The 71,171-nt window shown below is 47.3% G+C and overlaps 4 protein-coding genes across 7 annotated transcripts; 2 read left to right on the plus strand and 2 right to left on the minus strand.

Moving 5' to 3' along the window:
• The first annotated feature begins 8,819 nt into the window (after nt 1–8,819).
• LOC127327726 (F-box/FBD/LRR-repeat protein At5g22660) lies at nt 8,820–10,932 on the plus strand. Its single transcript, XM_051354520.1, has 3 exons — nt 8,820–9,967; nt 10,048–10,191; nt 10,311–10,932. Exons 1-3 carry the CDS (start codon nt 8,879–8,881, stop codon nt 10,635–10,637), a joined length of 1,560 nt encoding a protein of 519 aa, XP_051210480.1. The 5' UTR covers nt 8,820–8,878; the 3' UTR covers nt 10,638–10,932.
• Nucleotides 10,933–13,812: 2,880 nt separating this feature from the next.
• On the minus strand, nt 13,813–19,877 carry LOC127327727 (pentatricopeptide repeat-containing protein At5g39680-like). Of its 4 annotated transcripts, none has more exons than XM_051354522.2 (3): nt 17,729–19,877; nt 16,614–16,766; nt 16,263–16,533 (listed from the first exon to the last, which is right to left on the minus strand). In XM_051354522.2, the coding sequence occupies exon 1, from the start codon at nt 19,859–19,861 to the stop codon at nt 17,813–17,815; it is 2,049 nt and encodes a 682-aa protein (XP_051210482.1). In that variant the 5' UTR covers nt 19,862–19,877; the 3' UTR covers nt 16,263–16,533; nt 16,614–16,766; nt 17,729–17,812. The 4 variants fall into 4 exon arrangements, with proteins under 4 accessions (XP_051210484.1, XP_051210482.1, XP_051210483.1 ...); XM_051354523.2 differs by having other exon boundaries at nt 16,614–17,292; XM_051354524.2 differs by lacking the exon at nt 16,263–16,533 and adding an exon at nt 13,813–15,068 and having other exon boundaries at nt 16,614–19,877.
• A 311-nt stretch (nt 19,878–20,188) lies between these two features.
• LOC127327729 (uncharacterized) lies at nt 20,189–22,971 on the minus strand. The gene is made up of 4 exons (XM_051354526.2): nt 22,706–22,971; nt 21,872–22,226; nt 21,334–21,461; nt 20,189–20,856 (listed from the first exon to the last, which is right to left on the minus strand). Exons 1-4 carry the CDS (start codon nt 22,778–22,780, stop codon nt 20,422–20,424), a joined length of 993 nt encoding a protein of 330 aa, XP_051210486.1. The 5' UTR covers nt 22,781–22,971; the 3' UTR covers nt 20,189–20,421.
• A 33,671-nt stretch (nt 22,972–56,642) lies between these two features.
• Nucleotides 56,643–58,088, plus strand: LOC127339985 (two-component response regulator ORR22). The gene is made up of 5 exons (XM_071824915.1): nt 56,643–56,814; nt 56,908–57,084; nt 57,437–57,772; nt 57,924–58,000; nt 58,077–58,088. Exons 1-5 carry the CDS (start codon nt 56,682–56,684, stop codon nt 58,086–58,088), a joined length of 735 nt encoding a protein of 244 aa, XP_071681016.1. The 5' UTR covers nt 56,643–56,681.
• Nucleotides 58,089–71,171: the final 13,083 nt, after the last annotated feature.

Genomic DNA, 71,171 nt, shown 5'->3' on the forward strand with positions numbered 1-71,171 from the left:
CTGGTGATAATTAGGAGTTGGATGCGGTTGGGAGATGAGTCCAAATAGAATTGGAGAACGGAGAACGCATACGCATCGGTCCAAATATACGGGTGCAGGGCGTACCGCATATATGTCAAAAGCCACCAACTAAACCAGATTATCGGAAGATGGAAGCGGCGGCGGTGACACTCCCGGAGGACCTTATCCGCGAGATCCTGGTACGCCTGGATGACGCCGCAGCACTCTTCCGTTGCGCCACGACGTGCAAAACGTGGTGTATACTCGTGATCGATCGTTCCTTTCTCCGTCGCCGCTGGCCGCCGGAGGATGAGCCGGCCGACCCACCATCCACTTTCAACATAGATTGGCCGTCGTTTTTCATGTCTCGGCTGAATAAAATGACGGCAAGGCCAGAGGATGCGTATGCAAACGGTCGATCGAGCGCAGTTTGACCGCTGAGAATTACTGTATCTGCGAGTCCTTTCTTTGTGAGGGAAATTTATGTACACTACGAGGGTTTGGTATCAGCTCGCAAATGACGTATCTACTAGGTTAGCATCCTGTTGTTTTGTGAACTAGCAAGGTGGCCCTCGCAATGAAAAGGGCACCACCACCTTTAGTTTTTCTTTAAAAAAATATAAGAGCATCATCTTTAGTGTGTTAAAACTTACCACTATTATTATATATATATAGGTTGGCCAAAAAGTAAGAATTTTAAATAATTTTACTTTTTCTGATATTTTTACCTCCCAATCCTTCATTTGTTGTAAAAATATACAAATTTTTCATGTTGCTGTAAAATGATAGACACATGGACAATATACAATCTGCAACTTTGAACATTGGTTCAGTTATTATGAAGGAAATAATGATATACCTTCTATCTCAAATTAATCTATGTTACATTTTATTTCATGTTTTAATAATATATTTTACACATCAATAACAACAACATATCTTTATTTTCCAATGGATGCAATATTATGTTTAAATAACACACTCTTCAATCCAATCTGCACTCATGCTCACTTGATTTGTCAGATCTTGTAACATAATTCTCACGTCTTAATTGGTCGCCGTGTTTTCTACATGATTGCAAATTCTAATGGCATGTCGTGTTAAGTTTTATTAAGGAAAAGAGACCAACAAAAATTCCTCGCAAAAAATATAGAAATTTTAAAAGTAGTGTATCTAATCATATCATAGGAAAACCACAAGAACTCCTTTCACATGAATATTTTTTGAATGTTTATACTCAAAGAACTTAACAATCTAGATCCATGGGAAATTTCTATGGCTTGCAATGATATAAAGCTCACCAGAGACAAAGAAAATAGATGACACTCGGAAAGCAAATATCATGTTTTTTAAAGGCGTTGCATATTACTCATCAAAGAACAAGGTTCATACAAACAGTTGTACACGGTTCGGACACATCCGTCTCCCATGCACCAGACCCTTACAAAGCCTTTTTCTACCAACTTTTGCCAGTTCATGCGCCAACGAGTTTGCTTCCCTGTTGACATGAGCAATAGTGATTGACCTACCATCAGGCTTTAGCATGTTGAACTACCAACCCAGAATGCTGGCCTCCGACCTGTACACTCCCCCTGGCTCTCTTAAGTAAGGAGAGACAGTCAATTTTAACTTTTATGTTTCCCTGAGTATGCTGAACCACAAGCTTTAGACCCTCCAGGCAGACCAACGCATCGCAGCATTCAGCAGAAGTGGCACGGCGAATAAAATCCCAGGCGGAGAAAATTATTTCACCCCTATCATTTCTGGCGACCGCACCCCACAAACCATCCAGAGAGTTTGCAGAGAAGCAAGCGTGGACGTTTACCTTAACCTCCCCTATCTCCGGTGGTATTCAAAGATGTTGCTTCTCATTTTGTTCTTCCATGTTTTTTCTAGTTCTTTGAGTGTACATTGGTCCTTTTTCCAGTTTGCCCTCCATCAATCCTAAACATGGTGTTTAGGTAATTATCAACGTATATAGCAGAGTGTTTTATGCTACCATCACCCTTTCAGAAGCAAATATCACGTTGTTAGACTGGCATCCATATTTGTTGAACATATCCCAAGGTATTGCATCCAAATGGTTGCATCCGGTCCAGAGATACACACTCCACATGATTACAACTTACAACTTGAATCATTGGTTGTGATCTGTAGACCTAGGACCAAAAGACCACATACTTATCTAGTAGTAGGTATTCGAATAGCCTGCAAAATATTAAATAAAATATTGTCTTGCTAAAAACAACACCATAAATCCTGACATAAAACACATACTACCTCCCAGATCTTATCCTTAAAAGTTGCTTACTAACATTACATGAATCCCAATATCAAAGGTCTGAGTGCAAATAAACCTAAATAACCACCACTCAACTAGCGAGGGGCGCCACTTATACGGACCCATACATCAAGCCAAATCCCCACTGAACTCCACCTTTGTTCGACCACTCTTAAGGTTTGATAACTTTGACCTTACCAAATCTCATATCATCGTCGATCGGTCATCGTTTCTCTACACCACGCCCACCGCAAAAACAACATGATGTTTCTTAAAATTGAAGGAAATTTGAGTAATCATAAGTGGAAAGACCTTGGTGTTACCAAATGGACAATTACAGAACAACTAGAGAAGACAATACAGAAATATAATGCATATATACATATAGAGCACATAATGTTTTATAACAATAATAAACATATAAGAAATATAATGATTTATGTGGAGTACTTATTTTTATTTTCATTATGCAGTTCATCGTATGGTCTATTTATGCTCAAATTCGTGGAATATTTGTACGGACATGCACTATACTATCCAATTACATTAAATATCTATTTTGTTTGATAAACATATATAGTTGGTGCCATTTTTTGTTATATTTGCTAATATTTGTTGGTGAAGCCCTGGTGAAAGAGCATGTCCTCTGTAAGAATTTTGTGTGTTTATTGACAACACTAGAATATAACATCGCCGTGTGTGTAGTCTCTCATATGCTTGTAGGTACACGGTATACTCATGACCCACTCGAGTTTTGGAAGAGCAAGATCATAGCTAGTTTAGTGTGATAGACTTTTCTGTTACTTGTGTGCGTGTCTTGTTGTAACAACTGGAGGAGTTTCATGGTGCTGAGGAGATCATATGAATCCCACTTGACCGGTAGTACCGCTACCGTCTCTAGCACCAAGTACACTTCAGCTGGAACTGCAGCTGCGGCGGCTCTCCCGTATAGCCGGTACTACCACTTGCAGTACCGCTGCCGATATCGCACGTTAGAGAAAATCCCCCTAGATCCCTAGCGGTACTTGTGCAGTACCTGCACCGAAAGTACCGCTCAAAGTCACTTGTCAAGTGACTCGCGGTACTGCTGACTGAAGTACCGGTGTACCGCTTGTATTCTTAAGTTGCGGAAGTTCCGCCCCTAGTACCGCTTGGGTACCGTGAGGTCAACTAGTAAGCATTTTCATGATGCCGGCACCTCAAGCGGTACTGGGACCGGAAGTACCGGTTGTGCGGGACTTGCCTAGTTTGGAGGGGTAACAGTAACACGTAAGCGGTAGTACTGCCAACCAGGGCGGTAGTACCGGTCCGGCGGGATGAGCTGATATGTTGGTCCTGAATGACCCTATATAAGAGGTGTCTTCTTCCCCAGCTCGCCTAAGCACCTTGACACTCTCTCTCCTCCATTGTTGCAGAGCTCAAATCTTGAGGATCTCCCTCCCCATCCAACCAATAAAGCTCATACTTTGAGAAGTGGTGGAGGAGTACCCGATCTATCATCTCACCAAGAAAGATCCACCCAATCCCACTGAATCCTTTGTGGATCTTGTAGTTAGGGTTCCTCTTGTGGAACCCCTTGGAGATGAGCTCCTACGGAGGCTAGCTTGGGTTTTCCTAGTCCCATAGGGTGTTGGGAGCCTCCGATGTTGTGAAGCTCGCCCCAATCTTGTGTGAAGGAATAGCCGCCTCGACCGGCCTTGTTAGTGGAGAAAAGGGAACTCATTTGTGGGGTTTCCTTGAGGAAGACGGTGAGGCATGTGTGGCCGTTGGACCTTTGTGGTCCACACCTTCTCAACGCAAACGTACTCCCTCTTGTGGGAGGAACTGCGGTGAAACAAATCCTCGTCTCTGCGTTTCCGCCCGGTTGTCCCATTCTCTCATACTTGTTCATCTTCTTGTATTGCTATTTGTGTTACATGTTGTGTTGCATTGCATCATTCTAGGTCCACCTTTACTATCAAGTTACCACCTTTACTTCCGCCTTGCTAAAAACCGAAAAAGAACTAAATACTGTGTAGCGCCATTCACCCCCCCCCCCCTCTTGTCGCTACGGTACATTCACCAGGGAATTATTACATCTTTTAGATAGAAGTTTGCTGCCATACTATTATGTTGGAAAAGAAACACAGCGCCACCGACCATAGTGTTTGAAGCAAATGATGGCAGTGAGATAGATCCAAATGATGTTATAATGTCAGGCGGCCCATTTGATCAAATTCAATAAAAATAATTGAACTGAAAAGAAATATTAATCTCCGATGTTTGTCCTTTCTAAGTTGAGCCTACATGAGTTAGCAGGTGGACTTTGTAACTAAATCAAATCAATCAATTCTACAGAAACTTTAGAGTAAGTATTTCTTATAATTTCATATTTTAGTAAATTAATATAGTTGACAAGATAATTTTTTACTTTATTTATGATAGTGATTTACAACAAAGTCGGTACAAAGCTCTGAGCTATATCATATTAGCTTGATTCTCAAAACACTACAAGAAATTCTAAAACATCCAAACTGTGAAATAAAACAGGGGCTTAATATAAAAGCATTATCTTGACAAGTAACTCTGAGTATGCTCTTACACTCACTATATATTTTTATGTCTACATATACTAATTTGTTTTATCAACTTTCTAAACATTTATTTTATGATATTCTACATGCACGATTACTGATTTTGGACAACATCCAAACTACCGAAAGAAGTTAGCAAGAGGCATATTCCATTCATAGCTAACCTAGTATCAAATATATTGTTTCATCATGGAAATCGGCAAGGCCACATCCCTATATGTTTCAGTACAATTACTATTTTTATAAAACTAATATCAAGCCTATTTTAGATTCATATTCCAATTATTTTATTCATACTAGACAAATATACCAAAATTGCCTATATTTTGGACCTTACTCTTATTGAGCTCATCTGCCAATGCAACCCCACACACAAAATATATGTTCACAAACTTCTATGGATTGGTGAATAACAAAAGCCATGTCAAAGGAAGGCCTTGGGTTTTCATGGAACAAGAATATTTTCCTATACTTATTTTTGTCAAACCATGATCTTAGAAAAATATTTTCTTTTCAACAAATCCATTGCTGAGATCTTTAAACTTTAATTCTAAGGAGAAAATTTGTATGTCTTAACAAATTCAGAAATCTGTATGAGTTATAGTGTTTAGATCCCTCTGTGTGTTTTTACTCTTCATATATTTTTAATATCCGTAAATATCTTGATGGAGATCTCTAAAGCCAACACAACAAGAAATATATTAATAGAAATTTCTAGAGTATAATCAGGTATATGGGAATACATCAAGCAAATCCCGACTGAACTCCACCTTTGTTCGACCACTCTTAAGGTTTGATAACTCCTACCTTACCAATTCTCATATCCTTGTAAGTTCAAGTTTGGAATCAAAATATATCACCTAAGATTTGAACATCCCACGAAGTCACTTAGAATCAACCACTCAAACTTGTTCACCAGAAAAGCCACACATGTTACCATCAATAATAAAGACAATTCTTGTTTTTCGCACTGTTATGCCTCGGTCTGTGCGTGCCCGATTTAGGCACGCCGTTATGCTTTGGTCCAACCACCTACAAATAAGTGTCGGTCTAGCTTTTGTCATAAATCAAATATTGTGAAGTTTGATCAACTTCATGGAAAAGGTAAAAATATTTGTGGCACCAATTTTAGTATCACTAGATCCACCTTGACACGTAGTTTCATATTATACGTATTTCATGTCATATATGTTGCTACTCTTTTCAATTAAATTGGTCAAAAAATCTAACTAAGGAGAAAGCTAGAAATACACTTATTTGAGAACATAGGGAGTAAGGTCAACAAACTCCCAAGGTCTTAACTCTATTGAAGGTTAGCTGCAAGCTACGTGTTCGGTCGAGATCATGGCGCGCCAGGTTCGTCAGACGCACCAGAGCAATATGAAGGTGCATGCAGGAAGACGCCGTATTGCTATAACACAAAAGGCCCATAAGCACCTAGAAGAAAAGATGATTTCCTCCTGCTGCACGGTTGTGCAGTGAAGTGTATGCTCTCGACGTAAACTGCCATTCATGGTGGGGGCAGTGACCATACCGCCAGTGATGGCAAGGAGATACTCAACCAATCCAATCATAGGTGTGTATGGGATAAGTTGGTTGGATATCAGTTTTTCCTCTCGGGAAGTAGAAAGACACTGGCATGAGTAGGGCGCGGGTGCCATCATCACAGGGCGATCTTTGATTGGCCCATAATTAACCCGTGGTAAAGTCAGTAGCACGATCTCTAGGTCGACGCGATAGTGGAGGTCCCAAGAGCCCGCCTGGTGCTCTCGCAGCACCCACATGTCGAAGAACTCCTGGTCTTCGAATAGGATAATGACGATGATTTCATGGAAGATGCAGAGCAGCTTGCCAAGCTCCATGATGCAGCATTTACCCATGGCGAGTTTGTTGACATGGTGCCCGGGTTGTACACTCTCAAACATTCGTTGGCTATCGAGAAGGATAGGTTGAGCCTTTCTCGGGTTATATGCTCATGTCTTCATGTGGCTCAGAGACCTAGTACACATACCCATGTACAAAGACGTGCTCGAGGGTGTCTACCCAACAATGTGGCACAAGGCCGCCCGATGGCGGCTGCTAGTAACCAGTGGTGTCTGATATGTATACCTCGCACCCGGGAGGGAGCTTCTAACCACGGTAATAGAGATGCACCACCTTGTGTCGCATGACACATGTTGAAATATACAAACTAGTACAGTACATGAACATATCACATCTAATCCGGTTGATAAAACAAGAAACTCTTGCAATATCTTGTAGAGAAAGGGCATGATCGCACATGCGCAGCCGGTGCAGCCACGTTGCTCGAGGTTTTCGCCCATGTCGCGAATAAATTGTGGATGCATAAGCTATAGAATGTTATTTATTTAGGTATACTTGCAAATTAAGATCTATGATTGTGCAACACTGGTAATGCCAAACTTTTTGGGAATCAGAGGCAATATTTGAATCATGTAAACTATGAAAATGCCAAGATCCCCCCACCCACTAAAATAATTCTTGACTTCAAACACATGTTTCTTTCTTATAAACCCAATAGGATAAATATTTTGAATAAGTTGAGTCTGATAATATAATAATATATCTGACAAAAGTTATATTAAAAAATACAAATGTCAAGGATCTTATCCTAACCTGTATGGTTTCCGCTTTTGTTTTTGCTAGGAGCACTCAGCACTTGTTGGGCCGCACACTATTTTGAAAGGACTACGTTGTTGAGATATCAGTGCAGTGCAGCATTTGCGCATGGCGAATTTGTTGACATCGAGTGGGGGTTGTACAGTCTCAAACACCTCGTCGGATATCGAGAAGGACAGGTTTAGCCTTTCTCGGGTTATATGCTCATGTCTTCATCCGGCTCAGAGACCTAGTACACATACCCATGTACAAAGACGTGCTCGAGGGTGTCTACCCAAAAATGTGGCACAGGGCCGCCCGCCGGTGGCTACTAGTAACAAGTGGTGTCTGACATGTAGACCTCGCACCCGGGAGGGAGCTTCTAACCACGGTAATAGAGATGCACCAGCTTGTGTCACGCGACGCTTGTTGAATATGTGATAGGTTTATCATATGAATTAATCCAAATAAATAGTAGAATTCGCATGCTCATAAGCACATGAAATAAATGAAATATACAAACTAGTACAGTACATGAACATATCACATCTAATCTGGTTGATAAAACAAGAAACTCTTGCAATATCTTGTAGAGAAAGGGCATGATCGCACCTGCGCAGCCACATTTTCACACATGTCGTGAATAAATTGTGGATGCATAAGCTATGGAATGTTATCTATTTAGGTACACTTGCAAATTAAGATCTATGATTGTGCAACACTGATAATGCCAAACTTTTTAGGAATCAGAGGCAATATTTGAATCATGTAAACTATGAAAATGCTAAGATCTTTACCACCCCCCCCCCCCCCCCCCCCCACACACACACACACCTACTAAAATAGTTCTTAACTTCAAACACATGTTTCTTTCTTATAAACCCATTAGGATAAATATTTTGAATAAGTTGAGTCTGATAATATAATAATATATCTGACAAAAGTTATATTCGAAAATACAAATGGTCAAGGATCTTATCCTAACCTGTATCCTGTGAAAGCTACCCTCACCACATGAGCTACTGTGAACAAATCTGGGATGTTTACTAGGTCTTCTTCGGGAAAGTTTGCTTAGTTCGACTTGCATCTCTCCTGGATTGACATTGGACACCCAACAACATTTGGTCATACAATTTAGCTATATTACTTAATGATGAATTTTTTGAACTAGTGACGACACAAGCGAAACGCACATATCCACTAATTAAACTGAACATACTCCATGATTTCCACTTTTGCTTTTGCGGGGAGCACTCAGCATTTGTTGGGCCGCGCACTATTTTGTAGAGATATCAGTGGGCTACGAGCGACCGATTTCGAAGATTTAGGCCCACCTTGGCTTCTTCTCCACTCCACGGACAACACGCGCCGCTCATTCCCCACGGCGGCGCTTCCGGCGGCGGCGATGGACAGCAGGCTGTTGCCCGTTCCTACAGATTCCGAAATCGCGGCCGAGTTCCGGCGCCAAGGCCTTGTCCCGGGCGATGTAGAAGGCCTCTTCCGGCGGGCGGCAGCTTCGTCGTCCATTGACACCCTAGGGCCGCTCGCGCCGGTGACGGCGTTGGTGGCGGACTTGCTGAACAACCACCCGGACAAGGCGGAAGTGCTCTTCCTCTTCGCCCGCTTGTTCAGCACGCCCAACTACGCCTTCCTCGACCCGCCCGTCTCCCCCGCCGCTCGCTTCTTCGCCCTCCCGCCGGACGACGCAGCCGACCGCGTCAGCCGTCTCCCCGACGCGCTCCTCGGCGACATCGTGTCCCGCCTCCCCGTCAAGGACGCTGCGCGTACGGTTGTCCTCTCCCGCCGCTGGCGTGGGGTCTGGCGCTCCGCCCCGCTCGTCCTCGTCGACGCCGACCTCGTCCCGGACACCTCCGTTCTGTCCAGCGTCGTCGCCGCGCACCCGGGGCCAATCCGTTGCGTCCACCTCACCAACAGCTGCACGGTGGAGTTCCATGGCCTGCTCAAGCACTGTGTCGAGCACCTCGCCGACAAGGGCATCCAGGAACTCGTCCTCGTCAACCGCCGCTGGCCGCTCGACTTCGCTCTCCCCGCCACCTTCTTAGGCATGGCCACCCTCACCCGGCTCTACCTCGCCCTCTGGAAGTTCCCCTGCACGGTCGGCCTCCCTTCCGCCACTTGTTTCCCGAACCTCCGTGAGCTGGAGCTCTGCACCGTCCTCATGGAGGGCAGGGATTTGGACTTCATCCTCGACAGGAGCCCCGTGCTGGAGAATCTCTGTATCCAGGGCAATCTGTTAAAGTTTCACCTCCGCCTTGTTAGCCAAAGCATCCAGTGCGTGCGGCTCCTCGGGTGCTTCGTTCAAGAAATCTTCGTGGTGCACGCCCCAAGACTTGAGCAGCTCATCCATTCGGAAGCTTGGATCCCTGGTGGCAACTGCTCCAAGATCAAGATTGGCCATGCCCCCAAGCTTCAGCTGTTGGGATCTTTGCATCCAAGAAATCATGTACTAGAGCTCGGCAACACCGTCATCAAGGTGACTGCTCTTTCATTCTTCTCAATCCTACATATGATCTTTCTTGCCTTAATTGGTTGCACTGTGACCTGCAAATGCAGGCTAGGACAAGGGTGAGCCCAAGCACCATGGTACCAACTGTAACATTCCTGGGTATGGAAGTGCATTTCGGAGTCCGCAATGATCTCAAGATGATCCCTAGTGTCCTCAGATGTTTTCCAAATGTTACGGCGCTCCACATCAGGGTGAATCCACCAACGCTTCTCTTGGCATTTGTTTACACCATAATGTAATAGCATCACATTTCTAATTGCGATCAATAGCTAATGAACTCCATGTGCATTTTACTTGATTGCATTTTCAGTCCGGGAAAACTGATCAATCCACTGGCAAGCTCAACCTAAACTTCTGGTATGATTCTGGTGCCATTGAATGCATCCACTGGAGCATCAAACGGCTCGATTTCTATGACTTCCAAGGCGGTCGAAGTGAGCTGGCATTCCTCAAATTTTTCTTTGAGACCGCATTTGTGCTGGAGGAGGTGGTGATTCAGTTGGCCACTAGTTTCACTTCCATTGAAGAGGTGCATTCCAAATTGGAGAGCCTAGGGTCCATCCAACTGGCCAGTGAAGCCTGCTCAGTTCTGGTCACTGGCTGTCCTGGTTCTGATCAAGAGTGGAGGTTACATTAAGAGCTTCAAGAGAGGTTCTGAATTTTCTCTTTGCGACCCTTTTGCTAACTACCATGTTGCTGCACTATGTGCATGCAAGCCACCGTTTGAGATTTATTTACAGGGTTTGAAGATTCCTCCCACCTCTGTGTTCTACTAGCATAATTAGCTTAAGTATTGTAGTACAATTATTGGTATGCACAAGTATGACTTTTGCAATTATCTTTTTTTTTTCTAGCAATTACGGACCACTGTACTTGTGTTCCATGTGATTTCCTTAGCTAGCTATGATCTGCCAATTATTTTTTGCTAAACAGATCAGATTATGCTGGTGAGAATTAGTGATGTCTGAGCTAATTCATGTTCCGTGTATTGTCATATGAACCTCTCTATCTGTTACACGGATAATTATTTCCATTTGGCAGAAGATTTTTGGTGCTTTCAGATTGTGCAGTTGTGTGCATTCTGATTCATTTGCATAGGTATGCATAGGCAACATTTGTGGCAGCTGTTTATGGTTTATATTGTTCTTCGGTTGTGAAATTCATATCTTGATATGGAAGCTAATTTGATTATTTCACCAGGCGCTAAGGACATCATAATTATGACGTGTAGCATCTTTGACCAGTTGGTTTTAAATGCTAGCCCCCTACCATTTGTGCTCTGGGGTCTTCTGTAAACAAGGATGAGTAGTTGCTGTTCAAAACTAACATTCTAGGGTTTGCATGTTGTCTCATATGCTATGGCATCTCAAGTCTTGCATCAATCCTGTGAGTTTAATTAGGACAAGAATCCTGGAGTTCGAAGTATTCCAAAGGGGGCTTGGTCCTTTTGTCGGCATGGTATTTTGTAGATCGAAATTGCTCTTATGCTATGAATTGTGAGGCACGCATTATTGTCGTGGTCAAGATGTAGTTGCTAAATTTAGAGTCAGACATAGCATGCAATTTCTTTACTCGATTTTTAATTTTTTGAGTCAGCTAATTTGTGTAGGAACTGAATGCATTGGCAATCTGGGTTGAACCTTTGCACATGAACCTGACAAGTGCAGGGAGATCAACAGAGTAGTCAAATTATGAACAAAAATTATGGGAAATTGTTGAGGATCCATATTCGTATCACTATACTAGTCCATATCTTGTTGTAAGATTAAGGAATCATGTCAATCAGTGGTACTTCTATTTGGATACAACAAATCTGTATTCAATAGAGCAGTCGTATGCTTATTTTGTCAACATGTTTGCATGGATTTCAGTGCCTGCAGAGTAGTTTGTGCTTATTCCCTACCCTGATTCACTGTATTTTGTAAATCAAAAAGACCTGGTTCTTATGTGTTTTGATGTATTTTCGAGCTCAAGATTCCCTGGGCAGAGATTTACTTGCATGTCATGTGGGCGCAGAGATGCTACCTTTTATTATTGTAGTCTATCTCTATTTTGTGTTTATTTTAAAATATCTTTACCATATTATCTCCACTGTATTTTTGGCATGCAACATTAGCTACACAGGTGTTAGACTGTTAGTTAACTTTGCTGCACCAGTAGGAATGAAGGAAAATCACATTTAATTTTCTGCACAAGTGGTGTTTTACAGAGACATTGCTAAGTGACTAAAGCTTGGAACATTTCATATGCTTATTGACAAAATACATCAAAGATCCATGGATTAAAGTTATCTTTCAACATCACATTGTTCCTTCACCCCTGCTAACATTTTTTTCTTATTATGCTATACATGACAACAAGTTTGTTATTTTCCCTTTGGTCAGCAAGATTTCTTATGGATCATTATAGAGAACCTATTTTCATGGTGCCGGGATTATTGGTTGATACCGATGAATCCTACCCCAGACACGTAATTATTCTCAAGTTATTCCACTCACATAGTTTCTAGTGATGCGTTCCAGATTTTCTAACAACCATTTTTATTTGGTTTTGAACAGAATGTTGCTGCAACAGTAAACTTTCTCTGCTGTTTTGTGTTTGAATCCAATTCTTTTTTTTTTCCGAACCTTGCATTTGAATCCAATTGTTTCATTGAAAAGTTTGTGGGAGATGGGATACTCAAATATGCATATTCTTTGCTTGATGCCATGGCTGCTGTATATTCGTAAATATAGCAGACTTATCTTTGTGTTCCTCCATAATGGTCTGTTTCTTCTATTTGCAAAAATAGCCTTCTGCTTTATGCTACCCATGGCGCTATTCCCCCTTATTTTAGAAGTACGTTCTCTTTCTTTGTTTAATTTTTTGCTTGCACCCTAACATCTCATCTCATTCAAAATCCTTTATTTTGCTTTGTGATGGGTCTAATAGCATTTCTAGATTTAAGGAGAAACATTAATGTTTAATCATGTTGCCGCACTTGATGTTCAAATTGCCATTTTTTAATGTGCCAAAGGGTGTTACCAGTTTACTTATCTAATGAAGTAAGCGTCGGTGTCCATTGCAGAGGTGAGAAGAAGCCTGGACCAAAGAGTTGTAATTCTGGTGCAGTGGTTACTTGTTATTAGGTGGCTAAGAACAAAATTCAGGAACTCTAGTCCCCTGTTATTTGGTACTTGTTTACCGATGGATTTTGATATGGGCCAGTGCAGCCTCCTCGTTACTGGTCACTGGTAGTTCTGATCCTGAAGGAGATTACACTGGGAGCCTCAAGAAAGAATCTGACCTGTCTGTCGGCGAACTACTGATGATAAGTTGCTCCGGAAGTCGTTATTAATGTGTTTCTCTGGCATGCACATGGAAAGACAATGTTTGAATTTTGCTTTCAGTAAAGATGTGTGCGGTCCTGTTGGCTCTTGTCGCATGCTTAGCCCTCATTCAGTGTACAAGTTAGTCGGTGCCACGTTGATGCTCGCAAGTCACGACTACCTACCATTCCGATGCAGTCGCTGTATTTTGGTTGGCGGTTTAGGGACAAAATATATGTCTGTATCTTTGTTTCAAATGATATGATTCGATTGGCTAGCTGCTACTCCATCTGTTCATGTTTAATCGACCCCACATATGTACGTACATAAGCTAACTCCTGTGCACCACTTTCGTCGATTTATTCCGAACGGAGGGAGTACCTGACTACGATGTTGTTGCATTGTATTGTGTTTGGTGAACACGTGAGGCCTCATGATGGTAAGAACTGAGACTGGATGCGGTTCCCAGAGCTAATACTCCTACTTGTATTGATCTATAAAAAGCAGCACATAACATCGATCTCAAGCTCCAGATGAAGCCCATACTAGATAAAAATCCGGTTTAAGGTCGACATTTACTAATGTCAACCAAATAAAGCCCACAAGCAGATTTCATTTGCATCTCCCTGTTTAAAGGAGGAACCAGGAACCCACCTAATCTTCGCTCGCTAACTTCAGCACTCCTTGGCACACAGGTGGAGATGATCAGCCTCTTCTGGTTCCATCAGTTGCAGGGTCAGGTGGTGATCTCCATCATTCAGAATCAACACATCACCCTGTCCACATTTCAAGGCAACCATGTAAGCTAAAAGCATGTAGCAACGAAAAACTCATATACCATGCATACAGGTCTAGGAACAATCTTTGTATATGTAAGAATAAGAGACAACCAGCAGCAAGCAAGCATTAGCAAATTTGAGTGTCATATCTCAATATTTCAACTAACTAAATCAGACACACGTCTTAATACATGAGCTCGATGATCTGAGGATTATTTAAAAACAAACTGAGGATTTGGGCATGCACTGGGCATGCATGGATACTAAATGATAAACCACGTGAAGATAATCAATTCCTATCAAGGGAAATACCAGAACAGAGAACATTACTGACAGTAGCAAATTATAAAACTCACCAGCAGCATAGTGATATACACACAAAAGATCAGCATACCACTAGCAATTAAATCGAACCCCTCCTATATCACATAGAAGGAACCAAAGCAGTACTCGTCTGTGTTACAAACTTACAACTGTTAGAGTTGTATAGTCTCTTTTCCTATATTCCCCAGTGTATGAGGGGCTTACCTGCACATTGTCTCACATGTACATGTACTGGCATATGGCCCTCTCTGAATACTAGTTGCCATTCTCCAACATGGTATCAGAGCTTAGGTTTAGCTCCTCTTGCACGTAGCAACTCCGTGCTGCCGCCGACGATCTTGCCGGTGAGCTTTTCGGACATCTTGGCCTTCTTCCTCTTCTTCTCCGGCCGTCCCTGTTAGTCTCTAACAACAACCAAATCCTAGAAAGTATACCATCACTAGCAATTAGGATATCATCGGCTCTCGGTGGCCGAAGCACAGAACAACCATGGCTCCATATCCATGGTATCACAGAGCACCTAGAGGACAGAAGAGGAGAAGCAGAAACTCACCTAAACCAGGGATGTAGAGGAAGGCCACCGCTCGCTGCTGTTGCATGGCAGTGAGGACAGAGGTGAAAGGATGAAGTAGTCGAAGCCAATGGCAGGGCCTATAACTGCACATGAGTCCACAGCCAACGCAGCAGCAACACCGAGACTTGTCTTAAGGAAGGACACAAATTTAACTTTGAGCAAAAAAATCAATAAGATGTTGAAAAAAAAATATGGTCACATAAAAGTGGTAGTGTAGTTTCTTGCTTTCATAATACTATCCAATTTGCTTCTGCATCAACCAAATATACACTTTTGGATGATTGATCATTTGTGATATCTTACTCAATATAATATATGGTGGACATGTCGTTTTTGCACCCAGGTGCATATGTTCCTGATTTTTTAAATGCATTTTAAACCTATTTCAAAATGTTAAAAAAAATCCGGTAAAATATGTCGCGAGTACATCTTCATGTTCTATGTCCTCCTAAAGTCGTTTCACGGAAAACTGATATCTTTGGTGTCATATGTAAAAAGACAAAAATTAGTGCTAAGAAAAGGCTTTTCGTAAGACATTTCTTTATCTTTTTTACACAGGACACAAATTAAGTCGATTACTCACAAAACTTGGCGTGTGCACATAGAATGTCGATATATATTCGCCAATTTTTTTGTTCAGATTTTTTTTTGGACACATTAAAATAATTTTTACGGTGGCAGGAGCATATGCACATGGGTTCAAATGTGCATTTCTGATATATGGTTTCATATCCCTGCAAAAAGAAAAGGTTTCATACATATGCATACATAACTCGCAACATCCTATGCATAAAAAACCACCACTATCAAGAATATGATATCAAGCACATACTAAGCACAATCTGGCAAGTTAAAAGACCAAGAGTTTAACCTTGCTAAGGATCAGCTCAAGGTAATCAGAGGCGGAGTCTGCTCTGTACACTGGTAGTGTCCTGCACTAATAAAGCAGCATAGGTCGGAGGAAACACCACTTGTTTTGCTCACTTTGTTGTTACTGAACTTTTGTAACTGTACTGAGACCATATGCAAACATATGCAGCGTTCACACATATCAATTGGCAATTCAGCTACAGCAAGAACATAAGAGTCAAGCTAAAACCAACAAAGCATAACCGGGTGTAACCTGACAGACTTAACTTTACTGAAGTGAACTTTGGACTTTTTTCACAAACCTAAGGTTTCTACTAAGATGAAATCAAGTCAGGAAACTACTATTAACCACTTCAATTTAGTTACCCAATCAAGTGAAGATAAAGACAGTTTACTAACACAAAAAATTCCATGATAAAACAGCTTGCTTCTGATTTATACTTCGACTGAATTGGTTGCATCATGTTAAATTACTTGTAATATTTATCACAGAATATACATTCACACCTTTCAGTGTTAAGCTCAAAGGAGGATGGAGATAGACGAAACTAGATTCCCTGCCTCGGATCAGCAGCGCTGCTCCCTTCGCCCAGCTCCAGCTGCCCCAAAATCTGGAAGACACCCCCTCCTTGATCCGGACGGCGGCATGTGCTCGAAAACCTGAGCTTGATGAGCTCCCTGCACAACGCATTTTGCGTCAACATAGCAATAGATGTAATTGCTAGCTGTCAGTCGCGAGCAGAGCCAGATCAGAGTACCTAACAGTCCGGAAGCCGACCTTCCCGGTGGGGCCAGCATCCAAGACAAGGTCTTGCTCTTTCACCAGTGCGGCCTCCAGCGTCTTCGTGGCAGCTGCCAGGTAGACCTGAGCGGCAGGGAAGGAGAGAGCAGAGGAGTAGCGAGCAAGTGACCTGAGATGTAAATCTCTTGTCAAGATGAACACCATTCAGTTAACATAACCATGCTCAGCAGCAGCAAAATAACTCAAAAGAGATTACGCGCACAAAATGAATCAAGATCTGAAAATTTGATGCAGCATAAAATATATGTAATCTGGAGGATTGCTGAACATCAGCATGCTAGGATCAATCTGACAAAAAATAGATTACGCGCAACACTTTACTTTGTTCCCATGAAAGTGCAACAATGCATTCAGATCAACACAATCTACATTTCTAGCACAGAAGCAACATGTCAAGCTTTCAAAAAGTAAGACAGTACTGCAGCGAAGCAGTCAGCATGCATACAAATCAAGATAAGAACACTATAAACATCATGCTTGCTGGAAAACCTTCACGGATAAAAGGCCAGTTTCTGCTGAAAAACTACATGTAGAAGCAAGAAACTGTGCACAAAATGTATACATGAGCAGTCATCCTTGTGATTGCTTACTTGAACGTAGACGATAACTTCTGATAATAGGGAAACAGACCTCACCTGTGGTGGATCATGCAACAAAAGAGTTGCTGCCCCCAAGTTTTGAGATCACAGATCCAAATTGCAAGCATATTTTGCAGCCAAGTTAAGGAAGAACATTATTTGCAAAAACAAATTGACCTCTTGAACAGCTCTATGAATTCTATATAAATCTAGCCAGACACATCTATTGACAAACTTCATCATTCAATTAACATTAAGTGTGGAAAAAAATGTTACTTCTGAACTATTTTGGTATATGTTTGTAAACTAAATGTTATATACAGTATGTCTGATCCATTACTTGATCAAAGATAGTGAACAGAGACACTGTTGCTGCGGTAGCACTCACATATTTACAGGTGAATTCCTCATAAGCTCTATTTGGTCAGGCAAAAGGAGTTTTTCAGTTATGAAAATCCTTCATAGATCTACAAATTATAGTAAGACGACATACCCATGTTGATGTCCATAGCATCACGTGTGATCTGGAGCCGATTCAAGTAGCTTTGTTACCAGCTTTTGATAACCAAGATATGGATCACCAATAGTCATCACATGAGCATACTCCATCTTCTATACAATGAAAGCGAACGGTATCCCTTACAACTATTCTTCTTGCTGTCACAAGTGATATGAGTTTGATAGCAACATGGCAATCATCACATATCCTAAGATTTTTCATTATACGGATAGTTGCTCCTTCGGGACTGTGAATAAGGCCAAATGCAAGAGCCATTTTCTCGCTGTGATACATAAGGTGCTCCTCCTTTTGTTCATCCTCAACATCATGTAGGACAACCCCAAAATTTGGAACATATCCAATCACTTTAATCTGATCTATCAAGTCTTTGAGTTTTGTGGTGATCTGGTTTATCCATTGGTGATTCTTGTCCTCTGATGTGAAAACATGGACCTCACTTCCTACTTGAATCCAACTAACACCAGGCTCTTTTCTAACACCCCTCTCTCTCATCAGCTTCCGCACCTTGACAACACCATCCCATCGGTTTGCTTTTGCATACATGTTAGAAAGCAAAACATAGGTTCCTACATCACTGGGCTTCAACTGAAGGATCTGCTCTGCTACTCGATGACCAAGACCATAGTTTTTATATACCTGGCAAGAACCTAAAAGTGATCTCCATGCAACAACGTCTGCCCCGATATAATTACTCAATATGAATTGTTCCGCCTCATCTAGCCGTCCAGCTCTGCACAGCAAACCAACCATACAAGTGTAGTGCTCTTTTCCAGGTTTTATTCCCATTTCCTTCATCATAGTATTCAAGTAGTACAATCCTTCGTCTACAAGACCCAGCTGAGCACAAGCTGACAGCACCCCAACAAAGGTGACATAAGATGGGGATTCTTCAGCACCCAACATATAATGAAATACGCACATGGCTTCTCTAGCAAGACCATGATGAGCATAGCCTATTATGATGGAATTCCAAGAGACCACGTCACGGCATGGCATAGAAAGGAAGACTCTCCATGCATCCTGGATGCTGCCACTTTTGGAGTACATATTAATGAGGGCATTACAGACAGATAGAGCACCCCAATGCCCAGTTTTCATAGCAGAGGCACTAATTGCATTGCCATTTTTCAAGGCTGCAAGACCAGCACAACTGTTGAGAGCCACAGCATAAGTGAACTCATTTGGCCGGACACCTTCCATTTCCAAGTCTAAGAACAACTGCAACGCCTCTTCAAACAGCTCGTTTTGGGTATAGGCAGTCATAACAGCTGTCCAAGAAACAACATTCTTTTCCGGCAAAACCTCGAACGCAGAATGAGCATCACAGGCACAGTCACACTTCCCATACATATCAACCAGCGCGCTGCCAACATACACATTCAGCTCGAGCCTCCTCTTCAACGCTTGGGCATGCACTTGACGGCCAAGCAGCAACTCCTTGGTGCTAGCACAATGCCCAAGAACTGCGACATACGACACATGATCCCACTGCTCAACTTCTCCAACCATGCTTCTCACAATACCGACCGAAGCGTCAAACTTCCCCTTGTCAAGAAACCCATTTATCATCGAGTTGAACGCGAACGCGTTGAAACCGGATACGCTCTCGAACACCTTAACTGCATCCTCCACATGCGCGCACTGGCAGTACATATGCAGAACCGCATTGCAAACGTAGGGGTGCTCCGACAGCCCAGACTTGATAGCATGTCCGTGACACTGCCTCCCCATGTCATAGCTCCGGACATGGGCCGTCGCGGACACGGCGGTCGAGAGAACGTACTCGTTCAGGCTGAAGTCGGCCGCCCTGAGCAGAGCAAGAGCATCCCTGTGGCGGCCAGAGGAAGCGTAGCCGGACATGAGGAGGTTCCCGGAGGCCGGGTTCCGCAAGGGCATTGCGTCGAACACCTGGTGGGCAAGGCCGAGGCGGCCGCACTTGACATAGAAGGAGATGAGGTGGTTGTGCAGGATGACATCGAAATGGGTGGATCTAACCATCCGCGCGTGGATTGCCATGCCTGCGGAAACCTTGCCGGCGGCCTCCGCTGTGCGGAGCACGGCGACGGCTGCGTGCCGCAGGAGAGCGGCGCCGCCGGGGCTAGTCATGGGGAATGGAGCAAAGTGTAACGAGTAGAAAATGACAAAATACTACGAACACCCTGGACTTATATATTTTGTGGACAGGGAGGGGTCGGCCCATCTAAGGTACATGGGGCCCAAGACCAATTTAAACTGGATGGACCAGAAAAGGCCAACTTCGACAGATGAGACGGCAGATGCAGATACAAAAAAAAAAAAATCATAGATGGTCTAACAAATAAAAAAATCATAGATGGTCTAACAAAAGATCATAGCGCATTTAATTTATATTTTTGCACATCTTTATATTCTTGTGTACTTCTAAACCCCCTCAAAACTTTTTTTTCCAACAAGTCCAAAACTGTGCTACAGAACATTGCATTCATCATCCATTAACAACTTATACTAGCACGTACTACAAAGAACAACTTATACTACCACAGTATCATTCATATTTCTAGCGGTATCAGTGTGTTACATTCTCTCGTAGTCTACCAAGCACAAAATTCCTCTTCCAAAAGAAGAAAACAACTTAAGCATTGCTACTATCTAATCAATGATCCATTGATCTAATTATCCGTTGGTAGCTAATCTTTCCAGCCATCCTTGGTGGATTTCCTTGAAGCCAGACCTTTCGATGATAGGTTAGGCATCGAGTTTGACGGTGTCGATGGCGCCTCCTCGTCATCCCAGTCATCTCCCCAGTTGTCATCCCACTTGTCAGCATGATCAGCTTCTTTCTTCCCTCCGATGGAAACTGGCAGCTCTGGTGCATCGAGCTTCTGGTACGCTGGTGCACCATCTGGCTTACTCGACTTCCGGAGTTTGACGCATAATCCCACCAGTCCAAGGAGAACAAATGCAGGCACCAGCATGTAGGTTGAAGTTAGCCTCATTGGTATTGCACGACCCCTGTTTCTTGTGACTGCGGTGTCAAGATTGATTCTACAGGTTTCTTCTGCGACTTTGAGAACTATCGCCATGTCATTCATAGTGTCACTGACAGAAACACTCACCTGTGTCTGATTTCATTTATAGAATAACATAAGATCAGTACAAACTCAGGAGAAAACACTGAACAGAATGCCAAATGTCCAGATCTAAAGTTGATATGAGTAAGATGGCAGTGTTAACATTTTGCCAACCAAGATAGACAATGGTAACAAGCATTAGAAGAATACTACAAAAGTAGAGCTATGCATTTATGTAAATCGAGATACAGATAATATACTGCAATTAATGTGTGATATAAAACTCATGATCAAATTTTGTAACAACAGACAAATAAATCAAAATGTGCAGCCATGGTCGTGGGACAGTGCAATAAGACAATCATAAGCTTGCTGGACAAACTTCCACGGCTAACAGGAAAAGAAAAGGCATTTTATTCTAAAATACTCTGTGCAAAAGAAAAATACTGGGACAGTCCACATGGAAAATTTTAAGCCATAAAAACCATCCACATATTCGAAGATAAATCATGGTGCACATTGTTATACCTCATTATGACCGTTCGCTTCAACATGAACTGTATATTCAGCTATGGTGACGTAATCTGGAGCCGTTATGCTAACATCAAGCGGGTGTACGCCTTTGTTGTCCATCAAGAGGGATAGAGCTGATGAATCTAGTTTCAAGTTCAACTGTAACAAGTTACTTATATGTAAAATGTGGAAAGGGCTTGAATGAACTAAGATGAGAACATGGCTTTCAGACAGCTCACAATGAAGAAACGTTTGCGATTTCAGAACAAATAATAGGAAAGTGTTCTTGAGGTAAAGTTAAATTCTTAAGTTCTACAGGGACCCAATCTGCCCAACAGTTCTATCTTCCAAGGTGATTTAGTAAGTATAACTGTCAACCTTTGTTTATTGATTGCTAATTAATGATAATAGTTTAACCACCATAAGACGATGGCAAACCTTCAACGACAAAAACAATTTTTGATCTACAGGTATATATATGCATGATAGAAGCAAGCATATAACATCAAAGCACTACTCAACAGGAGAGGATAAAGAGATTCTAGAAAATCACCTCCGGAAACTTTCAAGCAGGCGATGAACTTGTGCTTTCCAATGAGACATCTATGGGACGGATCGCACCCGCTGACAAGAGGATCCTGCGAAAAGTCCGTCGAGGATGCTGTTGCTGTTGTATTCTCATCTCTGTCGCTGGGCTTCTGTACCGGATCATCGCTTCCTGCGCTAGCCCCTTCTACGGAAGTATCCGTGTTATTGTTGCCAGCAACGGCGCTATCGAGTCCGCCCTCCTCGTGCGCTTTGCGCTCTGCGTCAGGATTTGTCTCACCATTCTGCCCTGTTTTGCCAAGACCTGGATCCTCTACAGCGCTACCGTTGTTTCCTCCTGCTGGTAGGATATCAGTGATATCCTGGATTCCAAAGGAAGCAAGGTGTCAGAGAAATAAACATCGCCGCTGGTTTCGTGACTGCTGACTTTAACTACTCCTATTTGAAAGTAAGTTAGTAGAAAAGGCAAGTGCTTCAGTGCATCACTAGTGTGGTGCTTTAATTGTCTGGAATTAATTTTGCATGTAAGTGCTTGGCGAAATTTAATTCAGTGCAGATTTGCTCATTGACACAATTTGATCTAGTATTGCGTACTGAGGCAGAACTATATCATCAGAGGTAACACAACGTTGATACCTCACACCCCGAACATATATGCCTGGATATATAGGCAACTTCTAAATCGAGGTCTGTGCGTTCTCTCCTTCACAGAAACAGAGCCTCCAGGTGAGCAGATCGTGCGTAGTCAGAGAAAACACCGCAGCACGCGATCCAGGGGATGCGACGCTCCTCCGAGCGGCTAACTAAGAGGTTGAAGTAAGGCGAGAGAGGGAACCCTGACCTCTGCTGCTACTACGACGGCGGCGACCGAGAAGGCGAGGAGGAGGAGGAGGAGGAGCGCCGCTGCCCGCCGCATCTCCGCGGGGTGCTCGCCCCGGCGGCCGAATGGCGCCGGAGTGGGACCGCGCGTCGCCGGCCGGAGATCTGGAGGCGAGGCGAGGCGCCTCGGTGTGGGCGAGGAGGATCCCCGGGGAGGAGGACCCGAGGGGAAGTAGACGGCAACTCGAGGAGGCGAGGGAATATAATACTACTCGGAATTAAAGAAACAGGCTTAAAGATAAGAAAATGATGAAGGCGGCCGGCAGGCAGGTAGCGTTGGCATGTGGCACGCTGGCACGCTGCGCTTTTAACAGCGTGTCCAGCCGCGTCTCCTAAAACGATCCCCTAACAATGCTGGATTTATCGTTTAGAGACGTGTTTCTTTCGTGTCGTGTTTGAAAACGTCTCTTCTAAAACTATAAAATATTGTATTTTTATTTTAATAGATAGAAAAAATGTGTAGGTAACGGCGTACTAATATTAAAGCGGTGCAACATAAACAAATTACATATAAAAAATTCGAAAAAAATATAAACAAATTATATATAAAAATTTAAACTACTTCTTCTTTGATGGCCCCGTCTCGTCGTCCTCATGGTGGCGCTTCCTACTCGTCACCTCTTCCAAAAAGGCGGTGTCATTCGACGTGTCGGAGGAACTTGTGTCCTCCTCGTCGTCGACGGTGCTCGCCGGCTGCGCCTTCGCCCGGGCCGCCGCCGCCTCCCAGCCTCTTCCTCCTCCTCCTCCTCCTCCTCCTCCTCGGCCTCCCATTCCTCATCACTGTCCGGCGGCAGGAAATCATCGCTGCTAGGTGTCGCAACTTTGTCCCACCAATGGTGTCATCCCGGTGACATAGGTATGCCGAATAGGCATGTCAAATAAGGTACCCGAGTTATCTGAAGAGGACAAGAAGCCCATGGACCCGAAGATTGACAAGCCCAGAAGCCCAGAGAATCTCGGATAAGGAAAGTAGAGTTGTAATAGGAATATGATAGCAATATAGGAAAGGTCCAATACGCCTCTCGCAGTTTGTAACTTATATGGCACGAAAAGCCTCGGCTCCACCTCCTATATAAAGGGGTGCTGAGGGAAAAACAAAGGATCGAATCTATTGTCAACGGAACCGCCGCAACCTTTAGTCGGGCACCATTGTCGGCTGAAACCTTCGAGATTTGCTTGCCCTCTACTTCTTACGAAACCCTAAGTCTACAATCTGTAGGCATTGACAAGTTAATCTCTCGTAAATATGCGCCGACTGTTGTGGGTATACTTCAAGGGTGTACCATCGACAGTGCCTAGATCCGGCAAGCCTGGGTGGCCCACAGATGGTGATGAGGCATGTGGCCCATCGGGCGACCCAGTTGCTGTTGATCCTGACGGAAGATGTCCGGCCCAGGAGCAGGGAGCCGGATCCGACCGACCTTGTGGAAGAACCCGGATCCATGGAGGCCCAGTAAGGACCCGGATCCGGGTGACATAGATGGAAGGGTGGATCCTTGACGTACACGGCAAGACATTGTACCGTAGTTAGGCAAACCTGTAATCCGGCTAGGACTCTCCATGTAAACCCTAGATCCGTGCGCCTTTATAAGCCGGATCCCGGGAGCCCTAGAGGCACAACCACAACTCATTGTAACAACGCGAAAGCGCCCAGATAATTCCAGACAAGCAGCAGTAGGCCCTGTCGTCGTGCAGGTGTTCCGAAGCTGGGTAAATCGCGTACCACCGTCCCGTGTGCACTCCGCCCTATGGCCCCTACTTCTTCTCCCCCTCGTGAGGATCCCTCCTCCGAGGTACCGTCGAATAGGCAACGACAGTTGGCGCCCACCGTGGGGCCAGCGGCGTCTGGAGGCCGGAACCGGGAGGGTTCCGCCATGGGAAGCTACGACGACACGATCGCGGTGGGGCGTGTTCTTTACGCCGGGAATCTTCCGATCGTCCCTCCGGATGAGTGCTGGATTCCGGCTAAGACTAACCCCGTCAAGCTCTCCATCGTCCCAGTTGGCGGCATACACATCTTCATCGGGGAAACCGCCGATTCCGACGGAAACCCACTGGTAAGTAACGCTGACGCGACCGCCGCTGAGCAGGACGCAGTCGCGAAGATCCGATCTGAGTCGCAGGAACTTCCTAAGGAAGATTCCGCCTTAGATCTGAAAAAATTAAAACCCACCCAATCCGCCCCGAGCAGAAATAACGGTGGAAGACCGGTGCAGATCCGCCCGGGTCTCCTGTGTTAGAAAAGCAAAGGTGTCACTTCGTACACTTCATAGCCCATACCGCAGAGCCTCCCTCAAGAAGTCGGAGCTGGTCCCGTGCGGTTGAGGCGCCGGAAAACGCTGCTCCGGATCGGCGGAGGCTGTCGGAGAAAGCGGAGCCCCGGTGGAAGAGTCGATTCTGGGAATCTAAGCCCAATTTCCGGAGATACCCAATCCATGGACACTCGAAGAGTTCGACCGCAGGGTGAAGGAATATGGATACGGTGATCGATCCGAAGTTGATTCCGCCTCACCAAAGGTGTACTCGCGACCGTGGCGGCGCTGGGAGAACACGGATCAGCAGGGGCAGCCACCCAATCCGACCCTCAGCCATCCCATCAGGGATCTCCAATGTCGCGGGAGCGACCCCGTAAGGATTCTTCCTTGGAGGACCTCCTGTCGCCTGAAGAGATGGTTGCACAAGCAGGCATGGATGCGGTTTATCGCTCGGATATTCTTAACAAACCCATCACTCCCGAAGACATAGAAGCATTAGAAGCTAAGAGACTGGAGCTGCCGGCCACAGCCAAAAGTTTAAGGACACTGCAGCCGCCATGCTGGAGGAACGGAAGCACGCCGCAGTTTTTGTGGAAGACTTCATCCAGCGCGAGCAGGAGGTGGACGAAGGACTGGCAAAGGTCAAGGAACTCCGAAAGCATTGGGAGGACAAGATCGTTGAAGCTCATCATGAGGTCGAAAAGGTCCGGCGTGAGTTGATAGCTCCCCGCAGGATCACCTTCGCAACTCCAACGGAGCAGCAGCCGTTCGCCACCCCGAAGGACAATATGACGAAGGCTGCAGAGATCTTGAAGAAAAAGAACGAGGAGATCGATATCGACTACGTTCGCACGCTCGTCGCGTCAGCAATGATGCAGCAGAGCAAGGCAGACACTTCGCGCAAGTTGGAATCTAACCCGGAGCATTGCGTCTCCACTGCGCAGAAGGACGCCCACGATAATCGCCATCGAGATGACGAATCGCGAACCGGCTCTTCGGAACGCAGAAGGAAAGCCAGAGAGCACCCAAATCCAATCCCCGTCCCATCAAAGACGCCTCCGTCAGATCCAAGAAAGGGAAAGGATGCAATGTACTCTGGACAGGACAAGTACTGCGACCCCTCTCCTCCGCCAAATGGTTACCCGCATCCCCCTCGCCGCCGTAGTCCAGCCGGAAACATCAGGCCCCAGGGCCATGGTGGAATTATTATCCGCGACAACGTGCTGCCCTCAAGAAACAGAAACAGGGAGCGCACGCCAGAACCTCGCCGGAACCAGAACAACGATTGTGAGACCGAGCCTAGGAGGAGTCGGAATGAGGAACGCGACCCGGAGCCTCGCCGGAGCCGGAACGGCCAGGGCAGCCAACGCTATGATGAAGGCAGCCACAGGAGCCGGAGCCAGCACCGGGAAGGCCGCGGAGAATCTGAAGGCGGAAGCAAGAAGTCAGATCGACCCCCTCGCAGGTCTCCCTCACCACCACCTAGCGGTGGCGGCGGAGGTGGAGGCGGAGGCGGCGGCCGAAGATCTCGCTCTCGTTCACAGTCTCCTCGCCACGGTTCGCGCGACGCGCGGGAATGCCTCAACGAATACAGAACTGATTACATCGGTCCAAAATGCTTTGGCAGGATGATTCGAGAGGAACCAAAGCCAAGGATGAATCTCAAGCTACTCGGAAATCTGAAGAATTATGATGGCACGGAAAGGCCGGATACCTGGATTGAGGATTACTATAATGCTGTAACCTTCGCCGGAGAAACCCCTAACATCGCCTGCCGCATGCTTCAGTTGTACCTTGTAGGTCCAGCCCGGATCTGGCTCAGCGACCTCGAGAAGAACTCCATCTTTTGCTGGTTTGACCTGAAGACCGCTTTCGAGAAACACTTCAGGGGCACCTACAAGAGACCTGCCACAACAAGCGACCTGCAGGCATGTATCCAGAAGAAGGGTGAAACGTCCAGGAATTTCCTCACCTGATGGTTGGCATGCAGAAACGAGTGCGAGAACGTTGATAACCGCACAGCAATGCACGCCTTCATTGGTGGCTTGCAGCGAGGAGGACTGCTGCGGCACAAGCTGGCACAGCAATGCACGCCTTCATTGGTGGCTTGCAGCGAGGAGGACTGCTGCGGCACAAGCTGACCTGCTTGGTCAATGCAAACAAGCTGACTTTGGATGACATGATCACCATCGCCAGTGATCATACTGCCGCCGATGACGACGCTGGCGGAGATCTAGCAGCTACAGCAATCCCCCTGCACCAGCAAAAGAAGAACCGTGATAACGGCAGCAGCAGCGGCACCAAGCGGAAAAACCCTGATGACCAAAAGAATGGTGGATCCGACTTGATCGCCATGGCCTTTCAGCGCGGAGGCCAAGGTGGCGGAAGAGGACGCGGCCGTGGAGGCGGAGCCGGCAGGGGTTAGCAAAGACGGCATCGAGGTCACAAATGGCGGATCCCGCGCCCGCAAACCTACGAGGAGTACAGAGACATGCCTGCTCGGCCCACGGATCCGGTTACAGGGAAGTCCACTCACACCAACCGCAACTGCAAGTGGGTCAATGATCTGAAAAACGACCCGGAAGCAGGATACAAGCGAGCCCGGAAGCACCGCCCTCGCGGCAAAGGAGGCAAGGGCAAGAACAAAGACAAGGAGGAGGACAGTTCCGAGGCAATGGATGAGGATGATAACTCGCCGGATCCCAAGGCAGGGTCCGCAGGTAAATCCAACCCATTCGAGAAAAAGAGCGTGGGGGCTTACCACACTTTCCTCGGAACCCCAACAGTCCGCGCTACCAAGTCAGCTACCCGGATCCTGAACGCCACGATTCGCCGTGCCGCAGATGTCGTGTGGTCGGAAGTCCCTTGCACATTTGACAGGGAGGATCACCCTGTCATTGTGCCAAAAGAATGCTACGCCTTGGTTGTAAGTCCCCGCATAGACGGGTATGACTTCTCCAAGTGCCTCATGGATGGTGGAGCCAGCTTGAACATCATGTACCTGGAGACTCTAGAACGGATGAACCTCACCAAGGAACAACTCAAACACAGCACAACTGAGTTTCATGGCGTGGTTCCGGGTAAGAAGGCGAATTCCCTCGGCAGCATCACACTTCCCGTGGCCTTCGGCGATGTTCACAATTTCCGCGAAGAGAAGATCACGTTTGAAGTTGTGCCCTTCAAGAGCTCCTACCACGTCATCTTCGGCAGGCCCACCTACCACAAGTTCCACGCGAGAGCGTGCTACATTTACAACAAGCTCAAGATACCAGGTCCCAAAGGTATGATTACCGTATCCGGAGACTACAAGAAGGCTCATGAATGCGAGTTAGGCGAAGCCGCCTTCGCAGAGTCTGTGATATCTGGAGAGGAGCTGCAAGGCTACAGAGCCGCGGTGGATCCGACTGAGATGCAGACCACCAAGAAGCAGATCTACGAGCAAGACCTCCTTCAAGGCCGCGATAGAAACCAAGAAGCACGACCTCATCGTAGGTGACCCTTCCAAGCAGGTTTCGGTCGGAGCCAACATGGACCCCAAATAGAAAGACGCGCTCGTCGAGTTCCTCCGCGCTAACATGGATATCTTCGCATGGCAACCTTCTGACATGTCTGGAGTACCTAGGGAACTCGCCGAGCACTACCTCAACATAAATCCGGGGGCTAAACCGGTGAAGCAAGCTATGCGACGCTTTGGAGATAAGAAGCGCCGCGCCATAGGAATGGAACTAGCTAAGTTACTAGAGGCAGGTTTTGTAATAGAAGTTATCCACACTGATTGGGTCGCAAATCCCGTCCTTGTACCCAAAAAGAACACTGAAATACTAAGAATGTGCATCGATTACTCCGGCTTGAACAAGCATTGCCCGAAGGATCCGTTCCCCTTGCCGCGCATTGACCAAGTCATTGATTCGACGGCGGGGGCGGAACTTCTGTGTTTTCTTGATGCGTATTCCGGGTATCATCAGATCCGGATGAAGGAGTCTGACCAAAAGGCGACTTCGTTCATCACCCCCTTCGGCACTTACTGCTATGTCACCATGCCCTTTGGTTTGAAAAATGCAGGTGCCACCTATCAACGTACGATGCAGCGGTGCCTGAAGGACCAAATCGGCCGGAACGTGCACGCCTATGTCGACGACATCGCGGTCATGACCCGGAAAGGATCCGACTTGATCAGCGACCTCACAGAAACCTTCGACAATCTCCCCAGGTACAAGATGATGTTAAATCCGCTAAAGTGCATCTTTGGCGTGCCAGCCGGAAAACTCCTTGGTTTCATAGTCTCTCATAGAGGCATTGAGGTTAACCCGGAAAAAATCAAGGCAATACTGTGTATCAAACGGCCAACTTGTCTTAAAGATGTGCAACGACTAACTGGTTGCATCGCAGCAATCAATAGGTTTGTTAGTCGTCTTGGCGAGAAGGCGCTACCTTTGTACAAGCTGCTGAAGAAAACAGACAAATTCGTCTGGGACGACGCAGCCGACGCAGCTCTTCGGGGGTTGAAGGAAATACTCACCTCCCCACCTATCTTGGCAGCCCAAGAGTCGAGCCAATGCTCCTTTATGCGCGGCTACCAACAAAGTCATCAGTCTCGTCATCGTGGTGGAGCGAAAGGAAGAAGGTCATGAATATGACGTCCAAAGACCTGTCTATTACATTAGCGAGGTACTGACGGAGTCAAAGCAAAGATACCCTCACTTTCAGAAGCTAGCTTATGGAGTGTTCCTAGGCAGCCGGAAGCTGAGACATTACTTCCAAGAGCACCCAGTAACAGTTGTGAGCAAGGCTCCGCTGTCAACGATTCTCAACAACGCTGACGCAACAGGACGTACGGCTAAATGGGGCATCGAATTATCCGCCTTCGACATCGCTTACAAGCCTAGGACTGCGGTTAAATCCCAAGTCTTGGCAGATTTCATCGCAGATTGGACAGAAGCTCCGGATGCAAGTCTGGAGCCGGAACCAGAAACATGGGTCATGCACTTCGATGGATCCAAGCAGCATCAAGGCTCAGGAGCCAGAGTCACCCTGAAGTCCCCTACCGGAGAAGAACTGCAGTATGTTCTGCAGATCCACTTCGAAGCTACAAACAACATGGCGGAGTACGAGGCTCTACTACACGGTCTGCGCATCGCTAAGGAAATCGGGATCAAGCACATTATATGCTGTGGAGATTCCGACCTGGTGGCACAACAAGTAGCCGGAACCTGGAACGCCAGAAACTCCGTTATGGCGGCCTACAGAGACGAAGTTGACGAGATCGCCAAGTGCTTCCTCGGATATGAAGTCAAGTACGTCAGGAGAGACGATAACGCAGCGGTAGACATGCTATCCAAGCTCGGATCCGGCAGGAAGCAAATTCCGCCTGGTATTTTCCTGGAGCACCTACGGATACCCTCAGTTAAGGGCGCTAACCCGAAAAATCCAGAGGTGGCAGTATCTCCGGCAAAGGAAGTGATGGTTGTCATTCCGGCTTGGACCCAGCCTTTCCTGGATTATCTCATTGATCAGAAGGTGCCGGAGGACGAGGTCCTAGCACGACAGATCATCAGACGAGCAAGATCCTACACAATCGTTGATGGACAGCTATACAAACGAAGTGCAGCGGGAGTTTTCCTCAAATGCGTTTCCAGCCAAGATGTCATTGAAATACTCAGAGAGATCCACGCAGGGGATTGCGGGCATCATGCCGCTCCCAGGTCCCTCGTTGCCAAAGCTTTCCGGCTAGGATTTTACTGGCTCACAGCTAAAGAAGATGCTGACAAGTTGGTAAAAACCTGCCGAGGTTGTCAGTACTATGCTACTCAACCAAATGCTCCAGCCCAAGAGCTGAAGACCATACCTATCACCTGGCCGTTTGCGGTCTGGGGGCTCGATATGGTTGGTAAGTTAAAAAGATCATCTCCTGGCGGTTTTGAATACCTCCTGGTCGCTGTTGACAAGTTCAGCAAATGGATCGAGGCTAAGCCAGTGAGAAAAGCCGACGGTGCTACGGCACTAAAATTCGTCTGCAGCCTCGTGATGAGATTCGGCATCCCACACAGCATAATCACAGATAATGGCACAAACTTCGCACAGGGAGAATTGAAGGATTACTGTGAGACAGTAGGGATTAGGCTGGACCTTGCATCTGTGGCTCACCCACAATCCAATGGTCAAGTTGAAAGGGCTAACGGCCTAATATTATCAGGAATTAAGCCACGCCTTGAAGAACCGCTGCGACGAGCAGCTGGGGCTTGGGCTGACGAGTTGGAAGCTGTTTTGTGGAGTTTGCGAACTACCCCTAACAGGTCAACAGGGTTTATCCCATTTTTCCTGGTATACGGATCCGAAGCCGTGCTTCCCTCCGACATCATCCACGATTCACCGCGAGTTTCCGCCTTCAACGAAGAAACAGCTGACGAGGCCAGACAGCTATCTGTAGATCTAATCGAGGAAGCTCGGAATTTAGCTGACCAGCGCTCCGCCATCTACCAGCAGAAACTCCGACGTTATCACAGTCGTCGAGTCCGGAATCGTTCTTTCAGAGCAGGAGACCTAGTCCTCCGCCTTCAGCAGGTGAAAGACCATAAGCTGCAATCTCCTTGGGAAGGACCCTTCGTCGTTAGCAAAGTGCTTCATAACGGATCGTACTACCTTGTTGATTTCCGAGAGCTGAAGGATAGACCTGCTAATTGGCACCGGAAACGCAAGCGTGAGGATCCGGATGACATCTACGACGAGACAGATCGCCCCTGGAACATCGCACAGCTACGTCCTTTCTACACTTAGCGTATATTTTCCGAGTTACAAACTCTGTCATAGTTATACATGATCAATGAAATAAAGCTTATGGTTCACTCTTTGAGTCTTTTACCTCCTTTACTTGTTCATTTTAGATCGTGTATGTTTTTCCGACTAAAACCGCAGAGCTGGATGTTTCCGCCTAGGCGTGTATGAAAGTTGTGATTTTTTCAAAATCGTCCTTTAGGACGTAAGCCTAAGTTTTCTGATTAAATTGTTATCTGTTGCGAACTCGTGGATTCCTAGTAGCGATTTCCGGCACCTATGCTTGGGGGCATGTTTCCGCGGTTATTGACGGATTGCCATTAGGCTTCGTCGCTGCTGGCGAGTGTTTCCGGCTCGCGTAAGGTCAAGCGGGCGAGCCGGAAAACAACGAAGTCAGCACTTGCTTTTCAATACAAAAACGAAACATGCATATAATATTAAATGGATAGCAGGATAAGTGTTTTCCGCCCGCGCATAACATGTCTTCGTCCCTAGCTACTTAAAAATTTAAGTTATTCATTACAAACCCACTCCGGGGTCAAAAGTGATACATCGGTTTTCCTTGTTTCACAGGTTCTCGGAGGACTGCTCTTCGTCAGAAGCTACGTAGGCGGAGCCATCATCCGAGCCACCGCCTGAGCCGCCGTCATCGAAGTTGGAACCTTCCTCGTCGTGGTCAGCACATGACCCGGAGCCTTCCTCATCGCCCTCCTCGGCAGCTTCTTCTTCCTCCTCTGCTGGGTCGGAAAAGCCTTTGGGAAGATCATATTTGTTGTACCAAAACGAGTGGTTAACTCGTCCAGCAAAAAGGCGATCAAATCCCATGGCCTCCGAGAGGAGATGTCTCATGACGGTATCCTTGGGGACTCCGCGTGCGACATCTGCAAATCTCATGGTGGGGAAGTGCGCCTTGCAGGTGGCTAGCACGAGGGCAGCGACTCCGCGAGATGAAGATTCCTGCCAATCCTTGATAAGTTCCGGCACGTTCCGCATGAGTTTCGTCATGCGGTCAATCACCGTTGTCTTGGCTCTCTTCAGGTTGAGTGACTTGGCGATTCCGTGACATGCTTCGACGAGATCATCGATTGAGGTCCGCGCTTCATCATATGCCTCAGTTCTTTTGAGGGTTGAATCTTTGGTCCACTCAAAGCCTAGGCTTGCTGCAAAGTAAAAAGGATCAGTTTCTTCCGCGGACAGAGTAAATTTTGAGGAAGCCGGAGTCAAGACAATAACAAAAAGGGTCCTTACGGAAGATCAGCTTGTCAATTGCTTCCGCCTCTGCCTCCTGGCTCTTGTTCTTGGCCGCCAGGGTGGTCACCCTTTGCTGGCTCTTCTTGAGTTTATCAGCCAGTTCCGCCATCTCGCGGGAATGTTTCTCGGAGAGCTCCTTCTTTTCTTTAGTTTCCTTCTCGGAGGACTCTTTCAAGAAGTTCTTCAGAGTTTCATTCTCCGCCTCCAATACTTGGACCTTGGCGGATAAGGCATCGATGGTGGGGCGTTTGTCAGTTTCTTCTGAGAACAGAACATCACACAAGTTATATACTATAGTGGTTCACACAGTACAAATTTAGGCAACCCGGATTTCTCACCCTTCAATCGGGTCTCCAGGCGGAGCACAGCTTGACGACTATTCTCAGCAGTCTGGCGCAGCCCTTCTATCTCCGTCATCTGCTCCAGCACATGGACGCGCAGATCTTCGTGCAGCTTCCGCGTGCTCTGAGACGCAGAGAGGATTTAGCCGGAAATTCAAAATTGGGAGTGGCGAGGAGTTTAAAGTTTTGGATTGAGAAAATTTCAAATTTCCGTCTAAGACTAATGATGAGAGAAGCATCGGCTAACACATGTTACACGGAAAAATGTCTGAACCAATGCTTGGGGGCTAGTGTTACCTGGCGCACCTCCTTATGCTTAGCAAAAAAGACCTTGAGTTCGCTCTCAAGGTCGGAGAGTTCCTTCATCTCCGTATCCGCAGGCCCCCATACTTTCTCCATCATGGCTGAAATTTCCGCGTGACGTTGAGAAAGGGGGAGCTTCTGCAGTGACGAAGTTTGGGACGCGCCAGTGGCATTGATCAGCTGCACTTTCTGCTCGTATTGTTTGGCCGTTGGCTCGGCGGAAGTAGCGGTGGGATGCTCAGGCGGAGGAGCAGACGAGGAGGCACCCTTGCCGGAATCGCCTTGCGCAGTCTCGGTGGCCGGATCTTCAGGGATGTCATCAACGTTGATAACATCCTTAGGATCCGGCTTGGCGGCTGAAGCAGCCTTGGGTGGAACTCCGACTTACGTGTGGATCGGTATGGAAGCCGGAGATGGCTTAGTCTTCTTGGGGGCTTTAGGGGCCTTGGGGGGCTGGTTTTCGGAACTTCTGTTGCGAAGAGAAAAGAGCATTACGATTAAGTATGTGCTGATTCACGATAGCGGAAGAATTTTCCTTCGAAGACTTTGCACTTACCCGGAAGGTCTGAAGAACTGCTGGATGTCCGTTTGGGATCGGTTGCTGGTATCGATGAGCTTGAGGCGCTTTTTCTCCGCCTCCGCCTTGCGAGTTGCCGCGATGCTGAGCACGTCGCGGGCACGCTTGGCCGAAGGGCTGGAGGGGGCAGCCCTTTTCCTCTTAGAAGGGCGCGGAGCCTCGTGGGCTTCCGCCTCTGATGCAGCTTCCGGATCTGTGTTGCCGGTGGAAGGAACCCGGAGGAGGGTTCCGAGATCATTTTCTTCAAGCGCCTCGAGCTGATGCATAGAGTTAAACACTTAGACAAAAAATTTGAATGCGAAGAAACACAATGGGCTAAAGTCAAGGCGACGTACCGTGGTTCCGGAGCCATTCATGTGAATGTCTTTGTTGCACACGTGAACGTGAAGTTCACGTGGAATCTTGATGAGGACCCGGATCCTCTTGTCGATGGCGTCGGCGGAAAGATTGTCTTTTGTGGCGCGCATTGGGTCGTCGCGCCCTGTGTACTGGAACATCAGTTGGTCCCTGTGTTGGAGCGGCTGGATCCGCTTGGTGAACCAGGAAAGGGTCAAGTCCTTCCCTGTCAGCCCCTCTTCCGTCAGCTTGCAGATCCGCCTGACTGCGCGTGTGAGCTGGGGCGAGTCGGAGAGGTGGGGGCAGTGTGACCATGCCGGAAGCTCGGTGGCGGGGCAGTTCTTGAACGGCGGCAATTTCCTTGTGCTCGCCGGGTCGGAGACGTCCTTCAAATAGAAGAAGCCCCCAGACCAGTACCGCGCGGATTCGTGGCGGTCGGTGTGGGGGTAGACGCGGCCTGGGCGGATCATGAAGGTGATGGATCCGCATGTTGCTAGTTCGGTGGACTGCCGGATCCTCTCCTTCTTGACAGTGAAGTAGTATTGGAACAGGGAGAGCTCGGGAGTTACCCGAAGATGGCCCTCGCAGAGGGTGACGTGATTGCTGATCGCAAGCACGCTGTTCGGAGAAATGTTATGGGGCTGGAGCCCATAGACCTTTAGGATTTCCAGGAAGAAGTCCGAAGGCGGAAATGAAAAGCCCCGCTCCACCAGTGCTTTCGTCAGCACCATCTCGTTGTCTTCCGGAGCTGGAGCTAAAGCATTTGGAACTGACCTCCAGCTTCCGGGTTGCAGGAAGCCCTCCGCCTCGAGGTTCTTCAGCTCCATCTCAGTGGTGGTACAGGGCCACCACTTTCCCTTGGCTTCAGAGTCTCGTTGACGAGCCTTCGATTTTTTGGTGACTTCTTCCGCCTTGTGCTCCGCCTGATCCGCCCCGGAGGCTTTTTCCGGGTTAGCGGAAGTCCCTTCAGCCTCCTTGCCGGAATCCTTTGAAGGATCCAGCCTGACTGGGACGAAGGGTGGAGGGGCGGAAGAGATTGGGGTTGCCAGGATTGGTTCAGAGGTTGGAGGCGGAGTCGTTGAAGACATCTGAAGAAAAGACATTGGCGGAAACATTCCTTAGTCGGATCCTGCGTCGTCAACCTAATGATCATCCCTACCGACTACGGCGCAAGAGCGAAGCTCGAGAACTCACCGTGATGGAGTCCGCGGTGGCCGGAGTCGCCGACGACGAGGTTTCGACGCGGTGGCTCGCTGAAGTTAAGAACAGGACGAACTCCGTACGGCGGCGAAGCAGCTCCGGCGAGAGTCCGGCGAGATTCCGGCACGACGGAGAGACAGCTCGAGGCGGCGCTTCGCAGAGAGGTAGAAAGGGGGGTGAATGAGGGTTAGGGGGTCGACGGCGGATATTTATAGGCAGGGGGGACGAGATTTGTGTTCCGCATCCTGTGGTCGGAACGCAAGCGTCGCGCCGTTGGATGCGTGACACGTGTCCCAAACCCTAACGGTAAAAATGGCTAGAGATAAGTTACCGCACAAATCGCGCGAAAATGGCGCCAGAATTGGCGGAACCGTTCGAGTCTGCTAAAGATTCCGGGTAGAGGCGCGAAGATAAGTAATACCCATTCGCAAGCAGGGGAGTAACCCGGAGACATGTTTGAAACTGTCGATGGATGAAGTCCCGCAGGATGGGGGATTTTCTGACTAAAGGTTAGGAAAGAAGAAAATGTGAAGTTGGAGTTCTTCAAATTTCTCCGCGTTACCAACGATGCCGGAAACCTAAGGTGCAAGCATGGCGGAAACTGCAGGCGAAACTCGGAGAACTCTGGGGGCTACTGTTGTGGGTATACTTCAAGGGTGTACCATCGACAGTGCCTAGATCCAGCAAGCCTGGGTGGCCCACAGATAGTGATGAGGCATGTGGCCCATCGGGCGGCCCAGTTGCTGTTGATCCTGACGGAAGATGTCCGGCCCAGGAGCAGGGAGCCGGATCCGACCGACCTTGTGGAAGAACCCGGATCCATGGAGGCCCAGTAAGGACCCGGATCCGGGTGACATAGATGGAAGGGTGGATCCTTGATGTACACGGCAAGACATTGTACCGTAGTTAGGCAAACCTGTAATCCGGCTAGGACTCTCCATGTAAACCCTAGATCCGTGCGCCTTTATAAGCCGGATCCCGGGAGCCCTAGAGGCACAACCACAACTCATTGTAACAACGCGAAAGCGCCCAGATAATTCCAGACAAGCAGCAGTAGGCCCTGTCGTCGTGCAGGTGTTCCGAAGCTGGGTAAATCGCGTACCACCGTCCCGTGTGCACTCCGCCCTATGGCCCCTACTTCTTCTCCCCCTCGTGAGGATCCCTCCTCCGAGGTACCGTCGAATAGGCAACGACACCGACCGTGGGGAATGGAGGTCGCAAGGTCCTGATCTCGATGGCATCGTCAACATCATCATCTACTACAAGCAACGCGATGGACGGAGGTAAACGAGTCCAACATGATCTCGCCGATTTTGTTCCTCACCCTCCGCCCGTTTGCATGCATATGCCGATCTGGAGGAGTCGACAGAGATGATGTTCGGGAGCTTCCACTTCCTCGTCGGGAAAGAAGGATCGCATCGTCTCGCGGCACCGATTTTTTCGGGACCGTTAGTGGTCGATTCCAATTTCTCGGGATCATCAACATCATTCATCGAGTCAGGCGACGAGGAAGTTTCGCCGCCATGCTTCACCAAGCCCGCCGTCAGCGGGGTACTCGCCGATCTGTTCGGCGACATGACTTTCGGGTCGTTCAAAGATTCCGATCTGGATAGCGACTCGGAAAGTTTCGACAACGTCGGCTTCACCAACTTTGACTTCATCAACAACTCTACATCTAGTAGGGAGGTCTTCGCTGATCTATACGACGGTGCCACCAACCCTGAATCTGATGAGAACACAACTACAACATAGCACCAAGTCTGCGTAACCGGGGGAACAAGCCATCAAGAGGATGAAGCGTCGGAGGCTTTCACGATTTGGGCAACCCCTACATCGATCCCGCAGATTTCACGCATGGAACATGAAATAAATACATCGTATCCACGTCGCGGGAAAAAGTACAGCTGTCGTAGGAAGCGTGGGATAGAGCTTAGAGAGCCATGGATGGCACAGAGTCGATGACCACTGCAGCTACGTCGTAGGCGTTGCAAGCGTATCAATATAGACTCGCTCGTGCTGGATGAGAGCTAGAAAAACAAAGGGCAATGCTCGACGAAAGAAGAGCTACAGCTGCTGCGTCAAGTGAGCGTAGGGCCAACTTGAGTCGATACTCGAGGACTTCGGGAGATAGTCACAGGAACACCCGCTCAAGAGCAAGATCTCGATTGGCAGACGTGCCCGAGCAAGATCGGGGGAACTTGATCCAAAATCTCGACATGTCCTTTATGTCAATAGACACGAGAGGGCACATCATCCCGAAAACTCCGGAGGCAGGGTATATGGTGACACATGCTTACCTAATGGCATCCAAACCACCTCAAGGAGATCCCAGGGCATCACTGTACCAGATGGCTATGACAGGAATCGGTGTTATGGGGGCAGCGATAGCAGAAAGAGAAGTTGCACCACAACCCGAAAGTGCTCCATGCAGAAATAGTCCAAGACAAAATAGTCCCCGACCCACTACGGTGGCGGCACGAGACGCTCCAAGAGATGGTGACGCGAGGAACACGGTGACCCAGGCTCGAGTCGATAGAGCATGAGAGGAGATTTGTCGCAAAAATAGAACACGGGAACGTTGACATTCACTAGAAGTTAACGATGAGGACTTGTGCGGACTCCCTTGCTTTACCCAACGGGTTCGCAAAACTCGAATGCCCACTAGCTTCAAGTTACCGGATAACTATAAAATGTCAAGAGTGTCTAGGAGACGATCTTCCGATTCTTGGTTCAAGGTGTACTGCTCACCCATTTTCCCTGCTGGAGAAAAGCAAGACTTCATCAACACCAAAGATAGTTTTAGCGCAAGGAAAGGCGGAATGACAAAAGGAGAGATAGTATTACTCGAGAATCTTCTGGATTGCGTCTCGAGGCGCGTGATTATGTCATTATCACGCAGAACAAGCTCGACCTCTCTATCACTCGAGGCATCTTCGACAGCTTGAAGTCTTCGGCAAAGATCTTCGACAACAACTGCATCCCTTTCAGCCTTTTTGCGAGCTTCCTCGCTAGCTTTGAGCCTTTTCTCCAGATCATTGACGCGTTCCTCGATGCGACGCAGCGCCTCTAGAAGAAAAAGGTAAGTGAGGATACAAAAACAAGATAGGAATATGTAAAACAACAAGTGCGGACAAGTTTTTACCTCCTAAAGTTTCGGCCTCATCGCGGAACCCGAGGAAATGGGAGCCTAAACTGACCAACTCCTTCGTCAAGGGCTGCAAAAGTCGACAAGAAAGAAATATAGTACTAAGCAGCAGAAAATTGTTCGACTAATCAAAACAGGCGAAAAACAGGAAAGGTAACTTACATCGTTAAGGAGAGGAGTCGACATACTCCCAGTGGCAAGTTCTTGTTTGCCAGCAGCCCCGATTTTAGCTTTCTTCTTTTCTGGCGCTCGGGGGCTGGGCATTGGAGTCGATGCTTATGGATCATCTTGTGGGGGAGGCGAAGCTTCTGGCGCGACACAACGATCCTCAGAAAGGACCAACGTGTTGGAGGTGCTCGTCACCTCTGTCAATATAACAACAAAATAAATATAAGGGAACCAAAAAAAGAAGATAGGAAGGAACAAGAAAGCGCAACTTACGAGCTAACGATGCCGGTCATGGTGTAGGGGTCGAAGACTTCTTGATCGTCGGGAGAAGATTCATCGGCGGCTGGTTCGGCGAGTTTGGAAGCGCTGGAATCTTCATCGTCGCCGTCCCTCTTCCTCTTGCGCTTATCAGGAGAAGCCGCAGGAGGAGAGACGGAGTGAGCGGAGTCAAAGGGTTGCTCTGATTCCGAATCTTTGTCAGAGGAACCCGCAGTTTTTGAGATTCTGCGGGTTCACTTTCAGGGACAGAGGATTCTTGCGTGTCGTCGTTAACGACGGCTCGCTCATCTACATCCCCACCTTCTGGTAGTGGGGGAAGCACTACTAGAGAAAAGCCTATAGGTGGAAGAAACCTTGCCGGTGCACCACCCTATGAACGCGCCGGTGGAATGTGCTATCGGCGCACCACATTTCGGTCGCGCCGGCGATGCAGGTCCACTGCTGGCGCACCGGCGGAGACGACGCGCCGACGCTATTTCCTGGCATGGGCTCGCCCGATTTGGGCCAGGCCCAAGAAACACTGCCGGCGCACCAGCCCAGGAGCGCGCTGGCGTAATTTTCTATTGCCGGCGCGCTCCTGGGCTGGTGCGCAGGCAGTGTTTCTTGGGCCTGGCCCAGAGCAGATATAGCCGGATGGGCTATATACTGCCGGCGCACCCATGTCCTGGTGCGCCGGCAGTAACCTGAGAGTTATTTCAGCCACCAACCAGCACTCACACACCCACACACTACACTTCACTCCTCCGCACACAACCCGAGCCTTCTCCCAACCCAGCTAATTTTTGCCCATTTCTACCCCCAATTTGGCCAATTTGACCAAACAAAATCATATTATTTGAGCAAATCTTCCCTTCCTACATGCATCTCCCACATCCCCCTATGTAGATCTAGATCTACTATCCCGCATTGACCGCTCAATCTAGATCTAGATCTAGAAAGTTGGCTTCCATACGCCGTTGTCGCGGCACAACGTCTCAATCTCGTCGACGAATATATCAAAAAAATAGGTGATTAATGAACAAATTGAGGAATAAAATCGACGTATATTGGACATTTGAAGCAAAGCTCTCGTGTGTAGCATATATATATGTTGTGTTTGTGCTTGTGTATGTTGGCGTTGAAAATGAGTTGCCAACGTTGCGCCGAAATGTTGATTCGTTATGTTTCCATTTCGGCACATTTCTGGCACTCCTATGTCCTACCGTGTAGGAAGGTCATGCCGAAATGTGATGATGGCGCGGAGGTCAATGGGGCGATGGCAGCAGGTGGTAATGGCCGGCAAGAAGGAGGGCATCATGATATTGATGACGATGAAGAGTTTGTCGCACAGGATGATGCAGATCAGTATCATGATGAACAAAATAGTGAAGACGCGGACAATAACCTTGACAACGACGAAGAGGTGCCGCTAGCTTTAGTCGTGCGGGACCCTCATCTTCAAGATCTTCTTCTCGAAAAGACGAAAGGCGACAAGCGGAAATCAAAACTTGAGCAATTGGAGACGGACTCGAATACTCCGTTGTACGACTGAGGTCACGGGTTGGAGGAGTCCCGCTTGAGAGTAGCGCTCGATGTGCTGTAGATGAAGGCGAAACACGGATGGACGGACACAAGCGTCGATGACATTCTGGAATACGTGAAAGATCTCCTTCCTGCCGGGAACACGTGTCCTGGTAGTCTAGCCGAGGCCAAGAGAATCATGTTCCCTCTCAACTTACCCCACGAAAAGTATCACGCCTGCATCAACGACTGTATCATGTATCGCAAGGAGCACGTGGACAAGAACAAATGTCCTGTGTGTGACGCTGAACGATACAAGAAATGGAAGAAGAAAGCTCCTCGGAAAGTTGTGTGGTACTTCCCGCTTGCCCCCCGGCTGCAACGGTTCTACGCGGACCGCAAGGAAGCAAAGCTCATGCGCTAGCACGCTGAAAGAAAGGAGGCAGTGCTGAATGATGTAGAGCGGATTGAGCACCCAGTGCTGACACACCCTTCGGATGCAAGCCAGTGAAAAACATTAGACAATGAATTTGGAAGTTTTGGGGCAGATCCCAGAAACATTAGGTTGGGTGCGAGCACGGACGGATTCAATCCGTTCGGAAACCAGAGTAGCACACATAGCACATGGCCCGTGTTTGTATGTATCTGCAACCTCCCGCCCTGGCGGTGCATGAAGAGGAAGTACATACAGATGAGTATGCTAATTCAAGGGCCGACACAGCCAGGAAACGATATCAACATGTATCTCGAACTATTAAAGGAGGAGCTTGAAACGTTGTGGGCGGAGGAAGGGGTAGATACATGGGACGCCGTCGAGGAAGAATATTTCCCTTTGAGAGCCGCGTTGATCACGACGGTGCAGGACTACCTCGGATACGGTTATATTTCGTGCCAGGTGTGCCATGGACACAAGGCATGTGTCAGGTGCATGGAAGAGACAGTGTTTTTGCAGCTTGGTAAGGATCCCGACTCTTCGAAAATCGTTTACATGGGGCATCGAAGGTGGATACACAAGACTGACCCGTGGAGAAAGCGTGGAGATCTGTTTGATGGTAAAAAATGAACCCCGAGGACCTCCACGTAAGAAGAGCGGCGAAGAGATCGATACATTACTGAAAGGTTGGAAGGAGGCGAGTCAAAAAAAAGGTTGGAAGGAGTGCCCTGCGCCGGGAAAGATTCTTCAAAAGCCTGGAGAGAAGAAGAAAAAGGCAACGACGCTGCTCATTGGTGTATGGAAAAGGAGGTCCGTGTTTTGGGACTTGCCGTACTGGAAAATTCTCGATACACCTCACTGCCTTGATGTCATGCATATCAAAAAGAACGTGTGCGAGAGCTTGCTTGGCACTCTTCTCAACATGCCGGAGAAGACCAAAGATGGGCCGAAAGCAAGACACGACATGAAAGTTTTGGGCATCAGGGAAGAGCTTCAGATCCCGTCGACCCAAGACGGACAGTCGGAAGAGGAGACGGACGGGGATCAGAAGCGCAAAAGGATTAAGCAGCCAGACTATTACTGCCCCCCTCTTGCTTCACTTTTAGTCCGACTGAGGTCGATCAATTTTTCAATTGCCTTCTAGGAGTCAGAGTGCCCTTCGGTTACTCCGGGCTAATAAGCAGATACATGGACCCCAAGAAACAAAACTTTAGCGACATGAAGTCTCATGACTGTCACGTGATGATTGATACGTCTCCGACGTATCGATAATTTCTTATGTTCCATGCCACATTATTGATGATATCTACATGTTTTATACACATTATATGTCGTATTTATGCATTTTCCGGCACTAACCTATTAACGAGATGCCGAAGAGCCGATTCTTGTTTTTTCTGCTGTTTTTGGTTTCAGAAATCCTAGTAAGGAAATATTCTCGGAATTGGACGAAATCAACGCCCAGGGTCCTATTTTTGCACGAAGCTTCCAGAAGACCGAGGGGGAAAGGAAGTGGGGCCACGAGGCGCCGACACAACAGGGCGGCGCGGCCTGGCCCTTGGCCGCGCGGCCCTGGCGTGTGGGGCCCTCGTGTGGCCCCCCGCGTTGCCCTTCCGCCTACTTAAAGCCTCCGTCGCGAAACCCCCAGTACCGAGAGCCACGATACGGAAAACCTTACTGAGACGCCGCCGCCGCCAATCCCATCTCGGGGGATTCTGGAGATCGCCTCCGGCACCCTGCCGGAGAGGGGAATCATCTCCCGGAGGACTCGTCACCGCCATGATCGCCTCCGGAGTGATGAGTGAGTAGCTCACCCCTGGACTATGGGTCCATAGCAGTAGCTAGATGGTTGTCTTCTCCTTATGTGCTTCATTGTTGGATCTTGTGAGCTGCCTAACATGATCAAGATCATCTATCTGTAATTCTATATGTTGTGTTTGTCGGGATCCGATGGATAGAGAATACTATGTTATGTTGATTATCAATCTATTACCTATGTGTTGTTTATGATCTTGCATGCTCTCCGTTATTAGTAGAGGCTCTGGCCAAGTTTTTACTCTTAACTCCAAGAGGGAGTATTTATGCTCGATAGTGGGTTCATGCCTCCATTAAATCTGGGACAGTGACAGAAAGTTCTAAGGTTGTGGATGTGCTGTTGCCACTAGGGATAAAACATTGATGCTATGTCCGAGGATGTAGTTATTGATTACATTACGCACCATACTTAATGCAATTGTCTGTTGTTTTGCAACTTAATACTGGAAGGGGTTCGGATGATAACCTGAAGGTGGACTTTTTAGGCATAGATGCATGCTGGATAGCGGTCTATGTACTTTGTCGTAATGCCCAATTAAATCTCACAATACTCATCATATCATGTATGTGCATTGTCATGCCCTCTCTATTTGTCAATTGCCCGACTGTAATTTGTTCACCCAACATGCTATTTATCTTATGGGAGAGACACCTCTAGTGAACTGTGGACCCCGGTCCTATTCTTTTACATCGCATACAATCTACTGTAATACTTGTTCTACTGTTTTCTGCAAACAATCATCTTCCACACAATACGGTTAATCCTTTGTTACAGCAAGCCGGTGAGATTGACAACCTCACTGTTTCGTTGGGGCAAAGTACTTTGGTTGTGTTGTGCAGGTTCCACGTTGGCACCGGAATCCCTGGTGTTGCGCCGCACTACATCCCGCCGCCATCAACCTTCAACGTGCTTCTTGGCTCCCCCTGGTTCGATAAACCTTGGTTTCTTTCTGAGGGAAAACTTGCTGCTGTGCGCATCATACCTTCCTCTTGGGGTTCCCAACGAACGTGTGAGTTACACGCCATCAATGATGACGCAGATTCTTCCGGTTGCAATCCGAGGTATAATGGATGACCATATCCGTGCAATGCTGACTGGGCTCTGTAACTTCTTCGACGTCATAACTCGGAAGTCGATAAGCGTGAAGAAACTCGCAAGGCTCCAGGAAGAGATCGTGGTGATCCTATGTGAGCTTGAGATGTACTTCCCGCCTGCATTCTTTGACGTGATGGTCCATCTGTTGGTCCATATCATGGATGATATCACCAATCTAGGGCCGGCATCCCTACACAACATGATGTTGTTTGAAAGAATGAATGAGGTCATTAAAAGATACGTTAATAACATGTCACATCCGGATGGAAGCATCGTCCAGGGCTGGCTCACCGAAGAGTGCATCTCTTTCTGCATGAATTATCTAGACATCGAGGATCATGTTGGTTTGCCTCAAAATAAGCACCTCCGCAGGTTCGAGGGAGTAGGCCACAAAAATGGAAGGAAGGAACTGCATGTGCACATGTCTGGTCGGACTTCCGACTTTGACAGGGCCAACTTAGTAGCGCTACAACACATTGAATTGATCGATCCTTGGTTCAAAGAGCACAAAACCATGATAGAGAACAGTGGCAAGCCGATGATGACGGAAGCAGAAATATTCAGAGAGCACAACTCCTCTTTCGCGCGCCGGTTCAAAGACCACATTGATGCTAATCTCCCACCAATGGATTCTGACAAGGATAAACTAGTATTGGCCTTGTCACATGGTCCCGCGCCGAACATCATGACTTACCAAGCGTACGATATCAACGGGTACACAATCTGCACGGAAGAAAAAGACAAGAACAGTGTTTACCAGAACTCAGGGGTAACGATGAATTCCTGGACGGGTGACGTAAAGACTAGATACTACGGAAGGATCGAGGAATCAATCTGGGAGCTTAGCTACGCTGGGGAGAAAGTGTCGATGTTCCGTATCAGATGGGCTAAGAACGTCACAAAATAAGACTGGTATTTCACCACCATGTTTCTACCCGAAGCCAACAAATCAAAGTCCACGAACGTCACCGCGCAGAATGGGCCATGGGTACTGGCAGAACACGTGCACCAATGCTTCTTCATAACCGACCCATCCAGGCCTAGTCGTGTTATCGTGAGGAGAGGCAAGAGGACCATCGTCGGAATGGATGGAGTCGCCAACGAGGAAGACTTCGAAGGACAGGTCGGAGACCCAATGATGGAAGAATCCGAGGACGAAGACACAACATACACCACAAGAAGAAGCAGGACCACACTACCGAGGTCAGGTCGACCCTTCAAAAGAACAAGTCACGACACAGGGCTAAATTATTCAACGACGAGCAAGAAAGGCAAGAAGAAAGTGAAACACTCTTCTCGATCGATGATGTAAAACTTTATTTGCAATGTATAACTCATATTTTGTGTAATACATAACTCATATGGTCATGGCCAATATTTTATGTATAACTAATTAATATTGTGTTGGTCAATATTTTGTGTATGTATATATAACTCATATCTTCATGTTTTTACATAACTCATGCATATTGCTTTGTTATTATCTTTAAAAGATAAGAAAAATAAAATAGTATAGCATTTGGGGTAAAAGAAAAGAAACATACAATAAAGAGAAAAGAAATAAATAAAACACATGTCCCACATCCTTATTGCATACTGCTAAACACATGTCCCAGGTTACAGTTGTGCCAGGCTTATTGCCGGCGCACCACATCCTTGATTCGCCGGGGGTATACTTGTCCCCGGCGAACCAGGGACCTGGTGCGCCGGCAATAAGCCTGACACAGCTGTGATTAGGACTTAACAGTTTTATCCCTTCCTTATCCCCACAGCCACATCCCAATCGACCCCCTCTCTGCCTATCGAGCGCCGCCGACCAGAGTTCTGACGCCACCCCAACTCCCCCTCTCGAGCGCCGCCGTTCTGCCCCGCCACCGTCCTCCACCATCCCCTCCACCAGCCCCCACCACCTGCACCGTACGCCGCCGCGAAAGACCCGTGGAGAAGGAGGAGCCGCGCACCGTTGGAGAAGAAGTTGGCCCGCGCGCGTACCAGGGGACGTCGACGCCGCCGTTGGAGAAGAAGTCGCCAGCCACGGTGAGCTTCCCTCTCCCCTTCCCTCTTCCCTTCCCTCTCCCCTTCCCTCCCCCTTCCCTCCCCCTTCCCTCTCCCCTCCTGCTAGATGCTCTCTGTTTAGGGTTCTTCCTCATCTCTGGTGACCCAAGCCACCAACATGAATTTCTAGATGCTCTCTGGTTAGGGTTCTTCCTCGTCTCCGGTTAATTGCTAGGGTTTGAGCCTATCATTGTTTATTTTGGGGACATTTCGAGCTAGGGTTTGAGCCTATCATTGTTCAAGCCACTGCATTATTGTTAAAGAATGGCATCAGTATATCATGGATGATTATCTTTGGCCAGAAAATTTAATTCGTGTTTAATACCCTAAATCTATCTCACGGATGTGGTTAACATTGCAAGAATGATAACCTGTATACATGTGTATTAAATGATTTTAGTTCATTATTGCTAGCTAGTTGATTTAGTTGCAGGTTGCAGTAGGAAAAAAGAAAATGAATAGAGGTTTGGTTCAAAATGCTCAGTTGTTTGGTTCAAAATGCTCATGCTCACTAGTTGTAAATAAATTTGGTTCAAAATGAAAATGCATCATTACCTACTGCCAAAAAAAGAAAATGAAATAGAGGTTTGGTTCAAAATGAATGCAGTAGAGGTTAAATGAAATGATAAAACAAATCTGTAATGAAAATAAAAATGCAGTAGCAAGGTTAAATTAAATGATGAAATGATGTTAGCAATTCTCTGGTTCATTTAGCTAAATTAGTTTTGTTGCAGTAGCTAAAAAGGTTTAGTTGCAGTAGCTAAAATGAAAATTGGTTTACTTGAAGTAGCTAAAATGAAAATTGATTTAGTTGCAGTAGCTAAACTGGTTTTGCTATATAAACTTGCAGTAGCTAGGTTCATTTAGTTCATAAAAAGAACAAGTGTTCTCTGGTTTGAAAAAAGAAAAGAAAATGAATTTGTTATCTGGTTTGAAATTTAGTTCATTTAGTTCATTTTTCACTTGCCAGCTTTCCTTGTGAGCACATTAATGTATTCCATTTGTGTAAGGCACATAGCTAGTTAGTGCTAGGTAATGCTATGCTACTGCTATATTGGCAGAGACTAAGTTGGTCAAGTTCTATTGTCTCTGGTTATATTTGTGCAGTTGTAAACTTGTAATGCTAAGTTGTTGCAAATGAAAATGAAAAGTTATTGTCTCTGGTTATATTTGTAAAATACTACTGGTGGTATTTAGTTCATTAGGTGGAGTTCTCTGGTTATATTTGTAAAATGATACCGGTGAAAATGAAGTTGTTATATATATGGTGATGGTTGAGATCTTGATGGTTATGGTGTAAGCATCAGAACAAGTGGATGTAGATGTGCTGTTGGAAATGCTATAAATGGTTGAATTGTATATATATGTTTGCAGGGATTGAGTTGCTATTGAGTGCCAGAATGTTGATTCATTTCCGTTCTGGCAATTCTAGCACTCCGCATGACCAATTTTTAGCAAAGGTCATGCCAAATTTTTCCGTGAATTCTAGCTCTTTTTTATCTTCTATTAGTGCAAGCCACCATGGCGTCTCAAGAACAGTTAGAGGCGCACTACAATAAGTACTTCTTTAGGACTGAGGAGGATGCCGAGGCCGCTGGGGGTGGCGGCGACGAGGACCATGAGATGGAGGATGCCGCTGGGGGTAGTGTCGACGAGCCAAGCGGCGACGAGCCAAGTGCCGCCGCCAGGGGTGGCGGCGAAACAAGTGGCGGCGAGGCAAGCGGCACCACCGGGGGTGGCGGCGAGACAAGCGGCGACGATCCTAGCGGCGCCGCCGGGAGTAGTGGCACCGGGACAATTGGCTCCAAGAGGCCGCGGAAGGCAAGGCGCCAAAACACGGTCACCACCGGCAGAGACACAATCTTAGAGGTGGACCCCGCCAGTGGTTTGCCGGTGGAGCCTAAGGATGTTGCCAAGGGGTACGACAACCAACTGGCATGTATCCTCCGAGAGGTCATCAATCTCAACGAGACGGACCTCCGAGCTGAGAACAAAGCGCATTTGCGAGTCCAGCTCATTGCGAGGTTGCACTCACGATACAAGTTCCTAGGCGACTACGCCTCCACTCATGAAACCAAAAACATTGTGAACTCACAAGCCCTCCTGAAGTTCACCAAACACCTCAGCAACTATAAGTACATGGTGCGGAAGCTGATTGCTGACGGCAAAGGTTTCGAAGAGGTCCACTCTGCCTTTCCGCATGTTACGCAAGCGGATTTTGATGCTTTTGTGGCCAATGAAGAGCTACAAGCGACCAAGAATCGCAAGGTGTGGGGGAAGGAAATGCGGGAGCTTAACATCGGCAACCACAACCTTGGGAGCCGTGGGTACGAGGGAAAGGAGCCCTATTGGGCGAAGGAGGACGAGGCGTATATAAATGCCGGCATTGAGAACCCCTGGCTCAAGTACAAGGACCCGCTTGAAAGAAGATTCACCAGGTCCCGCTACCATAAGAAGAAACTAACCGAGGAACTTGTCACGGACCCCAAGGTGGTAACCGACATAATTTGGTTCATGAACGACAAGAAAGTCCTAGCGTTGGAGAAAAAATTGGTAAGCAATTTACCGGTTTAAATGGTTCACGTTTCTTCCGCAGGAAGAAGAAAGACAAAGACTTTCTCAATGTGACGAAGGCTCCTCGTCCCAGGCGTCGACGGGCAGGGTAGCCTGGGACAAGCCTCTCGTACGGGCGCTAAACATCGTTAATGAGCATTCACCTACGAGAAGGCCGCATAGTGTTGGAGATATGCCCAAGAGGCAATAATAAAGTGGTTATTATAATATCTTTGTGTTTATGATAAATGTTTGCATACCATGCTACAATTGTATTAACCGAAACATTGATACATGTGTGTTATGTAAACAATAAGAAGTTCCTAGTAAGCCTCTTGTATAACTAGCTTGTTGATTAATAGATGATCATGGTTTCGTGATCATGAACATTGGATGTTATTAATAACAAGGTTATGTCATTGGATGAATGATATAATGGACACACACCCAAATAAGCGTAGCATGATATCAAGTCATTAAGTTCAACTTGCTATAAGCTTTCAATACATAGTTACCTAGTCCTTCAACCATGAGATCATGTAAATCACTTACACCGGAAGGATGCTTTGATTACATCAAACACCATTGCGTAAATGAGTGGTTATAAAGATGGGATCAAGTATTTGGAAAGTGTGAGTTGAGGCATATGGATCAATAGTGGGATTTGTCCATCACGATGACGGATAGATATACTCTGGGCCCTCTCGGTGGAATGTCGTCTAATTAGCTTGCAAGAATGTGACTGGGTCACAAGAGATGACATACCACGGTACGAGTAAAGAGTACTTGTCGGTAACGAGGTTGAACTAGGTATGGAGATACCGATGATCGAACCTCGGACAAGTAAAGTATCGCGTGACAAAGGGAATCAGTATCGTATGTAAATGGTTCAATCGATCACTGAGTTATCGCTGAATGTGTGGGAGCCATTATGGATCTCCAGATCCCTCTATTGGTTATTGGGCGGAGAGGAGTCTCGACCATGTCTACATAGTTCACGAAACGTAGGGTGACGCGCTTAAGGTTCAATGTCGCATAAGTAGATTCGGAATTGTGGTGTCTTGTTAGTACCATCTTTGTATGCTCAAAGTGATAGCGTGGAGCGTCCATAGATTGGGAATGTGAACTTTAAGGAGTGCTTATGCAGCCCTACGCGATGAATTTGTGTTTGTTATCAAACCGTAGAGTGGTTCAGAGTAGCGTAGTGAAGAGATAATATTTATGTATTCAATTTGATATCATTGTTGAGAGTGTCCACTAGTGAAAGTATGATCCCTAGGCGTTGTTTCTAAGCATTGAAACACCGTTTACAACCAGTTCTGCTACATGTTTGCTTGTTGCCATTTTTATTTCAGATTGCAATTACTACTCATAATCATCCATATTACTTGTATTTCACTGTCTCTTCGCCGAACTAGTGCGCCTATACACCTGACAAGTGTATTGGGTGTGTTGGGGACACAATATAATTCTTGTATCGTAATTGCAGGGTTACTTGAGAGGGATATCTTTGACCTCTACCTTCATGAGTTCGATAAACCTTGAGTGATCCACTTAAGAGAAACTTGCTGCTGTTCTACAAAGCACTGCACTTGGAGACCCAACACTGTCTACAAGAATAGAAGCGTGCGTAGACATCAAAGGCCAACGGACCGGGCCACTTAATTGTGGCGCTGCGACCATTGTGGGGTGGCTCTGCAGTTTCTACCACGCCCTACGCTGTTCTCTACTAGTGTTCTATTCTCTATTAGTGAGACGAAATTTCGTATTGTGTGCTCTTACAACCCACAACTTATCATGCTCGATGTCCTTTTTGGCCATCAAGCATTTGTCGGCTATCTTGTCAATGACATCTACAACCAGGTTGATAATCCTTAGCACACAAACCGTTTGATCGCTCAACCGTGTTACCAAATCTTAGTGTCGTTTGTTGTGATTGCTTGTCCTTGTATGACCTGCATGTGTCTCCAACAATAACATGTTTTCTGCACTAAACTCACACCTAGGCCTTCAATTCAAACTGAGACGATCTAGCTCCACACGACACGTTAAAACTCCTTCAACTAACGAGCCAACTCGTCTTGACTCATTCAACTAACGGGCCAGGAACTGAAACTCAGCTCGGCTCGCGAGTTTGCTCGATTAGCTTGGTAAAACTGTCAACATGTAACATTATAACTTGTTTATACAATTGTGTATTTAATTTTTTGTGCATGTATAATGCAATCATCACAACAATCAATGATGGTACGACACCATCAAGTAAAATGCAGTTGATAAACTAGAATAATCAAGAATAATTGTTCACATCGACACGGAATAAGTATGAACTCTGTCTTTTATTGAGTTAAACGAGCACTCAGTAAACTCAGCTCGTTTACTGACTAAAATTGAACCTTGGCTTGGCTCATCATACGATGATCTCAAGTCGAGCCGAGTCGAGTTGCGAGCTACTCGTTTAGCTCGCTAGTTTTAAGTTGTAATTCTGGACCTAATTCTCACTTATGTGGGACATTTCAAAGGCATTACAACCATTACACATCTCATAAGCCTAAATTTCATAAGTCCAAAAGAAGGGAAATGGCATGTCATATTGTGCCTACACGTGTCTTTCAGTGGTGAAGTGTAATGTCAAGCGAGATGGCAGCTTGTGCAAATGAATGACTCTTTTCTATGATATACAATTTCTAAAATTCATATACTAGTATATTTACAAACATTAATTGTTATCTTTGGAAGGCAAAGTTGCAACATTTTTTTACGCCTTATCTTGTTCTGTTTGTCCCACTATGTTTTTTTTAAAAAAGGATTTCGAAAAAATAAAAACTGAGGACACAACGGTGATGTCGGCCATGACGTCACCAACCTTCTAGAAGGGGAAGCCCTAACGTGTTCTTGCATGGTTTGCACTTCTTAGCCAGTCGTTCTGATGTACCTGTACGTACGCGCACAAGGGGCAATATGAGGCCTAGAGCACAAATTAGGCGTTCGATCGCGTATCATTCGCCCGCATGCCCACGCCGCCTGGTACATCCATCCGAACGAGGTGGGCGCGCGCAACTAACTGCCGCCGCCAGAAACAAGAATAACTACCCATCTCCGATCCCTTGCCGCCAAACCATCTACATAGCACATCGTACATGCGTCGTTAGCCCTAGCTAGCAAGGTGCAGCTCTGCACTCTCACGCACGGCGGCCGGCGGCCATGGGTCACCCCCTGCTTGAGGAGCCCCTTGTTCCTCTTGAGGACCCTCTTGTTCCTGGGATGGCGCCGACGGCTACCCGCGTGCTCGCCGTCGGAGGAGACACCACCAAGCTAGGCCACCTGGTCACCAACCTTCGCCTGCGAGGCTACCAAGGTATGGACTACCCTGCTACTGCTAGCTCCATCGTCACCTCGGTCCATCGATCGACGGTAGTCGCTGCCATGTCGCTTGCACCTTCAATTCGGACGCTGCGTTCTGATGCTATGCTCCTTTCTTGCAGTGACGAGTAGCATTGACCCGGCGGCGGCCATGGCATGGCTTCGCCAGGACGGCTTGCAGAGCTTCAACTTCGACGCCGTGATGGTCGACACGGGCTCGGTATACCCCGGCAGAGCGCGGGCCGCCGCGAATAAGCTCTTTGAGTTTGCCCTCCGCGAGCCGCTCCTTTGCGCATACGGTAACTAATTTGGTAGCGCATCAACTTAGAGTTAGTATCGATGGATTTCTTTGAGCTCTACCTGCACCCTAGTGTACCCCAAAAAATTCAAACCACCGTGTTTTTCCCTCGTTTGACAGAAATAGAAAGGGAAACTCCTAGTACGTGTTTTCCGAATTATACATAGTTGCTGCCACATGCTCTCTTCTGTGTGTGTGCGCCACATATATACCATCGTTATTTCTTTCGATTTTTGTGTGTAACACTGTAGATATAATGCATAACCACATTCCGTCACAAATTTTGGTTACAATTATTCCGTCACAAATTTGCGTCCAAAAGTTTATGGGCGTAGCTCATTTACACCTTACGCTTTATGGGTTTCTTAAGTTTTATCATATATTTGGAGGGATAGCAGGTTCGAGATTATGAAAACGTTAAGAAAAATGGTTTGAGTTAGTCAGCCTCCGCATCATTCGATGCACACAACCATATTTAGTGTGAAGTTTTATTATTTAATTCATTACACCTCATCAGCCAAAGAAGGTCGATACATTAAGGGGCTATTAGAAAAGAACTAGTAGAATACGGTTTGGTTTTGGGATTTTGAATTTTTTACGATTTTTTTTGAGTTAGCACTAAAGAATTTGGAGCTATGTTCCTAGATTCTTATTTGAAGTGTAGGAGTTTCGAACTTTGATCGAAGCACATGATTGCTATCCACTCCTAGATAGATCGTGTTCTCGAAACCGTTTAGTCATACCTGGGCAGGTTGACTATTTATTGATGTATTCAATTGGTAGGGTGACAAACACTAGATTTGACATGAAACATATCTTCATTATAACTTCACTTTTTTCTTTTCTTTTCGTAAAGAAACTAATCATAAAAGTTACATATTGGATATTGTATTTGTGTCAAAAAATGATCTATTTAGGCATGGGGCACTCCAATCTAGCAACAAAAAAAATATGATACCAATATTTATGTTGCGTAAAAAAAGTTTCATTTTTATTACTTCATGCTAATATTTCACATTTTCACTTCATATACAGTGATTAGAGGAGAGGATACATTTGGACCCCTACCATTGGATGATCTCGACAAGTTCATGAAGCCCATCCGTATGGTTGAATCCGATGGACCAAATTCATTGAAGCCGAATCAGAACGGTCTGCACAACACCTCGCCATCGACAACGGTGTCTACTGTAACAAACCTTTCATTCCCAGGAAGAAGGACAGGGAGGAAGAGCAAGAAACACACACATTGCATTGGTAGTCAGGAGGTGGAGCAGGCCCAGAATCCCAAAAAACCCCGAGTTATTTGGACCGATGAACTACAAAAAGAGTTCCTGGAAGCGTATTATAAACTCGTCGCTGCTGGAGAAGGTAATGAAGTAAATCATTGGCATGATCTTCGATATTTTTTTGGTTTATCTTAATGTTCTCGATTTATACTAATATGGATCACTAAACTTTATACTTATCCGCTAATGATTTTGTTATATATATGGCTACTTTACATGGTGTTTATAATATAACTTGTTTATCTGGATTGTTTTCTTAGTTCCCGTGCCAAAGAGAATACTTCATGTGATGAATAATCCTACACTTACTAGAGACCACATAGCAAGCCACCTTCAGGTAACGAAATTATTCTTTTTTTTTTCATACATATTCAAGAACTACTGTATCCCCCACTCATATTTTATTTTTGAATAGACTAGAAGTCTCCTTTTTCTTAGGAGTCTATATCCTTCTATAGTTTCACTATTTTCCAACAAAACCTTTATGAACTGCAGAAATATAGAGTGAATCTCGGAAGAGAAACATGCGCAGACCCTCTTCATATGAGCCATTCTACAATGGAACGTCACAAATCAACATGTACCAAGGCATCTCGGCAGCAGGTACTATACTGCAAAACTATATAGTGATCATCATCAATTACTCATGACAATTCTGGCCCGCAACAAACTTACATTCCTAACATGCAAATAACATGTGTGCGTAGGATTCTCCTATAATTATGCAACCTGATCTTTCTACAACGGTTTGCATCAACTATAGTATGAATGCCCATGCAATGCTCGAGGCCTCAACAACGAGCAACATGCATGACAACCCTATGGTGATTCACATGCAAACATTAAAGTCCACGGTCAAGAGTAACCGCACATGGCATCCATGCAACTATCTGATTGTTGTTGCTTATTTTCCTAACTGTATGTTGATGGTTTCGTTTAAATGCTTAACTTGTTGGCATCTTTTGACACAGAGAGTGCGCCGGTTGATGTGGAACCTAAGGATATGAACCCTGGAGCTGATGATCCTAAACAAAATAGTTGTGTTGGTAATTCAGATGGCAACATCACCCACAAAGATTTCAGGGAGATTTTGGTAATCAATAATAATAATGTCAATGTGATTGCATCTTGATATATTTATATCACAACATTCTAATAATGCTTATACGTTTACCTTTCCCTATGGTATGTCATTTTGCAGAATAATGAGCCTAAGCCTTCATGGGACACCGAGTTTCTGTTCCCCAGTGGTGACTGAAACGCACGGGGGGCTCTGTTTTTAAGGCTACTTTGCGGCCGGAGAGTTTTTCTTAGTTTCGAAAATAAACATATGGCGCACAGTATAAGTCTGGTCGCTTAGTGAACGCTAATTAATATTTGCTAGTAGTGGCTCCCAATTTCTTCGTTGGAGAGTTTACTATGCAAAGACGGATTTTATGCTTGGATTTTCTATGTAATAATGGTGGATGGTCTCGGATTTTATACCAGCTGGTTTCCTTTGAATTTAATTGTTTTAAGCATTGCGTGCTCTAAACTTCATTGAAACAGTTGGATGGTCGGCACGTACTCAAAATACCCCGCCGGCGGTGGCGCCCGCGAGGTCTTGGAGTTTGCCGTCCACGAGCTGTATAACGCATACAGAATCATAGAGAACCAAAGTAAAGCAGGGCAAATAATAAAATTCTCATTTAAAGATATAACATATACTCAGTAAACTCAGGTTCTTTAACTCCACTCATTCACTACTAAAATTTAACCTTGGCTCGGCTCGTTAGACAACAAGTTTGGCTCGAGTTAAGTTGTGAGCTCCTCGTTTAGCTCATGAGTTTCGAATTTTAATTCCAAACAGTGGTGGTTAATTCCTTTGCTACTTTTTTTTAACTTCGGGAGATTTTTTGTTTGGCATTGCCTTTGACCCCCACCCCATCAACATAAATTCTTTTGGATTCCTGCCTCTGCCATTGATTCCAAACCTAATTATCACTTATCTATGGCACTCAACAATTTCAAGGGCAGTACAACTATTTCACATGTCATAATCCCAAATTCCGTAGGTCCAAAATAAGGGAAATGACATGTCATGTTGTGCCTTTCTTGTCTTGGTTACAAATGCGTGTCTTTCAGGGGTGAAGCTACACACAAGGTGTAATGTCAAGCGACATCACAACCTGTGAAAAATAACTTGTTTTTGTGTATATAAATTACAAAAAAATTGATATGTCTTCTATTTTAGAATAAGTGTTGCAACTTTGTCTAGATATAAATGTACCCAGATACATTCGTGGGTAGATAAATTGCGACACTTACTTTGGAACGGTGGTAGCATATTTACAAAGGGTTATAGTGTATTGACACTAGGGTTGTTGGAAGGCAAAGTTGCAAAAAAATAAGTGCCTTATCTTGTGCTTGTGCGATGCACCCATCTTGTTGGTCCTTTTGGTCCCACTATGGTTCTGAAAAATGTAATTCGAGAAAAACAAAAACACAGGACGAAATGGTGATGTAATTCATGACGTCACTAACCTTCTAGAAGGGGAAGTCCTAACGCTGTTGCATGGCTTGCATCAGCAAGCCGCGATTTCTTAGGCAATCTATTCAAAGATCTATCTGTAGGCGAACAAAGGGAAAATGAGACGTAGAGCACAAAATAGGCGTTCGATCGCGTATCATTCGCCCCCCGTGCCCACGCCGGTCGGACAACACGATCGATGGGTCACGCGCGGCAGGTACGTCCGTCCGAATGAGGTGGGCGCAATCGATCAACAACCGCCGCCAGAAACGAGATTAACTATCCATCCCTTTCCGCCAAACCATCTGCATACTAGTATACTACTAATCATACATGCGTCGTTAACCCTAGGAAGGTGCAGCTCTGCACTCACGCACGGGCGCGGCCGGCGGCCGGCGGTCATGGGTCACCACCAGCTGGAGAACCCTCTGGTTCCTGGGATGGCGCCGACGGCTACCCGCCTGCTCGCCGTCGGAGGAGACACCACCAAGCTAGGCCTCCTGGTCACCAACCTTCGCCTGCGAGGCTACCAAGGTATGCACTACTCTCCTACTGCTAGCAAGCGATCGACGTTCGTACGCTGGGTCGTTCTGATGCTATATATGCTTGCTTGCTCCTTCCTTGCAGTGACGAGTAGCACCGATCCGGCGGCGGCCATGGCAGGGCTGCGCCAGGACGGCCTGCAGAGCTTCAACTTCGACGCCGTGATGGTCGACGCGGACTCGAAATACCCCGGCAGAGCGCGGGCCGCCCTGAATAAGCTCTTTGAGTTTGCCGTCCGCGAGCCGCTCATTTGCGCATACGGTAATTCGTAGTGCATCAAATTAGAGTTGGGATGGATTTCTTTGAGCTACAGCTACCTACACATAGGGTACCAAACAAATAATAATCCGTAATTAAATCTAACGACCGTGTTTTTCTTGCGTCTGCGTGACATAGGAAGGGGAACTCCTACGTGTTTTCTTGGGAAGGGGTGTAACTCATTTACACCTTGCAATATAGGGTTTCTTAGTTTTATCCTATAGATGGAGAGATAACAGTTTTGCGATTATAACAATGTTAAGAAAAATGGTTTGAAGTTTTATTATTCAAGTCATTACAAAAAGTTTGATTTTTTATTTCATGCTAATATTTCACATTTTCACTTCATATACAGGGATTAAAGGAAAGGATACCTTTGGACCCCTAGCAATGCAAGATCTAGATAAGTTCATCAAGCCCATCTATACCGTTGGATCAAATGGACCGAATTCACCAAAGGACACTTTGAACGGTCGGTACAACACCTCTCCATCGACAACGGCGTCTACTATCACAAACTTCTCATTCTCAGGAAGAAAGGAAGGTGGGAGGAGCAAGAAACACACGCGTAGCACACATAGCCAGGAGGTGGAGAAGGCCCATAATCCCAAAAACCCCCGAGTTGTTTGGACCAATGAACTACACAAAGAGTTCCTAGAAGCGATCGACAAACTTGTCGCCGCTGGAGAAAGTAATGCAAATCATTAGCATGCTCTTCTCTAAATTTGTGGTTAATCTTAATGTGTTATATTTATGCTAATGGATCACTAAACTTCATACTTATCCGCTAATGATATTTCTTGTTTATAATACAACTTGTTTTATCTGGATTGTTTGCTTAGAACCCGTGCCAACACAAATACTTCGTGTGATGAATAATCCTACGCTTGAGAGGGCGAACATAGCCAGTCACCTTCAGGTAACAAAATTATTCATCTTTTCATATTCAAGAACTACCCTAACCCCCTCTCTTATTTTATTTTTGAATATACTAGAAGACGCGATGAATACTTTTTTCTGCACTTTTTTCTTATGGGGTATATCCTTATGTAATTTCACTGTTGTCCAACAAACTTTTATGAATTGTAGAAACATCGAGTGCATCAATACAAAAAGAAGGCCTCTCAGCAGCAGAACCCTCTTCGTAGGAGCCATTCTAGTACAAAACATCATAAATCATCACGTAACAAGGCGTCTCAGCACCAGGTATTCTATTGCTCTTTTCGAAAAAAGGTATTCTATTACAAAACTATATAGAGATCATCATCAATTACTCAGACTGCTCATAGTGGGAGTAACATAGCTAAGTAACATCACACATCTCAAGACATTTTTGTGACATGGTATGCCAATAAATGAAGAAAGAGAGTGGAGTGGTAACTAGCTTATGTTACCATAACATCACATATCCCAAAGCAAAATGAGTCTACAACATAATAAATGACACAATTCATGACACCACATATGTTACTAATCTAAGTTACTCCCCACTGTGACCAGCCTCATGACAATCCCAGACCGCAATAAACTTACATTCTCCACATGCAAATAACATGTGTGCGCAGGCTCCTCCTACGATTATGCAACCTGGTATGTCTGCAACAGTTCACATCAACCATGGTACGAATTCCCACACAGTACTCGAAGCCTTCACAAAGAGCGACATGCAGGACACCCGTGTGGTGATTCACATGCAAACGTACAAGACCACGGACAAGAGCAACGGTACATGTCATCCATACTATTTATTGCTGTTGTTTATTTCCTAATTGTATGTTGAGGGTTATCTTTAAATGCATTACGTCTGGTCATCTTTTGACACAGAGAGCGTGCCAGTTGATGTGCCACTGCAGGATATGAATCCTGGAGCTGATGATCCTAAACAAAATAGCTATGTTGGTAATTCAGATGGCGATGTCAACAGACTTCATAAAAATCTTAGTGACATTTTGGTAAGAAATAATAGTGTAGGTCAATGTGATTGCATCTTGATATATCTGGAATACAATACTCTAATGATGCTCACATGTTTACCATCTTCAATGGTACGTATGTCATTTTGCAGGATGATGCGCCTCAGCCTTCATGGGAGGCCGCATTTTTGTTCTAAACGCAAGGGGACCATGTTTTTCAAGGCTACTTTGTGTCCGAAGAGTTTAGTTTCAAAATAAAACAGATGTCGTCCTTAAGTGTAGAGTATAAGTTTGTTCGCTTACTGAAGGGCTCCCAATTTCGTCGTTGAGGAGTTTACTATGTTCCGATGCATTGCATGGACAATGCTTTTGTGCTTGGGAATTTCTTAATATGTAATAATAGTGGATGTGCTCGGATTTTATACCAGCTGGGTTTCCTATGGATTTAATTGTTTTAAGTATTGTGTGCTCTAACTCCACTGAAACAATAGTATTGGAGAGAAAGCCCTAGCTGTGCAGGTTGCATGCCTCTCGTTTTAGAGGCCTCCGATCAAGGCTCCCTCATGAGGTGAGATGTGGTAGACCAAGTCCCCTTTTAGACCGTCGGAGCAAGTTCTTTTTATCTCTCTCTATCTCTTTGTTGCTAGCCAAGATCAATTCCAACAGTGGTGTCATCCAGGAGTACGATTTTCACGTCATTTGAGGCTTCTCTCTCCATATGCAAATTTGGTGGATTCTTTTACCGTATCATTCGCTCGCTGACTCGGCTGATTTTTTTAACATTGCATGCAACATTATAGCTTGTTTATGCTTTTGTTTCTTGATTATGTGTTCATTTACAATGAAATCATTACAACAATTAATAATGGCATGACACCATCAAATACAATGTAGTCCATAAACTATAGTAATCATGAACAATTGTTCACATAGACATGAAATGAGTTAGAGCTCTGTCTTTTACCGAGTAAAACGAGTACTCTGTAAACTCGGCTTGCTTAACTCTACTCGGCTCATGAGTTACAAGATTAAATTTCATGCCTAATTCTCACTATGTAGGGCACACAACAATTTCAAGGGCATTAATTACAACCATTAAACATCTCATAAGCCCAAATTCCGAAGGTCCAAAAAAGGGAAATGCCATGTCATGTTGTGCCTTTCTTGGTTACAAAGGAGCGTCTTTCACTGGTGAAGCTACACACAAGGTGTAATGTGAAGCGACATCACATCTTGTGCAAATGACTCCTTTTCTATGCATATAAATTTTAAAATTTATACTGCATATAAATTTTAAAATTTATATATACTCCTTCCATTTCAAAATAATATCGTCGGTAGTATATTTACGAAGGATTATAGACTTATACTGTATTGACACTAGGGTCTTTGGTCCGGGAAGCAGCGTCGTGTCGGCGGGCTTTCCCTTCTTAAATGTGTTGCTTGGTACGGGGTGCCTCGGAGTGCTTGGAGCGTGGTGGGTCATAGACGGAGGGCGCATCGGCTGAGGGTCATTATTGTCTCGGCGCTTCGCCCTTGTTCATTTCTTTTTCTTTTCGGCATGTTTGTGTTGTTGCCCTAACATTTTTTTAGTTTATCGGTGTGGTTGCTATATTGATATTGTGAGACGAAAGCCTGTTTCGAGGACACTAGGGTCTTTGGAAGGCAAAGTTGCAAAAAAATGGGCCTTATCTTGTGCTTGTGCGGTGCACCCTCCTTGTGGTTGTGGGTCCTTTTGGTCCCACTATGTTTTTCACAAATGTAATTCGACCCACTCAAAAAAAAAAAATTGTAATTCGACCCAACGGTGATGTAGTTCATGACGTCACTAACCTTCTAGAAGGGGAAGTACTAACGTTGTTGCATACTTGCATGGCTTGCACCAGCAAGCCGCGATTTCTTAGGCAATCCATTCAAAGATTATATGTACGCGAACAATGGGAAAATGAGCACAAATTGAGGCGTTGGACCGTGTCATTCGCTCCCATGCCTATCGCCGGTCGGTCGGACAACACGATCTATCGATGGGTCGCAAGTTCGCAACCAACTACCGCCGCCAGAAACAAGACTAACTACCAATCCCTTGCCGCCAAACCATCTACCATGCATTGTACATGCGTCGTTACCCCTAGCTAACTAGAAAGGTACAGATCTGCACTCACGCACGCGCGCGCACGGCGGCCGGCGGCCATGGGTCATCACCAGCTAGAGGACCCTCTGGTTCCTGGGATGGCGCCGACGGCTACCCGCCTGCTCGCCGTCGGAGGAGACACCACCAAGCTAGGCCTCCTGGTCACCAACCTTCGCCTGCGAGGCTACCAAGGTAAGCACTGTTCTGCTACTGCTACGGGAGGTGCTAGCTCGATCGATCGTTAGCGATCAACCTCGGTCGATCGAGGTCGTCGCTTGCACGTTTAATTCGTACGCTGCGGTCTGATGCGATGCTTCCTTGCTGCCTTGCAGTGACGAGTAGCACCGATCCGGCGGCGGCCATGGCAGGGCTGCGCCAGGACGGACTGCAGAGCTTCAACTTCGACGTCGTGATGGTCGACACGGACTCGGAATACCCCGGCAGAGCGCGGGCCGCCCTGAATAAGCTCTTTGAGTGGTTTGCCGTCCGCGAGCCGCTCCTTTGCGCATACGGTAATTAACTAGTTGAATGCCCGTGCGTTGCCACGGCTGCTACTGTGTCTTTCGATATGTTTTTGAGTCTTGATACAGAGAACCAATCTGTGGTTGGATGGTTAGGACGGCAGTGACACCCTCAGCCCATCAGAGTTCAAATCTCAGATTTAACATTTTGGCATCTCATTAAAAAAGCCGGAATATTGTTCGGTGGGAGGCAACGTTCCCGTTAACGGCGAGGTGTCCATGGTGACTTCGTCAATGTGAAGACCCGCTGGATCAATTTCTTGGACCTAGTCTCTCGGAGGTGCTCATAGGGTAGGGTGTGCGTGCGTGCGTCCATATGATTCAGTGTATGTATGTATGTGTGCGTGCATTTGTTTGTACTGTGTTTTTTTTCCGAAAAAACGTCTTGAAGCAACGTTGCATCGTGTTTTATGTTGGTGTTTTTTCAAAACATCGCGAGTATTTATTTTAGTTTCATCCATGATATATAGAAGCAAAACATTTATCAGGCAACAATTTTAATGATTTTAATATAGTTGTACGAAATTTGCATAGAAAATCTGGTAAAATAAAGCTTGCATAGAAATATTTTTGAAAATTAACACATTCTAAAAGTAATTAAATTCTATAATTTTGCCTTGCTACCAAAAATAAACTCTAGAAATATTAGCAAGATTGTGGCGTTGGTATATGTACTCCTAGACGACGGAATTTAACACTGTAGAACGATAGAGAGGGAGAGAGATTGACGGAATATGTTGGGTGTTGTATTGAGCCTCTTGGGCGAGTATATATAGTGGTACAAGACTTGGAGACTAAGATAGCTCTCCTAGAGATATGGTAGGTAGAGATTACAAATCCTAGACTACCTAATATACCTATACCAAATATATCTCTAACACTCCCCCGCAGTCGTAGCGGTAGTGACGTGAACAACAGTAACGTCGCAGACGGTCAGACTGGAGAGAAACCGAAGGTAGGAACCAAAGGGCTGACACTCCCCCGCAGTCGTAGCGTGAGCGTCGTGGACGATGTCGCGTCGTGGATGCTTGGACTGTAGAAGAAGCCGATGTGCTCATGCGAGGTGATAGCCCTTTGTGCCGATGTCGAGGTAGCCGAGAGCGTGGGTGCTGCAATCTTTGTCGAGGGAGCCGCGCGAGGGATTGCCCTGGTCGATGTCGTGGCCGGGTGCCGGTGTCGATGTAGCCGCAGGCAAGGTGGTGTGCGAGGAGAGTGACGGAGACGCGTCGAGGCAGTCGTGGAGATGGTCGATGCAGTCTGAGCCGTCGAGGACGAAGTGCAACCATAGTTTTGCCAGAACCAGGCGCACGTCGGGGACGAAGGCATACTCTGGTTTTGCCAGAACCGAGTACGCATAGAAGAACTCGGCGGTGACGCGGTCGAGGCAGTTGTAGAGGCGATGCCGATTAAGACGTCGTCGAAGCCGATGAAGACGAGGCGCCGGTCCGAGCTTGCCAGGCCCGGGGACGCGTCGGGGACGAAGGCACGTACCGGTGTTGCCAGTACCGGGCGTGCGGGGGTAGGGAACAGTACAAAGTGTACGCCATGTCGGAGTAGACTAGCAGAGGAGGTCTCGACGACGGGTGTCGGAGTAGAGGAGCAGGTGGCGTAGTCAGGGAAGAGGCGAGGACGCTGGCGGCAGAGCTGTATTGTACGAGACGTAGAAGGCGGCTAACCCAGCGGTGACCTGGGGTGGTCATGCTGGACGCCTAGACGGGTGTTACGGTGGTCGGCGAGCCCAGCGCGACCTGGAGTGGTTGGCGGGTCCAGCGGCGACCTGGGTGGAGGCGCGGCGGCGGTACACGAAGTAGGCGAGGAAGACCCGGCGGCGTGACGAAGACCATGCGCGGACGGAGGCGAACCACGGCGAAGGGACGGCGCTGTGGTGGCCTCGGACGTCGATGCGCGGGGGATGGCGAAGGTGACTGCGTGCAGCGACGCCACGGCCCGAGGGGCCGGCGTAGCTGCAGGGCGCGAGTCGGTACAGCGGCGGGACACCACCAGCGACGTACACGCCTCGGAAGGCGCGTCGGAGGCCGGTAGCGTGGACCAAAGGCGGCGGCGCTGCGGCCCAAAGGGGCGACGCAGCTGCAGCCCGTAGCTCGATCGGTGGTAGGCGCGTGCTCGGGGACGTGCTTGGCGGAGACGTGCGCGGGGTCGGTTGATCAGACCGACGGCAGCGCTACACGTGCCATGGCGTGGACGACGCGCCGTAGATCGGAGTCGTTGGCGACGTTGTCGGTGATGTCCTGGGCGATGACGGCGAAGACGAACCGGCGATGGAGACCGTGCAGGCGAAGGCGGACGACTGCGACGCAAATGGCGTCCCATGTGCATCGCGTGCAGCCGTGCCCCACGGTAGATGGAGGCGGGCCGGCCGAGGCGGAGACGACGCGGGCGAGCCGGCCACGGCAGCCTATCAAGGCAGGCGCTGCAGCTAGCCAGCGAGTCGACCGTGGTGGCCGGCGCAGGGCGGATGATAGAGGAGAGCCGGTGCGAAGTCGACGCCGAGGTTGGAGTAGAGGCGCGTGATGACGGCGGCGGTGGGCGACTCAATCCGATCTATGATCGGCAAAACCAAAAAAGATAACGCCGGTCGAGCGACCGGCGGAGCAAAAAGAAAACCAATATGCGGATTGGAAAAAAAAGACTCGAGGGCAGCGGATCAACGGATCGACGGACGAACCCTCATACGGGTTGCGCGGCCCCCGGAGTAGGCCATGGAGATTGACCTCCCTGGGGGCAGCGCAGGCGGAAGCGTGGGCGGCGGCTAGGTCAAGATCGGCGCCGCTCTGATACCATGTAGAACGATAGAGAGGGAGAGAGATTGGCGGAATATGTTGGGTGTTGTATTGAGCCTCTCGGACGAGTATATATAGTGGTACAAGACTTGGAGGCTAAGATAGCTCTCCTAGAGATATGGTAGGTAGAGATTACAAATCCTAGACTACCTAATATACCTATACCAAATATATCTCTAACAAACACAACTGGATTCATTGACTTTAGAGGTATGAATAACTCTTGCTTACTCTAGAGATATGAATAACTCTTGCTTACTCTTCGGGTATCAAGAACATGGCTATGATTTGGGAGTAGAACGTTTTGTATGGCTACCTGCTTAACTACAACAAGGTATGGTTTATATTAATTCTCTCTCCATGTCCTTTTGTTTCCAGTCAGGTCAAGGTGAGGTTTTGCCTTTGTGTTGTGCACTTATATCAGATATGTCTAGCTGGACATGCTTACTTTGTTATTATGCAATAATTTGCAATTCCTTTACTTGATTGAATTTTCAGTTCTGCACCAGAACAGATTAGATTTTTTTCATTAATTTTGAATTTGAAAAGTAAGTTGCTACTGAATTTACTCTAATAGTTCTATGTAATGAATGCATGTATTATTTGCACTTGCAAGCTGTTACTGGTTGCTTTTTCATTTCATCGCGTATACATTGTCAATATAGTAGTTATTTTTTTGTCAAAAACATGCGTGTAGAAAATACAAACTGAATCAATCGGCTACTCCTGCATAAAAAAAAATATGCGTTTTGGCCTTATTTTGACTATCATATTTCTTATATACATGCATTTCGGAGTCATTTTAAACATAAGTAAATTAACACTAAGAACAAAATTGTTGCGGGATAAGGAGTTGTGGCAAGACGCCCGGTCGCCCCAGCCCGCCTCCACGTCCAACCATGGGCCAGCGACGGTCATCGTCCTCGCTCCAGCCGTCCTCCTGGTCGAACCTCGCCCCAGCCGGCCTCGTCGTCAAACCATGGGCCAGCGGCGACCTACATAATCAGAGCGCTGCAGCGGCGACGTGCATAATCAGAGCACTGCAGCGGCGATTGGTCTGTTGCGCTGCGGGAATCCATGGATTGGGTGGTGTGGTGGACCAGATACCGTCAACTGAACTCCGGCAGCAGCAGCGTGGGTGCACTGGAATTTGCGATTGACACAACGGCGAGACGCTTCAGCACTGGAACTTGCAATTGATTTGGATTTTTTGATCGAGGGATTTGCAATCTTTTTATGGAATTACTATGAAATTTGCGATTGACATGCAAAGCAGAGACCATATCAAATATTTCACGAGCTCGTTGTCCGATGAGATTTCATGTTGAAAGCAGATAGGCGATGGCCAGTGGAGAGCGTGATGTGTAGCCTGGGCCAAGCGTGGTGCGGAGCGGCGGACTGCAGGGTGGAGGAATGAGGGCGGGGCGGCGAGGTGGAGGCGGGAGGGCAGAATCGTTACCAGAGAGGGCGGGAGGTGATGGTCACTACGGAAAACATGTCTTTGCCGTGCGACCAGTTGCACGGCAAAGAGGCCCATATGCACGGCAAAGCCTTTGCCGTGCGGCGTGCGGCTAGCTCTTTGCCGTGCGCCCGCAACGTTGCCGTGCCAGCGTTCTTTGCCGTGCGGCGTGGAAACTTTGCCGTGCGGTGGGGCTTTGCCGTGCGGCGAGGCTTTGCCGTGCGCATCGCCTCTGCCGTGCAGCGCCTTTGCCGTGCGCTGAAGGTCTTTGCCGTGTGGCATGGCCTTTTCCGTGCGCCGCGCATCTGCCGTGGCCAAGTCTTTGCCGTGCGCCGTGGCCCCAACCCGCACGGCAAAGACCCTGCAGCACGACCCCAGGAGCTCCCAGGAGCACAGCTGCGCGCCACGTGGAGCCTTTGCTGTGTGTGTGCACACGGCAAGGTGACCAAATGTCCTTTGCCGTGTGCATACACACGGCAAAGTGTTGTGGGTATACTTTATGGGTGTATCAGCAATGTGGCCTAGATCCGGCAAGCCCGGGTGGCCCATAGACGGTGATGGTGGCATATGACCCATCGGGCGGCTCAGTTGCTGTAGATTAAGATGGATGAAGTCCAGCCCAGGTAACAAGAGCCGGATCTTAACCGCCCTACGAAGTTAGTCGGATCTATGAAGGCCCATGAAGTATCCGGATCCACTACGGCGAGTAAGGGAAGGTGGATCCTTGACGTGCACGGCAATGTAATATTCCGTAGTTAGGCATCTTGTATTCCGGCTAGGACTCTCCGTGTAAACCCTAGATCCGAGCGCCTTTATAAGCCAGATCCTAGGAGCCCTAGGGGCACAACCACAACTCATTGTAACAACGCGAAAGCGCCCAGATAATTCCAGACAAGCAGCAGTAGGCCCTGTCCTCGAGCAGGTGTTCCGAAGCTGGGTAAATCGCGTACCACCGTCCCGAGGACTCTCCGCCCAATGACCCCTACTTCTTCTCCCCCTCGTGAGGATCCCTCCTCCGAGGTACCATCGAATAGGCAACGACAGTTGGCGCCCACCGTGGGGCCAGCGGCGTCTGAAGGCCAGAACCGGGAGGGTTCTACCTTCGGAGGCATCGGCGACACCATCGCCGTGGGGCGCGTCTTGTACGCCGGCAACTTTCCGATCGTCCCTCAGGATGAGTGCTGGATTCCGGCTAGGACAAACCCCGTCAAGCTCTCCATCATCCCGATCGGCGGGATACACATCTTTATCGGCGAGACCGTCGATTCCGACGGAAATGCTCTAGTAAGTCACGCTGATGCGACCGCCGCTGAGCAGGACGCTGTCGCGAAGACCCGATCTGAGATGCAGGAGCTTCCTAAGGAAGGTTCCGCCTTAGATCTGGAAATTTCAACGCCCACCCAATCCGCCCCTGAGCAGGAAATTACGGTGGAAGACCAATGCAGATCCGCCTGGGTCTCCCAGGTGTTAGAGAAGCAAAGGTACCACTTCGTGCACTTCCTCGCACATACCGCAGGAACCGCCCTTCCCCAGGAAGGAGCCAGACCCATGCAGGTCGAAGCTGTCGGAGATAGCGATGCCCCGGATCAGCAGGATGCTGCCGGAGACAACGACGCCCCGTATCAGCGGGAGGAAGCCGGAGACAAAGAGAAATCAATCCTGGGCAATCTAAGCCCAACCTCAGACGATGCTACCACTTTGGACACAGAGGAGTACAATCGCCTCACGAAGGAGCTGGAAGGCGACCAGGAAGCCGAAGCAGAATCCGTCCCGCCTAAACAGGTCTTTGCGACCATAACTGGGCTAGAGCAGGAAGCTGACGAAGAAACTCCGACTGACGTCGGACTCCTGGACCCGTCCACTTCGGAAACTCCGCCTTCGCGACCTCGCTACCGCGTCGTGCCGAAATCCGGAGAAGGACACATCTCCGGGCACACGGAATACATGTCCGCAGATGAGCTCGTCGAATAGGCAGGCCGGGGTGCTATCGCACACTTGGAAATCCTCAACAAGCCAATAACTCCGGATGAAGCCGCATACCTTGAGGTTCTAGAAGCAAAAAGAAAGAAGATGCTGGCCACCGCCAAGGTATTTGCCAACACTGCAGGTGCAATGCTGGAGGAAAGGCAAGAGGCCGGAGCAGTGATGGAAAGTTTCCTCAAAAGAGAGCGCAAAGCCGCAAAATGCTTGGAAGAAGCTAAGAAACTCCGTGCACAATGGGAAACCATGATGGAGGATGCTGGTAAGAAAGCAGATAGAATCCGTCGGGAGGCCATTGGACCCCGAAAGATCAATTTTGCAACCCCCACAAATCAGCAGCCACTCGCCACTCCAAAGGATAATATGAAGAAAGCTACGGAGATCTTGTCCAAGCAGGATGAGGAAATTGACATCGCACACCTCCGCACGCTGGTAGCTTCAGCAATGAAGCAACAGAGTAAGGCACATACTTCGCGCAGGTCGGAATCCAACCCGGACCTATGTGTATCCACTGCGCAGAAGGACGCCTCCGGAAAACAGCATCGTGACGACGAATCGCGCACCGGATCCATGGAGCGCAGAAGGAGGACCAGAGAACATCCAAATCCGATCTCGGTACCCTCGAAAACACCTCCGACGGACCCAAGAAAGGGAAAGGATCCGATGTACACTGGAAGAGACAAGTACCGGAACCCATCACCTCCGCCGCGGAACCAGCCACCTCCCCCGCCTCCTCGCTGTCGTAGTCCAATCGAAACACCAGACCCCATGGGCCTGGCGGAATCAGCATCCGCGACAACGTGGTCCCTCAGAGGAATCGGAACACGGAGTGTACGCCGGAACCTCGTCGGAGCCGGAATGAAGAACGTGAGCCGGAGCCCCGCAGAAGCCAGAACGATGGAGGCGACCGCCATCATGAGGAAGGTAGCCACCGAAGCCGGAGTCAGCAGCGTGAAGGACGCGGTGAATCCGAAGGCGGAAGCAAAAGGTCCCACAGGCCCCCTCGCAAATCTCCCTTCCCGCCACCCAGTGGAGGAGGTGGAGGAGGAGGTGGAGGCCGGAGATCTCGTTCCCGCTCGAAGTCTCCCCGCACTGGCCCACGCGACGCAAGGGAACGTCTCAATGAGTACAGATCTGAATACATTGGCCCAAAATGCTTTGGCAGGATGATCCGAGAGGAGCCATATCCAAAAGGCTTGAACCTTAAGCTACCCGGAAATCTGAAGCACTATGATGGCAGCGAAAGGCCCGATACCTGGATCGAAGACTACTTCAATGCAGTAAGCTTCGCCGGAGGGAACCAGAGAATTGCCTGCCACATGCTCCAGTTGTATCTTATTGGTCCAGCCCGTACCTGGTTGGGCGACCTCCCGGAGAACACCATCTTTTGCTGGTTTGACATGAAGATCGCCTTTGAGAAACACTTTAGGGGCACCTACAAAAGACCTGCCACAACAAGCGACCTGCAAGCATGTATCCAGAAGAAAGGTGAAACATCACGGAATTTCCTCACGCGATGGCTAGCAACCAGGAACGAGTGTGAGAACGTGGATAATCGCACAGCTATGCACGCCTTCATCGGTGGACTGCAGAGGGGAGGACTCCTCCGGCACAAGCTTACTTGCCTGATCAATGAAAACAAGCTAACGTTGGATGACATGATCGGCATTGCAAGTACTCACTCCACCGCCGATGACGACGCAGGAGGAGAACTTGCTGCTACAGCCATACCCCTGCTCCAACAGAAGAAAAACCGTGATAATGGTGGCAGGAGCAACAACAACAAGCGGAAGAATCCCCCCGACGACCAGAAGAGCGGCGGATCCGATATGGTCGCCATGGCGTTCCAACGCGGAGGTCAAGGAGGCGGAAGAGGCCGCGGCCGTGGAGGCGGAGCCGGCAGGGGCCAACAGCGCACTGACAAAGTCACCGCTGCTGGATTCCGCGCTCCCCAAACTTACGAAGAGTATAGGGACATGCCATGCCTGGCCCACATGGATCCGGCTACTGGCAAATCCTCCCATACTAACCGCAACTGCAAATGAGTCAATGACCTAAAGGGCGACCCGGAAGCAGGATACAAGCGAGCCCGGAAGCACCGCCCACGCGGCAAAGGAGGCAAGGGCAAGAACAAGGAAAATGACGATGATAGTTTCGAGGCGATGGACGAGGATGATGCTTCGCCGGATCCCAAAGAGGCTTCCGCGGCAAACAAATCCAACCCCTTCGTCAAAAAGAGCACTGGTGCATACCACACCTTCCTCGGAACACCCACAGTCTTTGCCAACAAATCAGCTCTCCGAATCCTGAACGCCACAGTTCCGGCTGTGCCGCAGTATGTCAGGTGGTCGGAAAATCCTTGCACGTTTGATAGGGCGGATCATCCCACCATCATTCCAAAGGAGTGCTACGCCTTGGTTGTGAGTCCCCGCATCGATGGGTTCGACTTCTCCAAATGCCTTATGGATGGCGGAGCCAGCTTGAATATCATGTACCTGGAGACTCTGGAGAAGATGCAGCTTACCAAGGAACAGCTCAAGCACAACACCACTGAGTTTCATGGTGTAGTTCCGGGCAAAAAAGCAAATTCTCTGGGCAGCATCAGACTCCCCGTGGCCTTCGGCGATGTTAATAATTTCCGCGAAGAAATGATCACGTTCGAAGTCGTGCCCTTCAAGAGCTCCTACCACGTCATCTTCGGTAGGCCCACCTACCATAAGTTTCACGCAAGGGCGTGCTACATCTACAATAAGCTCAAGATTCCGGGTCCTAACGGTATGATTACCGTATCCGGAGATTACAAGAAAGCTCGAGAGTGTGAAATAGCCGAAGCCGCCTTCGCAGAATCTGTAATATCCGGAGAGGAGCTGCAAGGCTACAGAGCCGCCGTGGATCCGACAGAGATGCAGACCACCAAGAAACAGATCTCCGAGCAGAAAAACTCGTTCAAGGCCACGATAGACACCAAGAAGGTCGACCTCAAGGCAGGAGACAGCTCCAAACAGGTGTCGGTCGGAGCCAACATGGACCCCAAATAGGAAAGCGCGCTCGTCGAGTTCCTCCGAGCTAACATGGATATCTTCGCATGGCAACCTTCTGACATGTCCGGAGTACCAAGGGAACTCGCCGAGCACTACCTCAACATAAATCCGGGTGATAAACCGGTGAAGCGAGCTATGCGACGCTTTGGAGACAAGAAGCACCGCGCCATAGGGATGGAATTAGCAAAGTTACTAGAGGCAGGTTTGTAGTAGAAGTTATCCATACTGATTGGGTCGCAAATCC

This window comes from Lolium perenne, chromosome 1, assembly GCF_019359855.2.
Source record: "Lolium perenne isolate Kyuss_39 chromosome 1, Kyuss_2.0, whole genome shotgun sequence".
NCBI lineage: Eukaryota > Viridiplantae > Streptophyta > Magnoliopsida > Poales > Poaceae > Lolium > Lolium perenne.

What these genes read in the sequence shown, in the direction of transcription:
- LOC127327727 (XM_051354524.2), bottom strand. Translation starts at nt 19,861, where the DNA reads ATGACTAGCCCCGGCGGCGCCGCTCTCCTGCGGCACGCAGCCGTCGCC.
- LOC127339985 (XM_071824915.1), top strand. Translation starts at nt 56,682, where the DNA reads ATGGGTCACCACCAGCTGGAGAACCCTCTGGTTCCTGGGATGGCGCCG. An exon ending in GCCGCTCATTTGCGCATACG is followed by an intron (nt 57,085 to 57,436) that starts GTAATTCGTAGT and finishes CTTCATATACAG; the next exon opens with GGATTAAAGGAAAGGATACC. An exon ending in ACTTGTCGCCGCTGGAGAAA is followed by an intron (nt 57,773 to 57,923) that starts GTAATGCAAATC and finishes TTGTTTGCTTAG; the next exon opens with AACCCGTGCCAACACAAATA.
- LOC127327726 (XM_051354520.1), top strand. Translation starts at nt 8,879, where the DNA reads ATGGACAGCAGGCTGTTGCCCGTTCCTACAGATTCCGAAATCGCGGCC. An exon ending in TCGGCAACACCGTCATCAAG is followed by an intron (nt 9,968 to 10,047) that starts GTGACTGCTCTT and finishes CTGCAAATGCAG; the next exon opens with GCTAGGACAAGGGTGAGCCC. An exon ending in TTACGGCGCTCCACATCAGG is followed by an intron (nt 10,192 to 10,310) that starts GTGAATCCACCA and finishes TTGCATTTTCAG; the next exon opens with TCCGGGAAAACTGATCAATC.
- LOC127327729 (XM_051354526.2), bottom strand. Translation starts at nt 22,780, where the DNA reads ATGCGGCGGGCAGCGGCGCTCCTCCTCCTCCTCCTCCTCGCCTTCTCG. An exon ending in CTGCTTGAAAGTTTCCGGAG is followed by an intron (nt 21,462 to 21,871) that starts GTGATTTTCTAG and finishes ACTTGAAACTAG; the next exon opens with ATTCATCAGCTCTATCCCTC. An exon ending in AAGCGAACGGTCATAATGAG is followed by an intron (nt 20,857 to 21,333) that starts GTATAACAATGT and finishes AAATGAAATCAG; the next exon opens with ACACAGGTGAGTGTTTCTGT.